The following is a 72,089-nucleotide window of genomic DNA, read 5'->3' as shown; positions in this document are numbered from 1 at the left end:
ATGTTAGATAAGGAATATACTACAACGCAAGAGTATGCAGAAAGTAAATCTTGTCATCGACTTTTAACATTGCCTTTCCACTTTATTATTTTTCTTTTACTCTACGAATAAAAGTCTACACACAGTCACCAAAATATGATGTAAGTGTTGTGGTAGTTAGGTTACATGTTTCAATATGTTACAAGTTTAAATGATTTGACTCAGTTTAAATACAAATTTACTTACTCTGCCATTTTCTCGTTGCCATAATAGTTGACCGATGTAGTCGTTTTCACTAACGCTCAACCAAACCCTTTGGAGTGGCATGCACCATAATAGAATTCTATGTTCTTCATATAGAAATGATGTTTCATGTTAAATTTACAGGCCTGTAAATCAGTTTGTTTTTGAGATATCATAAAGACAAACATATAGAAATTAAAGTTTTCTCGCCTCTGAACAGCAGAGAAAACATTAAAAATAAAATAACACTATCCTGCCTTATTCAAAGGCAAGTGCGGATGAGTGTTATAGAATTTATTACACTTTTTAGAAGTGATATTGTACTAATTTCTTTGTTGGAACGAAGTATAGACATACGGGTAATCAATCTGACCAAAGGATTCTCCACATTAAGATCTGTAAGTAATTAGAAATGTACACCTTTCCTAAACAATTTACTATATCCTAGTTGAGTCCCATATCACTCATTCACTTATCCTACGGAGATCAAATAGAGGCCATTTGAAAATATCTTTTGTGTAATACAAAGAAGTACTTAAAGCGACTACTGGCTATCCTCACATTGTAGCGAGGTGGAGATCTAGAACATTCTAATTTATTTTTATATAAGCTTCACATAGGTTTATAATTTTCAACATAGCTAAAGATAAACATCGCTTCCTTGGTTTGACATCGCAATCTCCCAGAAACCTATCTATGTCGTTACAAATAAACCGACTTTGGACAAAAGAGGAAGGTCAGAAAACAGCCGTAGGCTACCTAGAGGCGATCCTTCTTTAGTAAGGGATCATATTAAATCTTTCCACACAGTTGAGTCCCACTATTGCAGGGCTAAGACAAACAGGAAATACTTAGGAGCTCATCTCTCAATTACAAAAATGTACGATCTTTATGTACAAAAATGTGCATCAGAAATATTACTCCAGTCAGAAAATCGTTATATTACCAAATCTTTACCACAGAGTTCAATCTGGGATTTCACTGTCCAAAGAGTGACAGGTGCGATACATGCGAAAAGCTTATTGTGGCAAGAAAAACTTAAACTTTTACTGAAACGTTGCAGAAAGAATATGACTGGCATATAGTTTGCAAAAATTCAATGCGTGATGTGAGGAAGAAAGAAAAGGATAATGACACACCAGTTTTATTGTTTGATCTTGAGAACGTCAATACAGTCCGTTCGACGAAAATGATATCAGTGATTTAACAACTTGGTCTGACACTTGTGTGCCCCAAAATAGAAATAGCATTATGTCAAATGCAGTGTTGGACTTTTTAAGGGATAACCCGAGTGTTAGCTCAGTTACAATGCAGTATTCATTGCCTGGTCATTCATGTGTACAGGAAGTCGACAGTTCACACAGCTGCATAGAGGGAGAGATGAGAAAACACGAATTTTATTCTCCCATTGGACTTGTCAGAATATTAAAACAAGTAAATCGCCATCAACCGTACCGAATTATTCAAATGCAGCCTGCTGACTTCAAGAATTTTACAGAAACTTCAAAGCTTCTGAATTACAAAGAAGTTCCGTTTGCAAGTGTTTCAAGGTTGAGGTTTACAAGAACTCTCCATACTATTTTCATAAAGTCATCGCATGATCCACTTTAGCCTGAAAACTGCTAATACATCAAGTTTAGCGAACCACCCCAGAGAAAGTGTAAGAAACAGACTTTATCAGCCAGTAAGCAACCCTCAAGCTCTTCTAGTGAAGTTAATGTTCTCGCAGAAAACCGAAAATCCAAAAACAGTGTATAGATATTTCAAAAGCAAAGAAAAAAGACATAAAGGCTGCTTTTCAGTTTATGCCATTGCAAGACCGTGAGTACTACACTGCCGTTTTAAAAATCTAGATAAACGTGCATTGTTGTAGAATGCAAAAAGATGTTTAATCTAAGTGATACTAAACTTGATCTCAAAAATTAGTGTTATTAAGAGAAGAACATTTTGTGTAGAACAATAATATGGCTAAGTATGCCTAATTAATTACAATGTTTCTAATTTAACTTGTTTTATACACAATCATGAACCAAAACATTCAAGTTGTGATACCTCAACACTTTAAAAATACTACTGTTTATTGTTTTGTAAATATCTCATAGTTAAGTTACAACCTTGTTTGATGTTTGTAATTTTAGAAAAATAAACATGTTAGTTTGAAAAAGTTGTATCTGCACTTACACCCTTGTCACTTTAATTTTTGCTCATTTCGTCTATGACAAGGTTCTAACTGCATTTAGGCATATTTTATATAAAATCAACAGTAAAAAATTTTTCATAAAAACAAAATGAAATGTTGCACTATAACTATATTAGATAATTAGTAAAATTTTGTTAAATTATATTCATAATGAACAAAATTCTAGCATTTTGAATTTTCAAACTCGTTTCCTCTAAAATTTTGGTTGGCCCAGATAGAACCTTATCAAACCAAGGTGGCGACATGTGAATTTCTAATATTTAAAAATAAACTAATAAACTAAACTAAACCAGTTAAGAAATAGTTGCATATTTGCAAAGCTTAGTGAGCTTAGTCTAAAAATTCAATGATATGTACTCGCTAAAAGTGTAATTCATTTAAGTATTCATCAACTGAATAGTATGCCCGGTTAATGAGGTAGTATAGGGAAGTTTTAAATGCTATTATGGAATTAGATTTTGAAGCAATTTTTTATGGATTCTGAGAGCTCAATAATAACGACCCTGCTCGAATAGTTTTAATCAGCGTATGGGGTATCGTAAGGGTTGATTTCTGTTGTTATAATGGTGCAATACTTGATTTTTTTAAAGAGTTATTAGTTTTAAATAAAAATAGGGTTTCTAGAATACAAAGAGATGTTAAAGTGAGAATGTTATGGTTTTTAAAAAGTGGTTTGCAGGATTGTCTCTTTTTAAGTTTGAACATGAGAGAGTTCTCCATTCTAAACAGGCTGAATGTAACTTCTTTTCTATGAAAGCTGTGTGTTCTTTCCACGATATTGAATTATCAAAAACTAACCCAAAAATTTACGTGACGATACTTTAATATCTGTTAGGTTAAAATTAACATACTTGTTTGCCGATTAGTGTGTTGAGAATATTAATAATTGGCTTTTATTTTCATTGAGCAGTAGCCCATTTGCTGAAAACCATTGTCCTGCTTTGTCAGTTGCTTGATTAATTTATTAATTTTATTCTATAAATTTTTTGTAAGTTTCTTTTTTATACAGTAAGAGTCGTGTCAACAGCATACAGAACTACAGATGATGTGGTTAGGCTATGTGGAAAATCGTTCACGTAAATTAGAAATAGTAGTGGACCCAGCACTGAGCCCAGGGGAACACAACGATCATTGAGTTGTCAGTGAGAAGTAAACTTGACCGAAGGTCTATTTTAAATTTTAACCTTTTGTTTCCTATTTGATAAATATGCAGATAATAAACTGTGAACTGAGCTTCTTAAACCATAAAATTCTAATATCTGTAACAATATACGATTTAACGCAGTCAAAAGCTTTTGAAAGGTCACATAAAAGAGATGCAGTATGATTTTTGTTATCAATTGAACATGAAATTGGTCAATTAGTTAAAATACTGCGAAGACTGTTGATGAGTTTGGTTTAAAACCAAATTGATTTTTTAATACAAACTGTTATATGTAATAAAATGTTTAAGAATTCTGACTGTGATTACTTTTTCGAAAACTAATTGTGCTATCCTTATTTATTCTGGATGTCTAATATATATATATATATATATATATATATATATTATATATATATATATATATATATATATATATATATATATATATATATATATATATATATATATATATATATATATATATATATATATATATATATATATATATATATATGAGACCCATTAGGAACACAATTTTAACGCTGAAGAAATATCATTACAATATTAGGTAACAATAATTTTTCTGTTTTATGTAATATAACTATTTTTGAGAATTATAGAGATAACAATAAACCACGTATAAAGAGTAATTCAAAGCCATTGTAATAAACAACTTAGTATTATGTCAAAGGATATTTGAAATCCGTTGTAGGAATTCTAAGATCATTCCATTTCCTAATACGAAGCCCGACTAATCTACCCACCCCAAGAATGTTTAGTTTTGACTGGTTATACCTTACACAGTATAATGTCGGAGTAAGGTTTGATCGATGGGTCAGTTTACTGCGGGGGATGACTGTTTGAGTGAGTGGAGTTCTTTTAGCGTTAAAATCTTTTACTAAACTAAATATGAGAGAGCACCGTCCCCTACTCATCTTTATTGGGAGCGGCTGGTACAAGTCTCCTATTCGTCCAAAGTGCCATGACTGAGATATAGCGCGATATATCTCTTCTCGTGGGACAACGATAGAAGGCGGCTCCTACATCCGAGATGTACACATATGCCGTATCGCTCCACTATTCATAGTGTCTGTGATTCAGTACTAGTGCAACAGTGTATCTGCTAACCGTGATAGTTTAACTCTTTTATTCATTTAATAGTCAGTAACATAATTATATTGTTTAATAATAACACTTAATGTGTAAGTAGATCTTCAATTAGCTATTTGTTCTAGGCTTATTACTAAGTTTCAAGTCTGCAGTCGGCTGTACATTACAAGCCTATTACAACACCCTATTGTTCCTACCCATCCAGCCACACGGCCCACTTTAACCACTGCACCGTGGTTCCTTTCTTAAAATGTGTTTTCCTATGGTGTAGAAATGGAAATAGACTGTTTTCAAACGTTTCGGTGCATCAAGTGATCCAGTTCGTTGCTGTTTGAAGATGAATTCTCGAGTGATAGCTCAATGATGACTGATAGCACTGTACCGTCAAGTTCTATGCCATAGGAGGAACCTAAACCTGTGAGGGAGAAGGTTCCATCTCTAATAGTGCATAGTCTACGGGAATTCAGACAACTTCTACAAGAATTAAAATGCTGGGGGCTTATTTCTACAGGCCCAGACTGAGAAACAATAACATAGTTGTAGTCCAGCCCATCACATTGGTATCTGCCCACGCGATGCGTAACACGCAGGCCCATATACACTAGATTATGATATGGTCCTACTACACCGAGTACCACTTTTGATTCAATAGTGTTTGGTACTAAGCCGACGCAGCCAGGCCAACGTCGTCCAAATGGGCCTAATAAACCAAAAGATCGTTTCACAATCGATATAGTGGGACTAGTATCTAGCACCACAATCCCCTACTCTGTCCAAGCGCTGTCACCCGTCTTCGTCTCGAAGAATGCTATCTTGAAATGGATCTCTTCTATAATTCCTTTGATTTTAGACTCTAAAAGTCGCCATCTGACCTAGTAGTTGCAATTATTCAGAGAGATTACATAATTAAAAAAACCTCTTGTCTAATGGACAGACAGATTCAAGTAGTGGTTTGGAACGCAAACGGTGTGGCTACTTATACCAAGTAAGTGCTTCTATACGACGCAATAGACTCCACATGTTTGTCTCAGACTCTGATGCAGACGTAATTGCATTGTACGAGACATGACGCTAACCCTACATGAGTTTTACTTTTCCAGGATACTATACTAGTCGGACGGACGAACCTGCCGTCCAGGGAAGGCGAGGTAATACAGGAGGAGGAACTGTAGTGCTTTTTCACCACAGTGTCACGCATAGGCTTATTAATTATAACACATATTTTGAGTCCACATGAGTGTTTTGATTCAACCTCGGGAATTGATCTCTCTTGCTACTTGATTTCTATGTCTCACCGGCGTCTGGCTCAGTCCCTGCTGATTTGGACACACTTCTTGACATACAGAGCCCTGTTATTGTTTTATGTGACTTCCATGCGTACCATCTCTCTTGGAATAACAGACGGACAAATGCCAGGGGACGGAGCTTTAAACCGTAGAGCTGCAATAACGGGAGTTACATCAAAATTCATCGTGTTTTTTCTGCATATAGACATATAAAGCAAATAATTTACAAACTATAACGTCTAGTTTTTATGTCGATAACAACAAAAAAGGGTACCAGTTGTTGGTGCTTTCTCAAATTATTTATTGGTTGAAAATTCGTAATTATGAGACTTTCTTTCCGATTATAACAAAATGTGTATACAAAGATAGTTACAAGTGTATTGTGTACGAGTATGATATCTTAGATTTGTATAGAAAGGTTCTTATTAAATTTTCATGTCAACTTTTATTTTTATTGGGTGGTTAAAAAAATTGGCATTTGTCTCGCTATGGACACCAAAGCCATTATCTCGGGTTTGTAATTTTATAAAACCTTATTTAAAAAGTCAAATTACAGTTAAAACAGATTTAATTTAGCAATTTTGTTACTTAACAGTGACCGGCGCTTGCTCGTTTGAACACGCAAACCGCCGGATGACCGAGGCAACATCGCCCTTGCAAATGGCATTTTAAAAGGGGCTGTTTTGTTGCAAGGCACCAAACTATCATTGATTGGCGGAACAATAGTACATCCATTTTGACTGTCACTTTGTTTTATAATTCACTCATCACTAGCGAATTCTTTTGACCAGTCCTCCTATTTACTAAACAGTAAACTCAGAAGTCGTGCTTTGCATTTTTTTCATTCTGGAGTTTGGATTATTTGGAGGGATTTTGTTTGTCTGTGTTTGACGAAACTTATGAAAAGTTCGATTTAAACTTTTTAAACTGGGCTTACTGTGTAAGTACACCAATAAGAATGAATTGATGAAATTAGTTTGTGTCCAGAGTTGTTTGTTCTGTTCATTTGTGTGCTTTTCTAAGATTGAAGTAAGGACTCGGGTAATCAACAGGATAATTTCGTGTGTATTGAACAATAATTTGAATTCAGTCCAGTAACCTAGCACATAGTTTTTATGTCTATCAATCGTCCTGTTCAGGATTTACTAATATTATATTTAAAACAAGAAGTGATGTAATAGAGTAGTCCAGGATTATTCCTGTTTAAGAGTATATTTAGTCCTAGTAAGATCAAAGAGACTAGAATTTTCATTTTTACCCTGCAAAATATATTCTATCTACTGATATATTCTAATATATAAATATATTCTAATCTACTGAAGCCAGATTTCTATTGAATATTATTTCTTAATAGGTCTCACAAATTTATTCATCATATTTTTCAGGTAGCAAGTTCTTTTGCCATGTCTGTTATGAACAATTACCGGCTTACAGAAACGGAAAACGTTTCAAATAGGTTGCATGAGGTAAAAAAGTGTAAGTAAAATATAGACTGCGGTTAGCCTAGATGTTAACTTAAATTTAGTCAAATTACTATCTGATACATTATGACTTGCTTGAAATAAGGATAATAAAAATTGTCAAATGTTTAGAAGCCCCAATTTGCATGATATTTAGAATTTTAATTGATAGTATTTAAAGTGTTAATGATAGTAATATTAAGTAATAACAGGTCAAAAGTGCGGAGTGGCCCGTAGCCTACACTATTGATAGTCAGGGGCATTTCCGATCAGTACTTTCCCGACCTCAGATCACCTCCCAGATCATCCAACTTTTCTAATGTCACATCATGTTGGATACCCCGCACTTCTGGTGAAAAAAAGGAAAGCATCCCTTGAGATAGTAGCTACATTCAAGCCTAGATCATGTGAGCGCTTGTTATATTTTTATATTTATAATATGTACGTATGTATTCATCTACTTACATAACCTAATAACAAATAGTAGATAGGGACAGTGCGGCCTCCTTGCCAAAATCTCTTCCTATTGGAAGGCATAAAACAAGAACCGATCATCATAATGAAATTATAATTTTCACAGTAAGTAAAATAAAGTCTGTTCTTTCTAATAATATAGTTTTTTAGGTCTCCAGAAAGAAAAACTCTTCCAAAAATAGTGGCCTCCTGATAATACCAAAATATCGATTAAGGTAGGCCTATACATTGAAAAATAATGATCTGGACCAATAAAAAGAAATCTAAATAGAAATTTTTGTTACAGTTGGTGCCTCCAATAATCAGTCAGAGGTGAAAAAGAAGGCTCTGGCAGATGTTGGTAATGTGCTACATCAAAAGTCTGTTCAAAGAGTAAGCAAGCCCTCTGCAACCTTCTCTAAACAAAATGTTGTTGGGAAGAATTTATTTAATATTTTCAACAGTAAAGAGAACAAGAATCTTGAAGAAAATAAGCCTAAACAGGTAGAAAAAACACACAATCTTCTGTTAAGTGCCATGGAAGATATTAATGATGGGATTGTAGAGACAGTCTGTTCTTGCCAAGAGACTGATGAAGGTATAAATAATTACATAGTATATATTGCAGCTGTAATAAATGTATTATACTTATAAATACACTCTACCAGATTCAAGGTTAAATGATTGTATATTTATATAAAAAAGCATCTTATTTAAAATAATTTTACTTGCAATTATTCTAGGTGACTTTGCTGACTTCATGTTAAATGATATCAAACTTCCCAAAAATCAGATTGAAGATCTTGCTTTAGTGTGGCAAAATACTCCTACATTCACTGCTAGTGACAAGTATGAAATAGATGCCATGATCCCTTATATACCAGGTCAGTAAGTATATTCAAGTACCTGATTGAAGTTCTAGCTCTAGTATTGTAAATCTATCTTGCTTTTGGTGTTCGTGAAAAATATGAAAATTGATGCCGTGATTCCAAAAATACCAGGATAGTAACCATCAACATGTTGCTTGCTCAATTAAATTCTTGAAATATATCAGACTCGCTGTGGAGTCATTTTTGGTCAACAGATATCAAACTGAAAAAGCTAGTAATCCATAGGTCCAGGACCGCAGTAAGTTTTAATGTACCTCAGGAATTGATTTTGGAGCCAGTAATCTACAACTTTTATGTAAATAATTTGCTAAGTGGTATTCCCACACAACCATCTGGCTATGTATATTGACGATATTGCTGTAATCTTTTCCAGTGTCATTGATGAAGAATTGCAGATTAACAGTCATGTTTTAACGTAGATGTACCAGTTTTTAAATTGTCTAATTTTACATGTGACCAAAAAAAAACTGTTTATATGGAATTTTTTAGGTGTGTTAAATCAAATTCACGTAACATCCATATTAACGGTTGTATAACAGAATAAATATTTAGGAGTCCTTACAGATGATCTCAGTTGGTGTACTCATATAAACAACTGTGCCAGTCTGTATTCCTGATTTTCCAAATTACTAATATTGCAGCAAGTTTCTTAAACATGTTTACTGCTCTCAGATCATGCCTAAGATACAGTTTATTGGTCTGGGTTGCGGCTACTCTAACATAAATTAATAAAGTTTCTGAATTACCAAAAAAGATCCATTCGTGTTCTTGCAGGCCTAGGTAAACAAGACTTGTAAAGTTGCATTTAAAGGATTAAATTTATTAGTAGTTCTATCACTATACATTTTTGAAACTGTTATGTTTGCAAAATTTAATAGTGTATCAGTCATTAGTGGATCCGCAGTAAAAAGCACAGCACCTGATCACATCTGAACCTGTGGCTGCAGGTCTGCCTCTTAATGTCAGAGCCAGGTGTTTTTTGATTAAATGATTTCCTGCTCCTCTTTGAACATGGATGTGAATGCTCTTATCACATTAACTGTAATAATGAAAGTAATAGAGCAAACCATGTAAACCTTTTTTTATTTTGTTTGTCTTAGTGCCTACAAAAAAAGTTACTTACAGTTTATTGTTTTATGTAATTTATATCCAGACATACAAAGACATCTATAACTGAGAGAGTTTTAAAGCACACTTTTCCAGTCCATCAAAGGCTTGCATCCACAGAGATGTACAAGGTGTAAATGAGTAATTAGGAATAAGTGCCCCAAAACATATCAAAGAGAAATTGATTTGGAACAGATCGCTAACATAAAACTGGATCATGACTCTGTGCCTAGTCTACTGACATTGTAATAGATTACTTCCTGTAAAGTTATTTGTCATAAAACTAGAATATAATTTATGTATATCATTCTCAAGGTTAGATACAGTCTAAACATTTTATTTCAAACATATTTTCACATTTCTTATCTATTGATATTTACAGACAATTTTCTTAATAATATCAGTTGAATTGCATTTTTTTACTACAAAGTAAGATTACGCCACACCACGTGTCGCGTAACAGGCTTCGCTAAGGTTCAAATCAAATCAAATCAAATATCCTTTATTTCCATCAGACATATAACATGCATTGGATTGCGTCATAAATATTACAAAAATACATGTACAGTTTTTATATCTATACATACAGACTATTTATTTCTAATAAATTCACTGAGGGTGTAGAAACATTTTTCTATTACAAAAGCCTTCAGTGTTCTCTTAAAGACCATTACATCATTTACATTCTTTAGGTTCACAGGAAGAGAATTGTACAAAATTACGGCATTATAAAAAGTGATGTTTAAAAAAGAGGTTGCATGGGGGGGAATATTTAATTTGTTGCTATTCCTGAGATAGTGTCCGGACTACGGAATTAGTAACTCGAAAATGCCCTGGTTTTGCTTAAAAAAGACCAATGTGTGGTAAATATAGATACTTGGAAAAGTAAGCAGATTGAACTTCTTAAAGTGTGATTTGCAGGATTCTGATTGACGGATGCCAGCAATAGCTCTCACCGCTTTCTTCTGCAAAAGAAAGACATGGTTTGTTCTGCAATTTTCAAAACCCCAAATTTCAACAGCGTATGAAAGGTAGGGATAAACTAATGCAAAATATGAAGTCAGAAGCACATCGGTGCCCGTGAAAGATGAAAGTCTACGAAGAACAAAAATACCAGCACAGACTTTACGTGCGACATGATTTACATGAAAGGAGAAGCTAAGATTCCTATCGACAATTAGTCCTAAAAACTTGACCATTTTCTCAGAACAAACCTCTGTATCGCCAACCCAAACACTCAGAGTCATTGCGTCTTGATGAAATTGAAAAGTCTAGCAATGTAGTTTTATCAGTATTCACGGCCAAACCATTACTCTGAAACCTCTGGACTATTGAATTACACTGAACAAACGTATTTATCTCCAAATTGAAACAACAAGACTCATCAATTACAAGTGATGTGTCGTCAGCAAACAAACACAACAAGCCCCTCGAAACACAACTGCTGAGGTCATTCACATACAAAATAAAGAGGAAGGGTCCAAGTATAGAGCCTTGTGGCACACTCGTCTTGACTATCTTTTCCTAGTATTTACGTCAACGTATGGAATTTCCACAACTTGTCTACGCTGACTCAAGAAAGATGACAGCCATTGATTTGCCAAGCCACGCACACCCACTCTGTCAAGCTTTTGCAAAAGAAGTTCATGCGAAACCATGTCAAATGCTTTTCTCAAATCAAAAAAGATACCAGCAGAAAACTTTCCTTCCTCAAGAGCTTTAACAACTTTATCCAAGAGAGCACACATTGCCTTCACAGTTGAGCCTCCCTTGACAAAACCAAACTGTTTGTCAAAAAAGGTTGCATGCAAAAAAGCTCAGCCAAATCCTATGGAGTGACATGCACCATCATCAATTTCAGTGTTGCTCATATATAAGTGAAGCTTCATTAACATGTGCGGACGTATTTGTATATATATAAAAAAAAAAAACAATACCAATTATTCAGATTAAATGTTGTAACTTCATATCACATCCTTAGTACCTTTATAATATTCATCCAATTTATAAAATAGATTTCTAGATAGCCAGTCCTGTAACACTATTGTAAATTTGTTATCTGTTAGATTTTTCCATGAAGCGGGTTACATTATTATACATTTTTAAGCCTAGATAGTTGTGGTAATTCATGGTTCTTGTTAACCTATACCGTAGTAATTCAAACTTATTACTATTTCTGGTATCATGGTAATGTGTCATGTTTCTTAAAAGGTATTTGTTAAAATCTTTCTTAAGTATAAGGAAAATATCAAATATATACAAATGTACAACGGTAAAAATACTGATTTTAACAAAACAGGTCTACAATGAGTTAATGGCTTAAAGCCAGTTGATATTGCTACTGTTTTTTCTGCAGGATTAAAATCTTTTCTATACCTACCCCATTCCCCCATACTACAAAACCGTACCTTATAAAAAATGAATAAAAAAACATTTGTACATAACTAGTAGTTACCATAACTCCTTAAATTTGCTAGTAAAAATACTGCTCTAGTCAATTTTGTACAAACACTATCAATGGGACATTTACATGAAAGATTAGCTTTAGTATCATTCCTAACAAGGTAATTCAGAACTAAAATAATCCCTCTTCCATATGAATGATTTATACCATGTAATTAATACATGGTGAGGTAGAGAAGTATCCATAACTTTGAGGGTAAATTAAAAAATAACAAAATAAAATGTTTGAACAAACCTTTATTGTGGCATCAAAGGGGTACAGCTGGAAATTAATAATAATTTTACTTTTTTTTAAATAACACATCATTCAAATGATGTCTCTAATTATCAATGCACTGCTATAGTCTGGTTCTGCATAGATCTGTGAAGCATTTGTTGTGGAGTGCAGTGAACTTCAAGGCAAATTGCATGCTTCAAAGCTTCTAGGGTACTGAGTCAATATTTAAACACTTTACTCTTCATGTAGTCCCATAAAAATTAATCACATGGAGTTAAATCCAGTGTTGGCTGTGGCACCAACCTGCTAAAATCACACTAGTTCCAAATTATTTTGTTGCAATTTTGGTTTAAGAAATTGTTGTAGCATGTTTACATACCACTCAGAATTGTTACCTACACAACGATAGTCCTCCTCGAAGAAATAAGGGCCAATCATGCCTTCAGTGCTGATTGCATACCAAACTGTCACTTTGTCACTGTATAGAGGCCTCTCAGCAACTACCCTAGAGGTTTGCACCACTTCAGTAACACATATTTTGCTTATTTACTATTCCAGAAATGTGGAAGTGTACCTTGTCACTAAACAGAACACATGCATCATGAGGCAAGTTAGCAATGAAAGTTTCACATGCCTGTACTCGTTTTTGCCAGCCCCGTTGTGTGAGTTCTTGAGTGATGACCATCTTGTGTGGATGAAAGTGAAATTCCTCATGGAGAATACAGCACACAGTAAAATTAGGCAACGCCATGGCGGATGCATGCTTGTAGATAGAATGCTTAGGAGACTGCAAGATTGATTTTCTAACAAGGACAATGTTTTCCAAGTTTGATTTTTTGCAAGTTTCCTGAGCCTCAACTCTATTTCACAATATACTACCACATGTACGGAAGATCTCAACCAATAAAAATTTGATTTGTGGTCAGAAATAGCATTGCGGGGAGGGGGAATCCGATAAGGAGTTCGAAGCACCTGCTGCACTGCTAAGACTTATCTTGAGAAAAATATGTATCAACTGCAAAACCACGCTGTTCATTCAACCAAGCCATGTCTACAACTGATGAGATACTATGGAGTAAGTTCATTGTTTTTTGTTTCAGTGGCTAGTGTAAAGTGACGCTCTTTGCATCATTTTATTTGTTTGTGTGTTTTTAAAATGTTACAACCCTACGAGTTTACATCCTTTAGTTGTGGTGGAAGCATAATAAAAATATTGCTATAATAAGAACACTGCATACTAATCTGCATTGAAGAATTTAGTGGTAAATATCCAGGTGTCGCGATACCCACTCGACAGTATATGCGGAAGTTAAATAAGAAATTTGAAAACACAGGAAGTGTTTTAAATGCCCTGAAGTGTGGTCGTCCACGATCAATTTGCAACGAAGAAAACCTGCAGATAGTTGCTCAAGCTTTTGTAGCTCCCGATAAATCGACTCTTAAGACATCTGCTGAACTAGAAATATCAAGAAGAAGCATGCAAAGAATTTTAAAAGCAATTAACATTTCAGCCATACCGTCGTCCATCTTTACTCCAAGTAATTCACGTGGATGATTCTGATAGGGGATTGGAATTCTGTGAGACAATAATTATCCACTCAGAGGATGATCCAAATTTCTTGCGATCAATTTTGTGGTGTGATGAGGCATGTTTCAAACTAAATGGGCGCGTTAATTGGCATAACTGCGTGTATTGGTCAGATGCAAATCCTCATAACGTAATCCAAGCAGAACTCGTATGTCTGGTATTATGGTATGGGGAGGTATTTCGAGTACTGCACTGATAGGTCCTTATTTTCTTCAAGGAAATATTAACTCAGAAAATTACTTACGATTGCTGCAAGAAGTAGTAGTTGCCGAGCACAGAAACAATTCTGTTTTCAATATTCATTCGCTCATCTGGCAACAAGATGGTGCCCCAGCACATTTCGGTATCTAAGTTCAAGATTTTTTAAATAACACATTTAATGAATGGATTGGTCGCCGTGCTATAATCGATTGGTCTCTGCGCTCGCCAAATCATGTGATTTTTCACTGTGGGGTATTATAAATGAGACTGTGTATGCTTCAAAACTGCAAAATCTTGTTGAACTCCGAAGCCTAATTAAAAATCCATTAGAACTTGTTAATAACAATAAACCTTTATTGCTAAAAGTGTCAGATTCTGTTCTCAGTAGTTGTATGAAGTGTATACAAAATCAAGGTGGACATTTCGAACAACTGCTATAAAATTGTATGATAATATAAAAGTAATTTCATATAATGAATTTGTTTTCTTGCCTAAAAGTGGTTTATTCAATTAACCTATAACACCTTTAAATTTCTTCTGGGTAGACTGCCATATGCGCCACCCTGTATTATGGACATCTCTATCACTTTATTAAAGAAGACAGTTTTTGTTGAATGTTAATACAAGTATTTGGTTTATAACTTAGATATTATAACTCACAATAATTGAATTGCTTGTTGCAGAGATTGACTGTCTCAGTTTCACTTACCAAAAACATATGGAGGACATGGTGGAATTTGATTGGGATGTTAGCAAATTGCCAGAACCTGCCACCCCTTATGATCTTCCTTATGATGATGAAGAAGACCTTGCCAGCCTTTGTAATGGTCTTGGTTGCTATGAACTCTAAATCAAAAGCTGACAGCTTAATTGAATGTAGTTCTTTGACTTATAATCTATTATGCTTTTAATGTGTTATTAATGATAATTTATTTAAGATTTTGACAAAATAAAGTTAGCTTTGTTAATGTTTAAAACCACATAATTTTGTAATTTTTCATTCACAAGAAGAAATATGTTAAGAATTCTCCATATGAGTATTATTTTTCTCCCTGTATTACTGTCTTAATAAATATTGGTCGTTGTAAGTATAAGGCTTAGTTTTAAATTATGAATGATCACAACTTTGGGAATAGGTTCCCAAATCAGATTCCCATCAGGGAGTTCAAACATCAAGGAAATTGTAGTTCATTAATGAAGACATCTTAACGTTTATTGACACAGTTAAAACAGCTGCTGTTGCACAAAACTCAGATAAATAGTTTAAAAGTAAAACATAACTGAAGTGATAGAGGTTTATGCTACAAAGTAAATTATTTACAAGGTAGGTAATAAAAATCGAGCAATTATTATTTATAACAACAAAACATGTCTATTAGTAGATGATTATTTTAACAAAAGTCATCTGTCATTTGTGTACAAACATAAGAAAGCTCACAGACAAAAATTAAATTATAAACATCTTCAATATTTTAAAAATAAAAAAAGGAATTTAAATAGGAGATTTGCACATTTGATGTCAGTTTCAATAATGCTGTAAGAAGAAGCCCTAAGCTTTTCTACAAGAATATCTACTTTTCTTCTTGTTACTCCATAAACACCCATAAACATAGTTTTGCACACATTTTCTTTTTTACCATCAACGATTACATAGTATGTGACAGTAATAAGCCTGTTATGAGTAGCACAACTTTTACCTCTGCCTGGGTAACTTGTTTTTGTATCTAATATAGCCATTCTTTCACATAATGTTTGGTCACAAACGCTTACTGGCAATGAATAAAAATTATTAAATATTTCTTTTTGGATTTCAGACTTTACTACATTATAACATTTATTTTTCTTGCAACACACGCGTGAACAGTGTGAAATGTCAGTGGATGTTTTATTTTTCCTGTACGAGTTGTGTAGCTTAACCCTTGATCTTCTTTTGATTTTTCTACTTCTCGAACTCTAACACCTTTCTTTCTTTTTTTAGACGAGGCACAACTGCTGTTAACATTAGCTTCTTTATTACCTGGTTCAGGTGTCCCTGTAGTTTTGATTAAAAACTTCGACCGACTCACTATTATCTCACCACATTTACTACAAGTCCACGGCATTATAATAAAATGATAAAAACAGACATAGAAATATCCATAACATGATATGTTAACATAACAAGTTTTGACATCTGCCAACTTATAATACAACATATTTTTTCAAAGATGATGTCAAAAGTGGGTAGACCAATGTATCATGTTTTGCCATCTTATGAATTAGGAAGCCTGCAAAATAAATTACATAAGACAGAACTGGATATGTCAACTTATCCAGTTTTGCCAACATTGCAAATGTTCAAATAATTTGAATTTAGGTTAACATAATTTTGATATGCCGACAAATCAAGTTTTGACATCTGTTAGATTTCAGGCTAAAATTGTATTTTCAAAGATGTTAAAAGTGGGTAAACTAATATATCATGTTTTGGCATCTTATGAGTTAGTAAATTTAAAAAACAAACCAGGATTAAGAGTTGATATCACCTTCATATCAAGTTGTGGCAACATCAATAATGACAACATTTGACATATCAGGTTTGGGCACGGCCCATAACTCTCATATTTATGGGAATTTGACATATCGGGTTCTACCGTATTTTAGATCTCAATGAGCAGAATCTGGTGGTGCTCATAACTCTATTTCACAAGAAAGTCAACATATCAAGTTATGGCTTCTACCCACAGATTTTATTTACTCAAACATGTTTTTAAATGTATTAGATATTTTTAATCCTATAAAATAATAATAATTCTGTTAATAGTTAATATCTTATTTGATCCTATAAAATAATAATAATTCTGTTAATAGTTAATATCTTATTTGATCCATACTCCAATATTAACTTTTGAATGGTTTTTGATATTTTCAAAAATTAACTTCTCTCACAAAAAAAATGGGGTGGTTCATAGTAATATGTACCTCAAGTTATAAATCTTGATGAGACAAAATACTAATAATATACTTGCATAATAAAAAAATACAACTATTAAAAAAATAAAAAAAACTCACATATAATTGAACTATAAAATGTAATTACATAGTTACCAGCACAATTCCAATCATGATATTTTTTATTTTGATTTTTTTATAGTTTACCAATCACTTGAAAGGCATAAAGTAAATAATTATTAGTATAAATACAGCCAATACTTTTATATATAACTTATTTGATTTAAAACAGATAATTTTGTTAGATAAGGCCTGCTAGAAATGTTGCTTTGATAACTACACCATAACTGATAAAGTTTATCTAATTAGAGCCAGCTGTTCTGGTGATTATATCAACTTTAGCCACATAAGAGCAATTTAACTTCATACACTTTTATCACTGTATTTTTAGTCATAAAACTATGGAATATACACAATTTTAAAGATATGATTAATACGCTATTCACACATTTTTTCTAATATTTTAATAGTTATTCATAACATTGTTAAAACTTTTTATGCTTCATCATTTAAATATTAAAAAATTATATTTAGATGTGTATTAACCATATCTTTAAAATGAGACATCCTATAGCTATTCAATCTAAAATAATGGTATAAAAGTGTTAGGTAAGTGTGTGAGGTTTAACATTATTCTAATGGGGTCAAACTCAAGATGGTTCCACTACAGCTAGCTCTTAATATTCTGGTAGTAATGTTATTGTGGTATCTCAAAATTTACATCTAAATGGATGTCATCAGCAAGACTGATTATGGCAGAGAGTTTCACAGACAGACGAGCTGCTTCATCAAAGTCTTCAACAGATATTATCTTGAGCCCACTGTTGGCAATCAGAAGTGAGCCTTTATCCATATTGGTTCCCTGCAGCCTGCATACAATAGGCACTTTGAGTCTCAACTCCCGAGCTGCTTCGATGATCCCTTCTGCAATGATGTCGCACCGCATAATACCTCCAAATATGTTCACAAAGATGCTCCTCACCTGCCGGGATAAAAAAGTATTATAAACTGTGGAAATGTTTGACAGAAATTATCTTGAGCCCATTGTCAGCAACCAGGATTGAGGTTATATCAACATGGTTCCCTGCAGCATGTATACAATAGGCACCTGGAGTTTGAAACTCCCTAGCTCCTGCTATGATCCCTTCTGCAATGATATCGCATCACATAATACCTCCAAGTATGTTCACAAAGATGGTCCTCACCTGCCAGCAATACAAAGTATTATAAACCGTGGAAATTTTTGACAAATTGTCTTGAATCCAACAGTGATTTTAACAGAACAGCAGCTTCATTCATTTTGTTCTACATTCAGCTGAAATTGGCACATTGTTCACTTCATTCCAAGATGATCCCATCTGAAGCTCTGATGCCTACTCATTAATATGACTTGAATATGTTTAAAAAGATTATCTTTACCTGTTAAGAAAGTAAAGCTATTACAATCTGTGTTGAAGAAAACATTGGACGGTTTTATTAATTACTGGTGATGATTCCAGTAATCATTATTGGTTACATATAGCATTCAGATGATTGGCATTTTGCTTTCAACTTGCAGTGAAGATGATTCTATACACAATGGTAGCACATGCATTATGCCACATATTCTTTTTAAAAATGCTACTGAATTACTGTTCTGAAGGAATTATACGTAATTGACATGGGCTTTAAAACTTGGAATGTATACACTTATTTTTTTATTCATAACGCTTGGAGTAAATCTAAATTATTATTTATACTAAAGTGTTTTAATATTAAATTTATGTATTATCCTTGATTCGAAATTAATTTCATTATGCTAAGTTAGAAAAAGATTAAGCTTTTCCAAGTTAACAAATTTGAGTTACTCGAAGCATGAATTTGTTCTACAGCTTTGTGCATTCAATCATCAGTAAAAACAGTAATGTTTGCAGCAACATAATATAATTTTGTGTATTTTTTGTGTCTAAATCTTGTAATTCACTTAATTTCTATTCCATTTTTAGAAAATGAGCCACAATGGAAGTCATTGATAATTAATTAGATGTCACTCAACAGTTCACAAATAAATGTAAACATATTCTTGGATAGTAGGTTTTTTACATTTTTAAATTAACTTAGTAAAAAAAACTAAAGTGTTATATCTGCTCCATATTCCTCTCATTCCTTATGAACTCTACAAAACATTTCTTGGTAACTTTCTATTGTGATTTCCCTCCCTGTTACGAACAATTAAATTAAAATTTTTTCAGTAGCTCTCTCTGTTTCAAGTCTGAAAATATATTTTACAATGTACAAGATTACAAAAGGGGGGCAAACAAGGGGGGGGGAAATTATGTATGTTGATTGTAGGATTGATAAAAAACACAAGAAATATTTATAGGGAGAGGAAATGGGATGTTTGTAGTAGTTGTGTGTTACATTTTATTTTGAATTATTTGTTAAAATGTATTTACCCTTCTATCTCCAATAATTTTGTTTTCAGATTTCAATTAAAACATATAAATTTGTTATTTCAATATGGCTATTTTATTAAGTAATTAATGTAATATACAATCTTAATACCTTCACTGCTGGTGTATATTTGGCAATCTTAAATGTTAACTTAGGTATACTATTGGCTAATACAAAACTAACATTATTCTTATTGTATGAGACATCAACAATGAATAGAAATTAATTGTGTTTTATTGAAAGTTATAATTTACCTTAGGGTCAGAAACAAGGATTTCGAAAGCTTCCTTGACCTGCTGAGCTGATGACCCTCCACCTACGTCTAGAAAGTTTGCTGGATTACCTAGTGCAATTATTATTATTACAATCAGTAATCATATTGTAATAAAAATTAAAACTAATTAGTTAATTACCTACTTTTTCTGCTTAGATCAAGCTGGATTAACTGTGTTGTGTTCATAAGGTAAAATGTATACAATAGGTTTAGCAAGTGTGACAGCTTAACACACTCTTGCTTCTTCTCTCTTCAGGTTAGTTCTTGTGATAGAAAAATAAACTGCAGTGGAATACCACTAAGTACGAGAGTTAAAATATAAAGTGAAAATATAAATAGATGAAAAATATGAAAATGGCATTTCTTTAGATCAGCGCTTAAAGCATTGACTTGATATTGAACTTATCAGATACCATTGGTGGCTCATCCTGATTAAACACAGTTTGTTTTTATAATCTTTCAGAAGAATTTAACTGTATTTTTATCTATTGAAAATAATAATTCTGTTATTATATAAGTGGAACAGACTTGGTTTGAATAACATAATTTTGTGAAAATGTATAACTTCCACTGTGGCTTGATTTGGTTGTGTTGGGTATGTAGCTTTTTAAACATATTTCTTGCTTTTCAGATAGATTATATATATATATATGGTATACCTCAGGAATAGATGAATCTCTTTTTACAGTTTTTTTTAAGATGAAAACACAAACTAATAATGTCTTGTACTGTCAAATTCAGTAAAGAGTATGTGAATATATTATAATACATGAATACAACACTGTTTTAATACTATTAAAATAATATGAATCAAATTAAAAGCTTTGATTTTATTAGTTAAATAACATATAATCAAAGTTAAAAGACATGTGCGCTAATGTTTTACTCCAGCTATAAATAATAATTTAATAGTAATACAGTACTATTCTTTTTAACATGGTTATAACGGGAAATGTAAACAAACTAACCAGGGACTGTCATATGCAGACCACACTTCCACAAGGGTTTCAAGGGTTCTTTTTCTTTAAAACAAATTTCAGTCAGTGTACCTCTTTTTGTGTAAGAAATCTTTATTAAAAGTATGCTAGAGATTGATTAGAGTAGATTGTTTATGGAATATCAGATGCACAACCGCAAAATTTATACATGTATAACCTAGTCAACTTTATAAATACAAATAAAGCTATTGTGATTTTCAATGCACATTGATTATAATACTAGGGATCGTGGTATAAAAAATGCATCTAGAATGGTTTCTGTTGGTTGAACAAGGCAATAAATAGTCAGTTGTTTCAAGTAGTTTCACTTGTTAATAATAAATTGAAACCATTCATTAATTGAAAAGTAATAAAATAATTTATTTCAAATGAAATTTTGTCATTGGCTGTTTGGGAAAGGGCTTGGCTGAGGCCAATATGCCAAAGGGTACTCTTTCACTGTGTGCCTGACTCTCTGTCCATCTGCTTATCTGTGTAATAACTCTTGATAGAAAGATCCTAGAGACTTGAAACTGGGTACATAGGTTTCTCTTGATCCAAGGAAGAAATGTATTGAGTTTGGGGTCGAAAAGGGTGGTCTGTCTGTGTGTACAATAATTCTTGTGTTACGTTTTGTCTGTTCCTTTGATACTCTTATTTATTTGTATATTTTAACCTATTCAGTGTTATGTTTAACATCATAATATATGATATCTTGAAAGAAGTGTTTATTAGTGTCAATACTATTTTGGTGCTATTAAGAAAAATAAAGATATCATTTCATTCTTGGGTCAGTTATATACATGAAAACGTAACTTGAAAATGTTATATATCACATATTTTACCCAAGCCGAATAAGGCATTCTTAGTTTCTTTGAGTTTATGAGGACCTGAAAATATGTATTACTCTTCATACTTTATATTTACGTATATTTGACATACAATATGCGTCCAAAACAAAAGTTTCCCATCTTGCAAATATATTTGAGGGTTTCATCTATGAAACAAATATACTTGTTTATATAAAGGTTTCTTTAGCATCAAAGAAAAGTTACTTAAAATTAGTATAACTTACATTTTATAGTGTTGTATATTAAGCTATATGCTTACAAAGAGAAAATTTGAATTTTTTTCAATGGCCCCAGGTATTGACAAAAGTCAAAATTATATTGTTTATAATTTATATTTAATATTGTTTTGTGGAACAAACTCTGTAACAAACCAGGCTAAACAGACAAGTAAGATCAGATATCAATGTTCTGATAACCAAATATATTCCCTTAGATAGAAGACCAGATTAAGTTTTAAATTTACACCAGATTTCAATTCTAACACCCATCTACAAATCATTCTCAAAACTTATAGTACTAAAGGAATTTCTTTAAGCAAGTGTGACTAATCTTTAAATTAAATTAATATGAGTATATATGTTTTAATAAAGCTGAAAATCAACGTGTGGATGAAAAACAAATACAGTGATTTTTATAGACTCTGATAAAACTAATAAAGCGTTATTAACATAATTATTACCCCCATGGAATTTGATAATATCCATGGTAGCCATGGCAAGACCGGCTCCATTCACCATGCAAGCAATGTCTCCATCCAGAGCGATGTAGTTCAAGTTTGCTTTGGTCGCTCTCTCTTCCTTCTGGTCTTCCTGTGACCAGTCCCTGAAAACGAACAGCTCTTTTTGTCTATAGTCTGAACTGTCATCAAACTTTGTCTTGCAGTCTAGACAGTAGTAGTTGCCTGTGATGTCTTCAGCAAAAGGGTTAACCTCAATGAGCATTGCATCCTTCTTGATGAACAGAGCATACAATTTGAGCAACATGTCGGCTATTTGTTCTCTTTGCCCTTGGAGACCAACCTTGTCTACCACACTCAGCGCAGTCTCCTTGGAGAGGCCTGTAACAAAAAGTCTCAGTTGTGTTAGAAAATCTTAGTAAGCATGGCATTGGATAAGGTTTGAAATGATTCTTAAAACCTAAAAGCCTACAGGGGTATTTATATTGTCTGTTATATATAAACTAATGGTTTAATGTAAGAGATTATAGGAATAACAAAGAGACATGAATGTAAAATATAAAGAGGCTTGACAAAATTGAGCTATAGAAACTTTCTAGAAGCAAATAACTGGTTTAATGTAATAAATATACTGAAATACAAAACGTGTGTATAAAATAAGACTGTGAATGTATAAAAAGATAAATAAGCTGTTACAAAAATTATACTATGGATTTAATTTGGAAGAAACAGAACAAATACTGTACCTTAATAAAAAATAGAACTATCACTGAGTTATGTTGTCTCATAAAAGAACTACATTTGACTAATTGAAGTCTAGGAAAAAAGGTAATTACTCCAATTTGAAGTTGATACCTGTAACAAGTTCTTGACATACAAAGCATCATCAGTACATATAAATTTGTTCGATAACAACCTTGAATGATGTCTACAGGCTGGTATATAATGGCTGTTGGGTGATGGGCAGCTACCTCCTCTATCTCAACTCCTCCTTCTGATGATGCAATAACTACGGGACCGCCATATGTTCGTTCCATCATGATTGCGAAGTAAAACTCTCTCCGAGGGTATTTCCTCTCACACACCATCACAGCGTTGCAGATTCTCCCTGCCTCCCCAGTCTGTTTGGTGACGAGGAAATCTCCCAGCATTTGCCCTGCAAGATCTTCGGCTTCCTCAGGAGAGAAGCACATCTGGATTCCTCCTTTGTTGCTTTGTTTGAAGTGTCCTTTCCTCCTTCCACCAGCTAGCACCTTGAACCATTAAAACCCATTGACATAGGCACTGCACAAGATAGGACAGGAGCAAATAACAGATTTTTAATAACTGAAAAAATATATTTTTTTCTAATTTGTTTAATTTAAAGAAGCATTTGGTTGATGTAAATTGGTACTACAACTCATTCACTATCATATACAGTAATACATGTACATTACACACAATTTACTTTAAACACTATCCCACTCTATCGTAAAAAAGTTGAATTCAGTAAGACCAATAGAACAAAATAAGTGTAATAAGATTCTGCTTCTATCTCATGAATATACACATATAACTTTGTGACTTTCTATAAAAGTTTTTGTATTAAATTTTGTACCGGTATATAAGAATTATTCGTCATATATTTTTTGATTCAGATTGCAGATTTGCCTACATGGCTATCACTATTTATAAAATAAATATATAATAGTTATAATGAATTATATATTTAATTATTAATAAGAATGACCATTTATGTTAGTAAGAAAAGAGAATCTTAAACACACTTTTTAAGTATGAATATGATTGAGGTAGGTACATTAAAACATTATCATTATTATGTGCGAAGTACTGTGTATATAAGTAACTTGAAGTATATATTTCTTATAAATTATATTTAAAATGTTAACTACCACATTTGACAGAATTTCTGAGTAGGGTAGACCTTGTAGCTCATACCATTGTGACCTGGAGTTTTAGTGCTCTCCTAATCATAGGCGTAGCGTGACCTAATAATTTGGGGGGGCACGGGGTCTCCAGGGGGGGGGGGTGGTCCCGTGGAAACTTTTTTGAAAACTACCACTTAAGAACTAAAGTAAAGTATATGTGTATTTTTGTTAAACATTGGTTTTAATCAATTTTTACTATATTGATGGATTGTAAAAAGACTCAATTTCAAATTATACAAGTTTATTCTATTCTAGACATAACTGCAAGGACATTTATAACACAAAAACAAATTTGTGTACAAGACAAAGTTTTAAGGTGAACAGAACTACAGTAATGGTTTTCAACGAACCAATTTTCGTTACTTCTAATGAAGCATTAGCCTCCTATCGGCTAGATTTGAAAATCTGTCAACTAACAGATCTAGTTTTTTATCTTTCATGTATTCAGACGTCAATTCTTGCTCAATAGACATCAGGGCAAGCCCACTTAAGCGGTCTTCTATCATGGTGCTTCGAAGAAATGTCTTTAGCCTTCGTAGGGTAGAAAACGATCTTTCTGCGCTTGCTGTTGTGATAGGCCACGAAAGTGATATTTCTAGTAGCTGCCAAACATCTGGTGCACTGGCTTGAAGATCATTCTCAATAAAAAAATCAGCCAACTCTTGGAACGTTATTCTTGTGGTTGCTTTGTCTGTTTTGACAAAATTGTTCTTTGCATAACAGTGAAAAAAAACTTAAGATGTACAGAGAAACTTAAAGACAAGTTATAAAACTTTTGGATTGCCATAACAGCGTTGTTGTCAATTTCGGTCCAATTAAATAGTAACTGGGCAATGCAGTTGATTTTATCATAATCGTTCTTGGAAAAACGAGATTGCAGGTTTACAATTACTGTGTCTAAAGCAGCAAAGTAAATGCCAGTCTTGAACATCTGTTCAGGTTCAGGTTCAGGTGATTGATGAAATGCAGCATCTGAAGAGCTACTACTAGCTTCAAGTTTTTTCGGAATCTTCCGTTTGCGTGGTAGTGAAGGCCTTTCAACTGACAAACCTTTCATACCATATTTGTTACACTGTTCTTCTGACTCATTCCACATCTGAATAAAGCCATCATCATTTCTGTCCAGTTTTAAACAGTCAATGACTGATTCAACTTTTGCAAAAACCTTAGAAATGTCAAGAGATTCACTCTGCAGTTCTTTGGAGAGTATATCAGTCTGACTCAAAACGCTGTGCAATAGTTTTAAACTGAATACAAATTCAAATGTGCTGATTTGTTTGGCTAGACCATCAGCTTCGGCTGCAATTTTACGATTTGATACATCGTTTGCAATAACTTCCAAAGTTTCGTACACTTCAGGGAGCTGCTCTAGAATTACATGGATTGCTTTGTGTCGAACTGTCCATCTAGTTCGAGACAAGCTCACCAGTCTTTTCATTTTTGTTTCTACGCTTTGCTTACATATTGATTCAAATATTGAAAACCTGTTAGCTGATGCATTAATTAAGTTATACAGGTGATTTACTATGGATAAGCAATTCCGAAGCTGTCTTATTTCTTCACAAAATCTCTGAACAGCCAGATCAAGCAAGTGGGCATGGCAGTGTGTGTACAAAGCTTTAGGCTCTTCTTCTTGGAACCTTGAGGCAACACCTTTGAATTTGCCGCTCATGTTACTAGCTCCATCATATGCCTGGCCGTGCATTTTATTTAAGCTTATACCCAACTGCTGCAGATACTGTTTAATAGTGTGATGTAAATTTTCACCAGTAGTGTCTGACACATCAACGAAGCCCAAAAACCTTTCATTGATTTTAATGTGTCCATCTATTTTAGTAATGTATCGAATGCAAATGCTAAGCTGTTCACGGGTTGAAATATCCGTAGTTTCATCACAAATAATTGAGTAGGCCAAAGCCTCACTCACCTCTTGGACAATTTGTTGAAGCATTTCACTTTTTATGCAATCTATTATCTCATTTTGTACCTGGGCACTTTTGTATGAATGGACTGGGGATTTCATTAATGTTTGGATTCCTTCCTCCATTTGAGTAGATCTCAGTTGTAGCAGTTCTATAAAGTTCCCCCTGTTAAATGAAGCAGTACTCTCATCATGTCCTCTTAAGGCAAGATTCTGTTTTCCAAGGAATAGGATGTTTTCAATTATGAATTTTAAATACCTCCTATTCATCTCAACCATTTTAGTATGTGCCGAGGACAACGAATCTGCTACCGTGCTTCCTGCTTTTCTATACTCATTGAGAAACTGTTTAGATTTTTGATGCATTTCACTATTCTCATGTTTCCTGAATTTTTCCAAAGCTTTCTTCCAATTGTTCATGCCCAGTTTAGTGAATGACTCCTCCCCGCGACCAGACTTATGTTGACAAAATAGTCGGCATGGGTAACAAAATGCAGCGTCTTTAATGGGGCTATATTCGACCCAATTAAATTCACTGTACCAGGATTCTTTGAACTGCCTCGATTTGGATTGAATCTTGCTTACCTTAAAACAATCAACAGGCTGAAATGCTCCTTTTGCAATATCTGCACTTTGTACTCCCAATGAAGGATCTCTACTTTCGCCCTGGAATGTAGCATCACGATCTGGGCGTAAACAAGATGGCGATTCATCACCAACGCTACCTCCAGTGCTACTTCCCGCTAAATGTCTATCTTCATTTACACTTTCACTTGAATTTCCAAGTTTTTTAAAGAATGTTAGTACAGAGGACTGTTTCTTAGACATGATAACAAACGAACATCCGCAAAAATTACACAAACAATAGCAGCTCAGCTAGTAACAATAAGCTTATTGAACGAATAAAACGTGGCGACCACCTACACAACACAACACACGCGCACTGAGCTGGTATGATATCCCTCCGCCAGGCGTCGTCAATGCTCGGAGGCCCTCGGCCGGCGTCGGCTGGGCTCGGGTGCATTCGATCGGCTGCTCCAGCTCGGGCGCAACCGGCCAGAGTCGGCTCACCGGCACTTGTAAATTTAGTTGTAACACGCGCATACTTTACACACACAGAATCAAATTAGATGCATACAGAAAAATAGACTAACGGGGGATCTATATTAGTTATTCATTCGTAACTTTTAGTGTATACATATACGTAATTTAAAGATAATTTATATTATTTTTTTTCTTTTTTTGCATAATGTTGGGGGGGCACGTGCCCCCCGTGCCCCCCCGGCCCGACGCCACTGCTCCTAATTAAAAGTCCCCAATATGTTGCAGACTATGCAAATATGCCCATTTCCTGTGGTTTGCGCTTCTCAAGTTTGTAGTTTCAGGAAAATATTCAGTCTTACTCATAGTAACTATCATAATATTTTCTGAACTTTCCAGTCATCTCATACTGATTAGAGTCTCAAAGTCAAGAAAATAGTATTTTACAGTATTCCTCTTCACTGCATCTGCAAAATCTAAAGACTTCTGATCCACCCAGCACTAGCCTCCTCAGGTTTTAGGAAAGACCTTTTTTCTATAAAAATGTACATAAGGCGTAAGGCTCAAAACCTTTTTCACTCAAAGAGTAGGCCTATATGAGCACAAACTGTTTTTGGCAAAGCCTAAGTCTACCTTTACAAATACATTTTTGTTTGTATGGTGCTCAAAAAGTTTATTTTGCCTATTTTTGTCTTACAAATATGTAACTGCCCCATTACTACATTCATTAGAATCTCTTTTTAAAACATGTCATTAATCAAGAAAAGAGTTCAATATTATATATTTTTCAATTAGATGGTGCTCAAAAAAGTTTATTTAGACTAGTTTTTCTCTTAAAAGTATATAATTGCCCAATTATTATATATTTTTAGGGTCTCTTTTCAAAACATGTGGATAATAAAGAAAAGAGATCATATTTTTCATTTGGGAAAGTAATATCTTGAAATAAATAAATTTAAAATAGAAATAATTAACGAACTATTTTAATTACTTGAGACTTCAGCACGATATCCTTCAGGTTCAACTGACGGACGATATTCCCGGCTTCTTGTTTCGTTTTGGCCACGCCGAACTGGGGCACCGGGATACCTGCGTCCTTCAACAGGATGAAACTGACGTGTTCGTGGACATTCAGGTTACGTTCTATTGGATGAAAACGCGGAAGAAGGGGAACTCTGGCACTCGGTCGGTCGGGGATAGCGATAAATGCCCTCAACCGACAAATGCTCGACAACCGATGAACTTGTAGACACATAAACATCGCACTTAACCACGTGAATGTCTAGGTTACGCTATCAATACTGATATATTATTTTGTCCTGTAATTAAATTTCAATAACACCGACCAAGGAAAATGTTATTATTGATTATAGATTGTTGAATTAAGCAATCAGCTGTTTAATATAATATTGCAGTGATAATTTCGAGGAGACTTTAATAAGCGGCCTACGTCGTTGTTCGATTGTTATTATCGAACTCTTCGATATATTATCAGAATTAGATATTATATTAATCGTAAGAAACAAGAATTATAATATATTAACAATTTTTGTAAAGGCGGTAGCCAAACCCTATCATATAATTTCCTCATATTCATCGTCATTTTCAAATTCTCAAAAAAATAGTTACCGTACTTCTTGCTGTTTATTGTTTATATGACAAATGGCTGTAACTAATAAGTAGGAATCATATATGTTTTGTTAAATAAATTGTAATGTCAAATTATTCATTCGGATAAAAACAATCAAACATTTCGATAAAAACAACCGAATAAAGAGTTGTTCGCTTATTAAAGTCTCTACCCATAATTTCTATAATCAGAAACGTATTATAGTTTGGAAAAATAACTTTTGTAGTAACTTACGTTTGTCGTAATATAATCAGTGATAATATTGGTTTCTAGGGTTAGAAAAATGTATAAAAAGCGAGTAACAAAGATTCTTGAACTCATCTAATTGAGTTAATCCAAAAGTATATGTTCTTTGAATTTGTATCAAATAAAAATTATATTATATCTCATGTAAAGAAATATTGGTCTAGAGCCATTGTAATAGTTACTAGCCTTGAGGAAATAATCTCCTATACTATTGTATCGATTCAACTAAAGTATTTACCATTAGTAATTTCTCTTTAGCTCGAAGTTTAGCGTGGAATTTAGTAAAACCTTTATCGTTATAGTCTAGATTTGACACTAACAATCATAAATTTATTTCAATAATCACAGGCACTGATTGTTCTGTATTATAATAAAATTAATAATGAGATACAAACTAACTAATAAATAGGAGTAGTGCATAGTTCTCTTAATACAGGGACTTATTAGTCTATGAATACCATGTGTATAATATATCAAACTCCTCTTTATAAAATATGTATAGCAAATATTAAAATTCTTTCCGCTCTGGCATATAATAGGGTCTGATACCGGTAATCAAGTCAGATCTTAAGAGATTTAGAATCGTAGAGCTCAAACGTTCTTCTAAAAAGTATCAATGTTCTATTATACTAAAAGCTACTATTTTCACAACATTTTTCACTTTTGGTTCTATATTAATGTATGGATTCTCCGTATAAATATTTATAATTATAGAATACGTTATTTGAAATACGTTTATTTGTTTGATTGACGGAAAACCAATGCGATGGTGTTCTGGGAGGAGTGTTAATTTCAAGGTTACTAGTAAATTTGTTAATTGGGATGGGGGGGGGAGTTAGTGATTCTAAATATGAGTATAATATGACTTTCTCTCTTAAAAAGCTTAAAACATTAAAATTGTTGTTTATTTATCGACTGAAAAATTAAGAAAGTAAAATTTTAACTGTCGTAGAAAGGTGAATTATGTATACCAATACATTTCTTGGCTGCTGCCCAACTTGTGGTTACGGGTTGTCGATTGTTTGGAATGGAATCGAGTATGCAGTTGAGACAATAGAACCCACCGTCCTCTCTCATGTCGTCTTGGGTCGTGCAATCTACATAATCCCGGCGTAACTAAGTTAGCGACGTACTCCGATCTAAATAACTACTAATGGCAATAAAAGTTTCTTTGTTAATCAATATCTATTACGATGGTGATAACATTGACTTAAACAACTACTAATGGCAATAAAAGTTTTTTTGTTAATCAATATCTATTACGATGGTGATAACATCAACCTAAACAACTACTAATGGGTATAAAACATTTTTTATTAATAAAAAAAACCAAAAAATAATTGATTGATTGATTTTTTGTTTTTTGTTCAGATCTTTTGCTATGGTGAAAACATTGATTAAAATGTTCTTATTTGTGCTATTTATTCGTCATTTAGTACATGAAAATAAATACATCCCTTGTGTTAAAAGGTGATATCAGATAAAATAGTTGTCTAATAATAAATCATCGCCTTGATTAAACCAAATAATGGTAAACAACAAACTGATTTTTCACAAAAACGCTTTTTGTCAGAAATATTAAGTTACTGAACATTAATAAACCATAGGTAGGCATATCAAATAAATAACTGTACTCAAGGATTAAACTAATCTATTATTTGTAATTTAATCTAGAAATCAGAATCCGGTTACAACATCGTTTGTTTTAAATTATTTCATAATCCTCTCCAATTCTGACCACTCATAAAATAAATAAACTAGTTTATATATTTTTTTAAAATTGTGTCGATCTTGTGTTCCTTTGTTGGTGAAATAGAGAAACAAATAAAATAGATTATAATTTTTATTTTCCTTTATATCCTTGTTTTTGGGAAATTATTTTACATTAAAATTTGGGGAATATTCTCTTTAAGAACTTAATAAAATTTGCTAGAGGAAAAGTAATATCTTCTTTGAACTGTTTAAATATTTTTTAGCTCTGAAGCTTTATTGGTCAGTCTTGTAATTTAATACCTTACTAATAGGTACTATCTTGAGGGGTATTTTTTGTTTGTCGCCATGAGCGTGAGGAAATAAGCGCATAGATTTGTGAACTTTCATTAGAATTCATTAAGGTATGGTTTATTAAACATCTTTATTACTGGTTACTGCTTTCATATTTATTAAAAAAGCTATATATATATATATATATATATATATATATATATATATATATATACTTTTGTTTATGTTTGCTCAAAAATTCAAGTACACAGAAGTTTGAGTTCTTGTATTGTTTTTATTTTGAGTTTGGAACATGATAACTTATTAAGTTTTTAAACACTAGCAGTCGACCTCGTAATTACTTATGCCGAATTAAATTAAAAATACACAGCTATATTTAGAATATTTCTTATGGTATATATCCTTAAAAACAAGCAGATTAAAAAGTAGACCTAGATAAAAAATAAAAAACTCCTCCATTTAAAAAAATAAAGGTAGATTTTTATAAAACAATAATTTAGAATGAGATTGAAGGAGTGTAATAGGGAATGGATAGAATAATGGCGTAACTAAACTATAATGACGAAAACAGCTACGTTTCTCAACTGTGTTGTCAAGAGGAAACAACTGTTTGCCCAGAAAAGCGTCACCAAGAGTCACGTGTTATGCAGAACTTCAAGGATGGATTGCCTTATTATGGAACAGCTGACAATCGATATACATCACTGGGTAACAAGACAACTCGGTCCTGGTGTTGAATAGGTTATAAGATTAATCACGTGACTGGTTTCCTATACATAGCCTTACTGGTAGGCTACTATGTTAGGATTCAACAAAAGAGATATTTTAAGAATTTTATTTCAACCGCTAGGATTTTGTAGTATTGTATGCGAGTTCAAAGTTATTGTAAGGATTTAGAGTTATAGACAGCTACAAGGGAACGCATATAATAAGGTATAAAAACGGTCTAGAGGTTTACCCGTGTGAAGGTATATTCTAAAATACATTACTGACATTTATAAACCGATGCGACGGAGTATCGAAGGAACGGACAAAATGTAACAAAAGAGGAAGCGCACAGACCGGACCTGAGAATCTAAAGGTTTTTTCCCTGGACAAAGAGGAACCTATTTACCAAGTTTCAAGTCTCAAGGATCTTTCTATCAAGAGTTATCGCACAGACTGCCCTTTGACATTTTGACCAGAAGATCAGTAGGTTTCTTCCTTGAACCAAGAGGAAACTATGTACCAAGTTTCAAGTCTCAAGGATCTTTCTATCAAGAGTTATCGCACAGACTGCCCTTTGACATTTTGACCAGAAGACCAGTAGGTTTCTTCCTTGAACCAAGAGGAAACTATGTACCAAGTTTCAAGTCTCGTGGATCTTTCTATTAAGTTATCGCACAGACTGCTCTTTGACATTTTGACCAGAAGATCAGTAGGTTTCTTCTAATGGAAATAAAAAATCTAATTGGATTTGTTTTGATATATAAATAGAAAGATATAAGGAATTCGCATTACTAAAGTTTATATTGACGATTAAAAGTATTGTTTGAAGCTATAATTTTGTATGCGGCGTAAGATTGAATTAATTATTATTAGATTTTTTCCCTTAAAAATTATAACTGATTTGAACCAAACTGTTTAAAATGAAATTAAAAATAACATTTGTGAAATAATTAACATTAATTAATTGCATTGATTCATTACATTATTAGTAAGCTGTACTAACAGGCATATATCAGAAATTATGACTATAACAGGAAAACATATAAGGTATTACAAAAAAATTAACCTATAATTTGTAATACATAAATAGAAAACCAAGGGGTAGTAGCGCCGGTGCTGCTGAGCGGATAGAAACAACATTGAGTGATTGACACTATAATAGACAACACTCAACATACTCGTACAACTGAATCTGACAGTAGTTCATATGCCACCGCATTACGTATGCGCTACTATAATTTTCAATGGCCTATCTTCGGGACTTCAGAATAATTTTGAACGTAATGCTACTAGTTTTGAACATTTAAACGTTCGCTAAAAAGCTGGACATTTAACATAATATTGAAAAGCCGAGCGGACAGGAAGACATGTGCTACTAAAGCCGGACGTCTGGTCACCCTGACGCGTCGCTCTAGCCGTACAGCTAGCACGGGGCCTAAGGCTGCAGTAAGGCTGTGACTTTGAACGGTGAATAGTTTAGTTTCGACCATACATATATTGACACCTCTAACTAGCAATAATAAATAAGATTTTTTGTGATTCCAGTAAATTAAATAACTAAATCACGTAGATTCGCCCTTTCTCTTTACACAGTGAAAATTGGATGAATTCAGAATTTTATTTCGCCAATTCAGCTGTTTTGAGAGAACGTATGATTAAGTCAAGCTGAAATTACTATGATCCATCACAAAAACGTGAAACGCAATCTTATTCTGACACGGCGCATTAAGCGGTATAAATTAGCGGTAGAGGGGCGCGGGTTAACTGGGTTCATCCATAATACTCTCGGCTCTGCGTGAATATTGGACGTCTTATCGCTGGATTCATTATCCGTTACAATATCACTGTTCAATTACAGCACTGCATCAGATATTAAACTATGCAAGTCGCGGAGACTTCCGTTTTCTGTTGCATATCTGAAGAAAGTGCATTCGATTTTAAAATGTCACCAAACACGAATATAATATCATAATTAAGAAGAGTTTGGTATCATTTTTGCTACAGATGACAAAGAAGTGGAAAATATAATGAACATTGTTTAGTAGCCACATTAAGGACGTAACCAGCGAGGGGTCAAGTGGTCTGGACCCTCCCAAATTTCCCCCAAACCATCCTTATTATTGAAATAATTCAGTATTACTGACATGTACTGCTGAAAGATCGTTCTCAACAAAGAAACGGGTCAAGAACTTTTTCAGAAACAAAATGAGGTCTTACTCTCTTGTCAACTACGGGAACTATCCGCTATCAGTTGTCTAGACCCCTACCAAATCTTTTTCCTGGCTACATTCTTGAGCCACATGAAGGTTTTCTGAACTTTACCGCCACGAAAACATAACATTCACTTTTTAGATTTATACAGAATCTAATAAACTATAATATGCAATGTGCGGCACAGCAATTATCATGAACGTTTCTTATATTTTTTCCGTGGCTGAGTTAGACATTCACTTCCGGTATTAGTATGATGAAGTCTAATAGACAAATTGGACTGATCCTGCCACGAAGACAATTCCCGCGGCCTCTGACAGTAATTATTAAATGTTGCGTATTCAAATAGTTACTACGCCGAGAGTTCTATGTAATTTAAATCTAACAGATGGTTAAATAAATAAATACGTACATTATTTCTCAACCTTTCTTTTAATTTGTTGTTACAAAGATTTATATGTGCACGTACTTCTTGTTTCTTTAATTTGATATGAATTAATGAATGTCCTTAAAGATAATTAGTTTGAGGATGTTATTGGTGGGTTCGTTTTGGATGGCGAGCCACGCCATAGGGCGCCCAGTGATCCAGAGGAAGAGTTGAAATAATAAAAAAGGAAGTGTTTTTTTTCTTTAAATAATTGGAAAACTTTGCGACATCAGAGAGGGAGTGTTTATGGTTATTAATGATATAAGGGTTAGGAGTATGCTGAAAAATGAAATTAGAACTTTTAATTAGTTTAGAAGTCAGTCAGCAATTTAGGTCTAAGGCAAAGTATAGTCTGTATAATCAGTGCGGTATATTACTAGAAGTTTTGAAAGGTTGCAATTTACGTTTATCAGTGTACACCCCGTTCCTGTACTTTATTATAGCTTTTTGTTTGTCACTTATTAAATTAGGTACTTACATTAGGATAAAAATAGTGTTTCTATATTAAGACAGTATCTTCCCAGATAGTTATTTATGTAGTATCTGAAAATAAAATAAAGGACCTACGACACAGATGTCGGTCTTCAAGAGGATATTAAATTCACAATTACAGATCATAACTCCCATGTACGACTACGTCTGAAGCTGTTACACCAGATCCTTGATGCAAAAAGAATTTGTAACTCAGATGAAATCTACAGTTTATCCAGATCGATAATAATTGAGTAATATAATAATAATAATAACAGTAATTTGAATGTGATCCGCAGCATAACCTGAGTCTTTCACAACAGATGAATAATTACAACTACTAAACAAACTATATAACAATAATGTAACTTATATATTAATTTAATCACTATCATTATTCTCAGACAGTTAGCACTGGTGTATAAGAGAGTTACACTACAGGCTTTGTTGGACCCCTTTCAGACTATACTTGTTCAGATTGAAATTGTGTAGAAATAAAATGTTAACAAAAGCAAGTGGAGGGTGACATTTCCTCATATATGAATAATGCAAATATGAATCTTTTCTTCCGTTCCATCGACCAAGTATTGTTGTACCGTTCGAATTATGAAATGATGCGTACAAATGTTCCTTTATTTGTATTTAACAGTCTGTTACCCTTCAGTAGAATATGAAGAACGAGCAGAACCTTTGTTTTGGATAGTGCTTGTTAAATTTTATCTCACGTTTCGTATCAAAGCAAAGGGGAGTTGGATATGTAACTGCCATTCAGTTGCAAAAAACTAACCAATATATTATTTATTATTTACTTATTTTGAATAAATAATATTTTAAGATGACAAAGAATGAATTCGTGAACTTAATAAACACAAAATCAACAAAAAGCAGTTTTCATCTACCGCATGTATTTACGCAATAATGGTTCTCCATAGTACTGTTGGATTTTGTCCTGCTATTCTACGCCTACTGTGATTACCTCAGATGTAGTGAGTGACCTTTGGAAGTTATCTTTAACCTTCTGCTAGTTGGATGCTACGTAAAAAGGAGCAATAAACAAGATAATACAATGAACAGGTTCAACTAAATATATTTAAACAGACTATAGTATGTTTTATTTCCCAATTGAAACGAAATTGCATATTTTTGCACAACAGCTATTAATAAAATATATAATCGAGTAAACAAGACAATATTATGATATACACAAACCACATTAAAGCTGCTCACGAAACAATAAGTTTTTGTATCATGAAACAGATGAGTAAATAAGATTGCAGCTAATTAAATAAGTCGTTTATTTTATGTACTAACATAACAGTAAGAGAATACACTAAAACTAATATAAATTTATGCGGTTTGACTGTTAATTTGAAGACATGATTTTCAGAACAGAATACTTAAAACAATATTCCTCGAGAAGGAAAGATAGTGGCGTTGTGGGAAAAGAAACTATTTATATCTATACCAAATATAATGTAAATATTTAATAAAAGAATAAATACAGTTAGAAAAATGTATATTTTAGCCGCTAGCCGCCATTTACTATTTTTTATAAAACAAATTAATATGTCTGGAAATAATAAAGCTATATATATACCTGATTTTGCAAACAGGAACTAATAAATAAATAAACTAAAAATGGTGCGATTTGCTTTAATATTAACAAAAAGATGAAACTTACGAAACTTATTAAAACTGTTTAAAGTCAAATAAAAAACCAGTATTGTCATAAAAAATCACTAGATACCAACTACTTTTTATTACAATTCCAACGGTACGTTTTTTTAACGAAATATGTCAATGCATAAGCGAGCACGGCCACTTTAAAGGTACGCTTGCACAAGCCGGGAGCATCAAACATTTTGTTTTTTGATAGGCATCAGGTGTTTTAAATGGGTTATAGGTCTAACTACGTATACTGTTTTTTTTACTTTAACAATATTCAAAATGCACCATTTTGTTAATATTAACGCCAATATCACCAATATTTTGTTCAAGTTTCTTATTATTTATTTATAGTTATGTGCAAAATTTGGTATATTTTTATATATACCAAATTTAAATATCTTTACTATTTCTAGATATTATTTTTTTATGGAAAATACAAAATGGCGGCTAGCGGCTAAAATAAACATTTCTCAAACTATATTCATAGAATACTTTTTGTTTAAAATGATGCATACTGTCAGCCACAGAAGTTTGTGGCACACATTTGTAAATTCCCTGTATACTGTATATATATAACATTTTATAAAATGGCATATAGTTCAGGCGCATGACTGTTATCATCCACTTTGAAGCAAAAGACAATTTCTAATGTTATACAATAATAATAATAATAATAATAATAATAATAATAATAATAATAATAAAGTTACTCGGTAACATTGTAAAGTATTTTTTTAATTAGATGTATATTTGAATAATTTATACAATTTAACCGGGCTCTACCATCTTAAAACAATGGTGCATTAATACTTGTAGACAAATTAAAAATATCAACAAATGCTCAATATGAGTTATAAAAATAAAATTTATGATTATGGGCAACTTTCCTGTTTCGAACATTGCGTTTAAATTATTATTGTCTCCTTATCGTCAGGAAGTAAAACTGTGCCAGTATGGTGTGTTATATTTAAATTATATAAAACAATGCAAGTTAAAATTGCTGAAAATATCTACGCACTTTGGGTTCTTTGATCAACAAATCTGAACCGGCAATCGACATGATACGACGTCAAATAAGAACATTACTCTGGTCAACAGCTCTGTGTTTGCCGAGTGAGCAGCACGTCCATGATCAAAGTGCAGGATAACGAGGCCTATGCACAGAGCACACGAAAGGCTATTGATCTGCGAAGCACATCTGCGAGTCGCATTGAGTCATGAAGGGTCTCGTGGTGTTCATTGTGATTCTGAAGTGGGCTACAGGTACTCCGAAATGGGCTATAGGGCCCCAGCTGAACCAGTCTCATTGGATCTCTGACACTATCGTGGAAGTCTGTAAACGGCACAACACCATGAGAGTCTCTCTTCAAACTTGTTGGACCCAAGGTACTATAGACGTACCACAGAGAAACATACCTAATACTTATATGTGATCTGAACTCTAGTATAGGGTCCCTGAAATAGGCTCTAAGACTTCAACGTTGAATTTAAATCCTAATTTTATTTCACTCCAGCGGGAAAAATTTCAAACAATTCAAAAAAAGATAACATAAATGATAATAATACTGCATTTAAATTAGTAAGACTTTTGATGAGTAGAAACATTTTAGGAAATTCTTCACTGGCTATGTTAAAACCATCTAGATCTTTCTGGGACACTGGCCAAGGCCATTCTATTTTTAATGCCGATTGAACCTTACTTAGGGAGTGCTCTAGTCAAAGTTGATGTTGTGGTGAATTAAGCATTCTTGAGAAGCATTACACTCATGTAATTCTTAATAAATGTAAAGACATATAGATTATAGAGTGAAAGTAAATTAAGAGGAATACTTGTAAAGACTGTCGAGCATATTTGGCACGAATATGATTCAATTGAAATGTAACTGCAGACCTCTAGCTTTAATGATATAAAATTTTTTAAATAACTCCAGATCATCCAGAAAAATCAAAGCTGTTGTTCACATTTTTCGGAGAAGCAGGAATTTAGTTGTGGACGAACAGATGAAAGCATTATTTTGAGTACAATTGGTTCCAAAACATCCATTTTTAATCTTCCACCATTAAACATGTTAAATCGTTGTACCTAACATGCAACTGTGTGGACTGCAGAGGATTATGTAAAATAGTGAAAAAGATCTCACAGATGTGAAATTCCACAAGTAATTGGTAATCTAAGAAATCACAGGATTCAGAATATCTGTAGTGGGTATGATAATGAAACTTGTTAATACATTTAACATGTATACATGTAAAATGTATTAACTAGTTAATATTAACAGTTTCATAACATATTTTAAATTATTAATTTAAATACAAGTTACAGGCAATCAGACTACTTTTAAAAGTATTTTACCATTAAATTACTAGTGTTATTTTATGATAACGTAACTATAATTTAATTTTGATTATATTTTTGTTTCAACACAGTAATATTTGTTAGGCAAAATGTTTTGGTTATTTTTTTCAAGAGTTGGCTGTATACATAAATTCTACTTATTTATGGTTTGCATACAACACCGATTTTTTATAATTTTAAATGCTTTTCCATCATTCAAGCACACTTTGATAACTAAAAATCACAGAGAGTGACTAAGGAACACGAAGAATGTTTAAAGTCCAGTCTAGCGTATAATTCAATAAAGCAAGTAAGTCTACATAATTGTCATCATGACTGTCTTTACTGCGATCAAGTCACGGTTAATAGTTCAGTGTTAATACAACTGAAAACAATCGTAATAATAATAAATATTCAATATTTCATAAGAAAAAGTTAGGAATGAAATCACAATCATCCTCCAGACGGATTCGACATTGGCTCTAACATTAGATATATTTATTGTACTCAGCTATGACTATGTCAACACTATGAAAAATAATATAAAACAACATTAACATTATATAAGTAAGTGTAGAGTCTCAAACAGTGTTGATTTTTTCAGGTGTTACAATGCGGGTTGCACATACTTTGCAGCAGAACGTTCTCATGCAATGCTGAGTGATTGATGTGCCGCGCCTACTAGAAACCGCCAATCACTCTAAGTGGAGAGTGTCATACATTGTTGTTGTTTTCAGGTGTTACAATGCGGGTTGCATATACGTACTTTGCAGCAGAACGTACCCATGCAATGCTGAGTGATTGATGTGCCGCGCCTACTAGAAACCGCCAATCACTCAAAGTGGAGAGTGTCATACATTGTTGATGTTTTCAGGTGTTACAATGCGGGTTGCACATACTTTGCAGCAGAACGTGCTCATGCAATGCTGAGTGATTGATGTGCCGCGCCTACTAGAAACCGCCAATCACTCAAAGTGGAGAGTGTCATACATTGTTGATGTTTTCAGGTGTTACAATGCGGGTTGCACATACTTTGCAGCAGAACGTGCTCATGCAATGTTGGGAGATTGATGTGCCGCGCCTACTAGAAACCGCCAATCACTCTAAGTGGAGAGTGTCATACATTGTTGATGTTTTCAGGTGTTACAATGCGGGTTGCACATACTTTGCAGCAGAACGTATTCATGCAGTGCTGGGAGATTGATGTGCCGCGCCTACTAGAAACCGCCAATCACTCTAAGTGGAGAGTGTCATACATTGTTGATGTTTTCAGGTGTTACAATGCGGGTTGCACATACTTTGCAGCAGAACGTATTCATGCAGTGCTGGGAGAAGGATGTGCCGCGCCTACCAGAAACCACCATTCATTCTAAGTGGAGAGTGTCTCACATTGTTGATCTTTCAAGGTGTTACAATGCGGGTTGCCAAAGCTCTGTAGCAGAACGTGCTCATGCTATGCTGCGAGATTGATATGCCGCTCCTACCAGAAACCACCAATCGTTCTAAGTGGAGAGTGTCACACATTGTTGATTTTTCAAGGTGTTACAATGTGGGTTGCACATACTTCTGTAGCAGAACGTGCTCATGCTATGCTGCGAGATTGATATGCCGCTCCTACTAGAAACCACCAATCGTTCTAAGTGGAGAGTCTCACACATTGTTGATCTTTTCAGGTGTTACAATGCGGGTTGCCCAAACTTTGCAGAAGAACGTTCTCATGCAGTGCTGGGAGATCGATGTGCCGCGCCTACCAGAAACCGCCAATGAGGTGCTCGTAGTCGATCTGGACTGTGCTGATTCTGCAAGCTTATTAACTCAAGTACCAGTATATGGACATTTTTGTAGCCTATAGACCGGTCTGCTTATAGTGTAACACTAAACTACTTATACTTCTTTAACCGCAGGATTTTGAATCAAAGTAAACAAACAGTAACTAAATATTGTCAGAACCGAGAGTTACTTTGAACTTTATAAGAAAACAGCCTGGTTTTCTTTCAATCGTTGGAAAAATTTACCCTAGGAAAGAAATCATTAATCACGTTTTATATGGACGAGGTCGAAATGGGAAGGTATTAAAAGGGTAAAAAATATGTAATTACGATTTTTCTCTCAGACACCAACTCCCAGACACGTAAATAAAATGTTGAACTAGCGCTAGCTAACCTTACACAGATCGTTAAAAGTAGCAAAGTAGCGAATTTCAGCCTCTTTGTCTAGTTGTATGACGGTGATATACTTATTATTTGTGAGTCTAACTGCTGGTTTTAAACGTATAAAAGTATTTTGTTTGAGACAAAAATTATATCAGATATTTTTTAACTCTTTTGAACTTTTTTTAACTCAAACTCCATCAAAACTATCTTGGCTGGCGATTCTTAGGAAAGTTCTTTAAGTTCTTAGTTAGGAATAATCCACAAGGTTATGGGTTTAGTGCAAATTGGCTTTCAGATACTAAATTTATACGGCTCCAAAACTTGATGAATATAATAGTTTTAGTATTGAGTGTGGTTAAAAATGTCCTTAATTATATTCCTTAAGTTGCTATCTTTAATAATACTCTAAATCGATATTCAAAATAGTTAATAGGATTCAATAGCCACAGGATTTAATAGCACTAGGATTTAATAGCATTAGGATTTAATAATCCAAGAGTAAAATTAAACAGGTTTTATTCATGAGGCCTTTCAGTTTTGATGAAAACATCTTCAGGCCAACATAACTGAACAAAATGTCTGAAGGTCTTTACTTCGACAACAAAAGGCCTCATAAATGACAACTAAAAAAAGTATTTGGTTTCTAACTTAAAATAAGAAGTATATGCAATAACAAAAGAGCTTTTACAGTATATTATTATGGCATGAAACTAGTTACGCAAAGTCTAACGAGGATAGAGATTGGACACGACTATGTTACAAATACTGTATCATTTGCATTTGGGTGAAATCCTTGAAGTTTAGTATATATTGCGTATACGCGTATTAAACGGCATAAAAACTAGCAGATTGGTGATTGAAACGGTATAAAATAACTATTACACAGGTTCAGTAAAATTTTAAAGGTGGTCATAAAAAAATCTTTAAAATGGGGGTATTTCTAGCGCGCGCTCCAAATTTAAAATTTATTTAATCTGATAATCAGTTTTATTGGAACGTCCAATCGTAACTAAAACTATTATACAGTTTCCACTGTTAAAAATGTTATGAAATTTAAAAATTTCAACGCATGTAAGGTTTTAAGGTAAAAAACACTAGAACACTTCAGAATTCAAATATTTTAATGTTACGCTGCCATGTGTTTTAGTTTATAAGAGGCGGAATTTGCTTGAATAGTGAAGTTGTTTGTATACCATAGAACATGATTTTAATATTCAAACAGCTTTCTCAGTGAGTTTATTCAAGTGCATTGTATGTTTAAGCAGCATTTCGTAAAGAATATATATTAAGGCATACTGTTTAATTAAGCGTATGGTGTATGTTTATGGTAATCAGTTTGTACAAAGTTGCAATTAACTGTTTGGGGTTTTAGGACGATTACTAGTTCCTAAACCCTTAACGTATTATTTTGAAGAAAGTGAAGGATAAGCTATTTTTGGCACATTATTTATTCACAAATTGGAAAAGATAGTACGAGGGCTATCCAGAAAGTAGATTACTTTTCGCTCTTTAGCCGCTAGGAGCGGGAATATCGAGGCCATTTTGATGTTAGGGCGTTTCTCCGTTTAGTGGCTACCCAGCCGCGCTATTGAGATACGAGCCGTCGCTTCTTGTTTTACAATAGGAATTTTAATAGTTGGACGCCATTGAAAATCATGCAAGTTGTGAAGTGCGGTCGGTAATACGGTTTTTGTTGGCTAAGCACAGTAAACTAATTGAGATTTATCGCCAACTCTGTGAAGTTTATGGGAACGATATAATTACTGAAGGTGAAGTGTTTCAGTGGTACTTTAAGTTTTAAAATGGCCGAACTAAGTGCATGAGACGGCCAAGCATTGTAACCGATGAAATTGTTTCTAAAGTCGATGAGAAGAACAAAGAAGTTAGGTTACCATAAATAAAGATGGGTACCGAAAATCTGAATAGAAATCCATAAAAACCATCGTATGGCTGCTTTATTGACATTTTTGGACACTTACGAAAAAGATGGTGAGTCGGTGCTCGATAGAATCATTAGAGGAGACGTGACTTGGGTAAAACACGTGAATTGCGACGCAGCACATTGATGACGACGTGGAACTTCGGGAGAGAGTGACTATCTGGTTGGAGTCTTAGGCAGCAGAATTTTATGACGCTAGAATTTCAAAACTAGTTCATCGCTATAATAAGTACTTAAATTTGTATGGTGACTATGTTGAAAACGGCTCTATGGCAAACAATTTATTTTTGAATCTGCCACTTTAGCTCTTATGAGAAATCGTCATATACTGTATATCAAAACAACAGTTATTGCAAATCCAACACGCTAGCCCGCTCCCGATAGTCTGGAGTTTGCGCGTTTTAACGAGCAGGCGCCTATCGCGGTAAATTAACAAAATCTGTTTAATGAAGCCGGAGTTTAAATTAACGTTTTGAATAGTGCTTTTCAAAACTACACGTCGAAGGCAATAATTTAAAAGCATACAGTCACAAATTCTGGTGTTTTAACCGCTCAGTTAAGAAAGGTGATTTGATAAATTTTACTCGTATAATTTAAAAATCTACAATTACATACTATTTAGATCGTAGTTATGTTCAAACTCTGGTATCTACACTTTTAGAAACGAAAGTAGTATAGCGGCAGGCGACGTTACGGTACTCCGCACTCATTCAGACCACGTTACATTGACATGACAGTACAGTAATGACGTATTATAATTATTTTTATGATTTGTAAATATTTTATTATGAAACATAATTTTTTCGTCCCCCAAAACTTGGTACGTGGGCAGAGAATAGCACGTGCCTAATACGGGCCTGGGTACTCTAGAATATATGTACTATAAATGATTTTAATTATGTAGTTACAATTGTAACCTTGGTATTGGCAATGACGTTACGTTATAATGTACACAACTAAATGTTCTAAAGTGATAATTTTAATAATTATCCTTTAATATGTGTGACAAAGTATGAAGTTATCAGCTTGAAAAGTGCCAAGTGTATAACTTCTAAGTTTGTCAAACGATCGTCTGGTTACAGGCTTCCCACTCGAGAAAGTTCACGTTGCGAAACCAATGGCTTCTCTTCAGTTTCGCTTTGAGCAATGTGAGCAATGAAACTTCGACAGATTCTAATTTATTAGATGCCTATCCGTGGCTCAATAATCTCAACATCTTCCCAGACAGTCAGGTAACAATATTCAAGTGAATAGAACTAAAACGTCTGTTCTCACAGCTTTGGTTGTCAATGATTTGAACTTAGCCGAGTGCAAAATCATAGAGACCTTGATTTGAAAATCATATAACATCTCTGGTTAACAGTATTAAGGCATCTAAAACTAGTATATATCTGCAACTATTAGTCTTTTTTGCGGTACTTTTCTGTCACTAAAATGAAATGTATAATTTACATCTTACAGTGTAATCTTAATTCAGTAAATAATAAAAAAAGGATTTCGTGATGTCCCTTTCAAAGCGCTATCAGAGTACTGATTGACACTGATGATTGATTTAAGGTATTTCTGGCAACCGAGACGAATTCAGAACTAGTGTCCCTTTACCGAGTGGGAAGAGACAATCCAATTATACTTGTTCCAAAGGACGAAGACAGAAGCGATCTTCAGCGCACGAAGCTCATTGCATCTACTGTCGTAAGTAACCTGTTTAGTAGACGAGCACAAGTAAATAGTACCCAAAGAGAAAGATATGAGTGATTGATACGTAACTGCAACGTACTGTTGTAAGTAACCGGTTTAATAGACGAGTACAAGTAAATAGTTCCAAAGAGAAAGATATGAATGATTGATACGGAACTGCAACGTACTGTTGTACGTAATAGGTTTATTAGAAAAGTAAATGTAAATAGAAAAATATGAATGATCAATACGTAAATGCAACATACTGTTGTAAGTAACCGGTTTAATAGACGAGTACAATTATTAATAGTTCCCAAAGAGAAACATATGAATGATTATTACGTAACTGCAACATACTGTTGTAAGTAACCGGTTTAATAGACGAGTACAAGTAAATAGTTCCCAAAGGGAAAGATAAGAGTGAATAATGCGTATCTGCAACAACTGTTATAATAACAACCATCGTAGATAAAATAATGAAGAACTTTACGCTTCAAGTTTTAGACGAAATTCTGCCTAAAATTTCATAATCATTGTTGATTTGAGAATCATGTATTTGGTACCACACGGTGGGGAGCACCAGTTTAGGTTAGTTAGGGAACTCCCAATGAAGTTCAGACACACTTTAATTTGAGCCACAGTCTTTCACCAACCTTATTTCAAAGTTACATCGAGTAGCTAAATCACTTATTGATTAAACAAATTCATTGAAGAAAAGAAAATTAACTTTACTTTTTTCATAGCTTTGGTCCATCCAGACTTTACACAACCTCACAATATGTACTATCGGGTACTTCATAATTTTAATTTGGAATGCAAAAAGCTTTTTCAAAGTTTAGGTGAACTAGAGTATACAATTCTCTCAAGAGATTTGACATCGCAATAATGACAGCAGCTAAAATGTTTATGTATGGGAATAAGGTTTATACGGCCTTTTAATAGAAGCCATGGAATATCTGCATCAACGTAAATATTCACTAAATTGCAAGCACAAATTGTCCACCTTACAAACCTACTTATACAGGAATCAAGGAGCAGGAGATACAGTTTACTTACAAAAGGTTAGTCTAACGGTAACTGCAATGAACTCCAAGATTCAACCGTACTCAACACAAATTTGACACAGATTGGTCGTTTTTGGTTTCCATGTAGCTGGAGGAGATTATTATTCGAAACATATTGAGTTTGGACTTAGTAAACTAAACAATGGTAGCAGGGCGGTACTATCGTGCATTCCAGATAATAATTATGAACCTAATGATGAAACTTCAATGTACTGGAGTTCATCAACCTTTAAGCTACGGGATTTAATTATTTCGTTGTGTACAAAGTTATCTCATTAGCGAGATTCTCAGATCACTCCGCTGTTCTCCTTACCCTAGATTCCTAACCATCTCTTTAGACACTTCAACCATCTCTGGTTGTAATAATTTGGATTTATGGTACAATATTAGTAACAACATAAAGTTGGAGTTAACACTAAACGAGCCTTCAGTTGTAGGAGATGATGTCGATAACTCTACAACAGCCACTCAATAAGGAGTTTGATAATGTGCAGAATCTTCAAAATGATTTTAATAGAATTGGTTATTTATTATCCTCTGTAAAATCAGGCAACTTATTCCTGAGAAATTTAGAATAAGAAAAAGGAGGCAGATTCGATGGCAATCTCTCAATCTACTAATGGTATACTAAATAAAGAAATAAGGCAGTTTAAAAAATAAAAATATCAGAGATACTTACAAAGCTCAAAAGTAAAAAAAGATAACTTATAATGGATATTGAAGCACTTTCCGCAATGACCTCCATTACGGCGACACGACCAAATATGGAAAAACGAATTTTGAAAATATTACTTTACGTGTTTGGAAAAGTATTTTCATAAGTAATATTTTTATAAACCTAATGAATGTATCCAACCCCAGGATTTTGTAGAGTCTGTGAGCAATGCATTGCATCCGAACTCAAAATTGCCCGTTTCGCTGCCTCTATAACGACAGTGTAATAAACTATTGTTTAGCAGTAAAAGAAGTGCAAGGCACAATAAAATGAATTATACTTGAACAACTCCCTGATACAATGTATCCAATTTGAACTTTTACAATAACTGACTTACCAAGAACCTTTATTTATACATATATTTTCAATTCGGCATTAAACCACACACGTTTCTCTACAATAGAAATTATCTGATATTTTTCAAAAACTAAAAACACATCATAATAATAATCGGATCTAATATTATCCTATTGTCCATCGGTTTAATCTGTGTCCCATCAATATTATAGAAAGTAGTATGCTTGTACTTACCAATGTTTGATTCTCATAACGTTATACTGAACAATCGTATAACATTATGCAGTTGATCGATGATCAACTCCATCGATTATTCATTTTTGATTTTTGGACTTGAGGCAAAAGACGTACAATAATCAATAAGCACTTGAGCATATAGGAGACAATATACATGCTATTGTGAATATATTTAGTGTACTGGTACTTATCTAAAATGTTGTTTGTTTGTCCTTGAATGCTAGCAGCCTAAAACTTAAATCGTTAACTATGCTAGTTATAACTAAGCCAAGTTATAAAAGTTCATTTGCTCCTAAGAACTAGGACGTCTACAACATTATAAAGTACATCAGAAGTCACACCATTCAAAATACTTTGGTTTATAAGTTCTATTTTGCCTAGTCGAATAAAGATTACAATTCGAACCATTGTGACTATTATTTATTAGAAATTGCCAACTGTTGTTGATCTAGCTCTTCCATCCGGAGCTGTTCAGAGGTTTCCACAGTGACTTCATGCCAGATGTTGATACTTGGCCTAAACTGCACTATCCTGTCGTGTTGTGCCTGGCAGAACAACTAAATTTCAGGTTAGTGTTGTTACAGATGTTTAAACTAACCAGGGTTAAATTCGAAATCTAGGTATTAAATGTTATTTTCTCTTAATCGTACAGCCTGGAGCTTTGGATTGTCAATAATAAGTGAACGGTTCATATACTGGACTCATGGGCCAGTTACAGAGGAAGGAGATTTATTGTTAAATGTTAGTTTCTCTTACTCTTACAGCTTGGAGCTTTAGGTTGTCAATAATAAGTGAACGGTTCATTTACTGGACTCATGGGCCAGTTACAGAGGAAGGAGATTTAGTGTTAAATGTTAGTTTCTCTTACTCTTACAGCTTGAAGCTTTGGGTTGTCGATGAGCAGTGAACGGTTCATTTACTGGACTCATGGGCCAGTTACAGAGGAAGGAGATTTATAGTGTTAAATGTTAGTTTCTCTTACTCTGACAGCTTGGAGCTTTGGGTTGTCAATGAGAAGTGAACCGTTCATTTACTGGACTCATGGGCTAGATACAGAGGGTAGATCTAGCTGTTAAATGTCATTTTCTCTTACTCGTACAGCCAGGAGCTTTGGATTGTCAATAATAAGTGAACGGTTCAATTACTGAACTCATGGGCCAGTTAGAGAAAGGAGATCTAACTGTTAAATGTTATTTTCACTTACTCGTACAGCTTGGAGCTATGGATTGTCATTAATAAGTGAACGGTTCATCTACTGGACTCATATGCCAGTTACAGAGTGGAGATCTAGCTGTTAAATGTCATTTTCTCTTACTCGTACAGCCTGGAGCTTTGGATTGTCAATAATAACTGAACGGTTCATTTACTGAACTCATGGGCCAGTTAGAGAAAGGAGATCTAGCTGTTAAATGTCATTTTCTCTTACTCGTACAGCCTGGAGCTTTGGATTGTCAATAATAAGTGAACGGTTCATTTACTGGACTCATGGGCCAGTTGCAGAGGAAGGTGGTCTAGTTGTTAAATGTTATTTTCTCTTACTCTTACAGCTTGGAGCTTTGGGTTGTCGATGACTACGGATGGGAAGTGAACGGTTCATTTACTGGACTCATGGGCCAGTTGCAGAGGAGGGAGATAGATTTTGCGGCCACCGGCTTCTTCATGCGCTCTGACAGAACTCGCGTAGTCGAATTCACCGCAGAGACGTACCATATTAGGTGAATTAATATACATTGAATTGATGAAATCAAATAGCATTGTTATATAAATTAATTAATTAAATTATAGCCTCTCTAAATTAAGTTGAAAATTTCATTATTAACAGTGAAAAATCTGGGTCTTGTGTTTAAATACTTAAAAAACCTAGACACATCGGTCACAAAACCTGCCAAAACTAGTTATCTGAAAATACTATCTGATAAGACTCCAACTTTATTGTTGTGAATCCAGGACTACGCTGTTGTTTCGACAACCGTCGCTTTCCAGTGTGAGCAACATCTTCATCCTTCCATTCGGAACAGATGTTTGGATCTGTTGTCTGGCATATTGTATCATTGTCATTATTATCTTCTCCTGTGAGGTAAGTGTATCGTTATGACTATATAATATCTGGTATATTATTTATTGAACTATATTAGCAGTCGATGTAAATGAAATGTTAACAATAATAATATCAACTATTTGTGCTCTAATTAAAAATAACTTTCTTTAATAACGATGTTATTACCAACCTAGATAGTATATTTACTGAAAGAAGTCATATGTTTATTTTTCTTCAGTTGGTAATAGCGAGATGCTTTGGAATATCCTGCGTAGTTCTACAAAATACCACCTACATGGATGTAGTATCTCTCGTTCTGGGAACTGTATGTCAACAAGGTAGGTTTACCATACATTTTTTAAAAGCGTAAACTATGTTTAAAATACTAGTTTGATAATTTTTTGAGTATACTACTTTGCAGAAGTTTTAGACCGTCAATAAGGCCAACAAGTAGACTGTATCTAAAATCCAAATCGTAAACTGCAATCGTACGTAGAATACTCACAGATTCCTTACTTTAATTTTACATGCTGAAGCCCTCAGCATCACTAGAATAAACCCTACAGTTCGTATTGGTTGTTTCTTCCTACAATTGGATCAATGGTATCGAAGCGAGTAATTTGACTAACATTGATGGCACAAGTTCGGTATCACCAAGTCAGTACCATTTGGAAAGCCGGTGGCCGCGCGGTCTAAGACGGGGACTTTGAGCCTGAGTACTATCGGTCTTGTAATGTATAGACTCTTCCCCTTATTCTCTGTGATAAGATTCTCGCAAAGGGCAGTGACTCATATTGAGGGGCCTTCAGGATCTCTGAAATCATTAGTGGATATTGAGAGAAAATTCCTTCCTGGAATCCATAAACTTTGTCTCACTACTGAAGTTCCAGGAACTGGTCGCCGAGAATCCTTAGGTATTAGTGAAAAACTTCTCTTGTCGTGATGACGGATTGGCTCAACGGCTCGGCAACATACGTGAAAGTTGATAAAGGATAGCTGATGTGAGTGTGAAAGAGGCCGAATACTTTTGACCTACTGTTTAGTCTCTTTTACTAGCTTCCAGTATCATCGTCCATGTACGAACTTTATAGGATAGGGATCTTTGTTATAATTTCGTTTCTAAGGCAAATATTATTTATTATAAGAGATAGTCATAGACCCAAGTTCAGCAGAAGTCTGGCCTTCTAATTTTGAATGTTATATAATGACTTAATAAAATAAGTGTTATGTATGTACTAAACAGAGTAAGTGTTTGTAAATGACGAAACAGTAATAATATTGTCCACAGCAAAATTATTCTAAGATAATTTAAGGAATAAGTTATATAAGTAGTTGGCGGTTTGTACTATGTAAAAAGTTGAACACAACAATAGGTTACACACTGCTCTCGCTACCCGAGCGTTAGGTATGCATTTGGTTTTAGACAATGTTGGGCGACTCTCACCAATGTGTACCTCATTGGTGCCTAAGAAAAGCCTTAAATGTCAAGGCATCTCCAATCATACTTGAGATTAGTGATGGATGTTTCCGGATGTTCAATAACCTCGTTATACTGGACCCTCTGACCACGTACTCTTTAATAATATTATCAAGCTGAATACTTTATTGACTTTGCTGAAAAATATTTATTATCTCGTAATATGGTAACCATTAAAGTTCATGGTCTCCAACAGAGATGTTACTGACATTTTGTGAGAATGGCGAGCGTCTTTTACACAATGTTTAGAAGGTAAAATTAGTGTTAATGATGGATATAATTTTCTGGGCGTTTAATTATCTCTCATTATACCTATAACAGTGGTCAGTAGGTTCCAATTTTGATAGGTCTTTTAATCTTGCACCAGGCTTCATGAATAATGGTTTTTTAGGAATATTATTAGAAGCCTTTATCTGGATGACAAGATGTTTGTAAACTGACCTGAACTCAGTGATGGACCATTGAGAGAAATTTCCATTTGTAATCCCGTCCCGTCTTACTGCATTAGGCGGGAAACTATCTTGTTAGAGGTGCTACTGCAAGAGGCTTATATTATACCATTCATAAATTATATTATATCCTTACTGAGCAAATTAAAATCTATTGAAATCAACTAAAATACTTTGCGAAAAATGAAATGTGTAAAGTTATGGTTAATTATTGTTGTCCATAAGTATTGTGTTCACAATAAATATTCAATTATAAATATTTTGACAATCATACATGAGAAGTGAATATGGGTTCCAGCAAAGCGCATGAAAATTATGAAAATTGCCTTTCTTTTAATAAGTAATTAATCATTAATTGACAGTTTAGAAAGGTACTAAACAACGCACTGTGACTAATTTTGATTTCCCATTACAATTAAAGTACCACAGAATAAATTGTATCCCAGATCTGTGTAGCTGTCAATGTGTAGAGAAAGTAAACATGTTTAAATATCTCGGCGTTACCATGGATAATAAATTAACTTGGGAGAATCATATCACGGATTTGCATAGCAAATTAAGATCTACGATTAGAAATTTTTATTTTCTCAGAAAATTTTGTGGTACGAACTTGATGTGAACATTGTACTTTGCCCTAATACAATCAAGATTGGAGTAGGTATGCTGTACATTGCTGGGGAGGTACATACAAGTATTTAATCAATAAATTAAAAACAACACAAAACTACTTGATTCGTATAATATTGAACAAAAATAGAAGAGAAAGTGCTTTCCCACTGTATGTTTAGTTAAAAATCTTGCCGGTAGAACATTTGTATGTATATAAAGTATTACGAATTTTTTATTTGCGCAGTGGAAATGTTGGAACAAATGATTTGTTGCACAGAACTAGAAGTATAGATAACCGAAATTTCAGAATACCGAAAGTAAACAAAGAATCTTTTAGGAAATCCATTCAGTATATAGGTCCGAAGCTTTTTAATCAGATTCCAAGCGAAATAAAATCATGTAATATCTTGAACTGTTTTTCTAAAATGCTGAAAGCTTGGCTTTTGACACATCTTAATATTGGTGATTTAACAAATATGTTTTGAGCTGAGTATTCAATTTTTAATTTTTTCAAATAGTACACTAAATTCTGAATTTATTTTATTTTACCATTATTACAACTTTTTGTTATTTTTCCTTGTAATTAGTATTAGCCAAACTTTTAATTAATATATCAGATTTATTGTGAATATAGGTTAGTGAATGGCAACTTTGTCTATTGTATTGTATATTTATGTATACTATATGTATGTGTGTATAAATGTGTACTGTTTCTCATTATATGCCTCTGGACGTTTTAATCAGATGCAGACGTCATGGAGAGCAGCTTGTTGGTTGTAATATTGTTTTTATTAGGAAAGGACTCTTTTATTTTATTTTTGTAAATTGTTTTGTTTTTTTTACGCTGACCAGCTACTGGTTTTTGGTCAGTGTATTTCCAAAGAATGTATATTGTTTTGTATTTGTTTGTAAATGGTGGAAAATAAATAATAATAATTATTATTATATAATTAATTAATAATGAGTATCTTTTACCGTCATCATGACGGTGATAGATAATCTTTACTCGTTCATTAAAAGCCGAGGGCTTCATATGGAAATTTAACCTATTTATATTATTTTGCATATTGCTTTACGTTTTTGGGTGGTTATTTTCATAAACATGACGAAATTGACTCAAGGAAGGAATTCCTGGAATTTATAACTCGCACTCCCTTATATAAACTGTTTTCTTGACATTAAATTTCTAAAATTCGACATGTGAAATGTATTATAATATATGGATCCAAAAGGTAATAAACCAGTGTACATATTTATAATCATTATGACATATTCAGTTTTATACATTTGACTAATTCATTATTCAGATAATTATAAAAATATGCACATAGTGAGGAATAATCACTATCGTGTACTAATCACTGGCTCTCTGTGAACAATAATTTTCAGTCATTAATATATTTTTTTACTTTATTATAAAATATACATTTTATATATTAAAGTGGTGCAATCGGTTACGGGTTGAAAACAAATGAAAACAAATTTGTCACAGCTCTTTATGAAAACAGAGAAAAACATGTTATTCCACGATTAGCACAGAACTTAGAAACACCTTATCCAGGTAATTATGCTAAAAATGTTGATGATAATGAATTAAATTATGTATATATGAAAGATAATTAGAGGGAGTTGGCGTATGTTTTCCTTTAAACGTGAAATTTTAAGTAAGGACAGTTTTATTACATTATTTTTAATGTATTTTTACGAAATATTCTAATATAACAGGTTTGAATTCTTAAATATTTAAAACTAAAAATGTAATTTTCCTTAGTCATTAAATTTTGGGAACATGTTATTCCCGAAAACTTCAACTCGTGTAAGCATTTCAAATTTTTATGTGCAGCTGTTTTAATTTGAGTTAGAAAATGTCCAAATGTAAATGCCTGTAATTAATAAAACACATTTTTTTCTTTAACCTACACAAAAATCTTAATTGCTTAAAACTTTCAAAAAATTCCAACCAAACAAACTGATTCCTCGACTTTAACTACTTTCAAACGTCTCTTAAAATAAAGATAAGATATTTTAATGTGACAGCTTCTTTACTAATAACGTAAATTGTATGCGAGTCAAATAGAAGAAGTAAGAGAATTAGGAGTAAGTGAGTTACGGAATCAGCAAGAACTCTCAATCTTACTCATTAGCTTACACGAGCGTACGTCAGAGAGATATGTATATTAGAATTTATGAGAAGTCAACACAAATCAAATAATGCCTCAATCGAGGTTAAAGTACGGTGTAAGAGGTAATACAAGTATGTATTTTTAATGTTTAATCATCTCTTACTTAACACCTTTACACTTAATGTTTCATATAACATCATTTAACATTACTTTTAGATTGTTGATGTAAAGAATTAAGTTTTCTAGGTTGTAAGTGATTATTAATAATAATTGCTATTTCATGTGGCAGGATCACATATAGTCCCAGAGAAGTTATCTGGCCGGATCAGCCTATTCTGCATGTCACTCACGGCTCTGTTCTTCTACACTTCCTACTCAGCCAACATCGTGGCTCTGCTACAGTCTCCGAGTTCCGCCATCGTCACTATCTTCGATGTGTTGAAGAGTCCACTTTCCGTCGGCATCCAGGACCTGCAGTACAACAGGATCTACTTCAAGGTCCTTCCTGAGCATTCATTAATCGTGCTTCACTTTGATGTGGTGGAAAGTCAACATGTTTGATAACATTGTGGTCTGTGATTGCAGGAAAGTATTGACGAAGCGACGAGGTTGCTGTATGAGAAGAAAGTCCGGCCATATGGACAACAGGCTTACTATAAACCTGAAGAAGGGATCCAGAAAGTCAGAAATTCCTTGTTTGCCTTTAATGTAAGCATTAATTAGTTTAAGTGCAGAAAACATTCATCAATCTTTATATGTTTTGCAAAAGTGACGAGTTACATTGAAACTATGGATTTGAACGGCTTACAATGATTCAATAGCTTTCCAGCAGACGTGTCACACTGATGGTGTTGCAAATCTTAGATGTAAGACAAATTAAATTCAGTTGAAATTTATTGATGTGAAAAATGAATACTGCACGATTAACCTTCGAACAAACCTATGAGAAATGACCGAATTTTAAGATTTTAAGTTTTGATATTGAAAAGAAATAACAGTTAAAAAAAGCCTGATTTTGGAATAACTTGTAGTTAGAACTAAGCAAGTGTTACCTTACATTATGTACGAAAATATTGTTATTATATTATACTATTGTTACATTTTTCTCCGGAAGTATTAAAACAGTTTCTTATGAAATATTCACTTAAGTTGAATTTTTTAGTTTTGGTGAATGGAAGTTTTTGGCTGTTATAAATAAAACAAATAGAGTTAAAAATGAAACTTTTGTGTTGGATTGGACCAAATGTTGTGACTATGTTCTTGTTATTTGTATTTGAAGATTTAAACATATCATACCACACTAGTTGTTACCTGAATCCAACTTCAATCCACACTCCCTTTGCATTTTGTTGGATTCACTTGATTGCTCAAGAGATTGATTGTTAATTAGTCGTACTCGATTAAACATAGGGTCTGCAAATGTTCTTAAGTACCCCTATATGAAGGACGTATTGTCTACGCAAACCAGATTTCGATTACCAGTGATAGGAAATATTTCTAACTTCACAATCTGAATAGTCCCAATAGATTATAGTTGTTGAGCGTCAACCGATCTATATTGCGTAAAATATTCCTCTCCACAATTTAGGTTTAGAATCAAACTTTTAAAAACGAGCAATGCATGTTAACGATTATCGATGTTGAGATGTTCCAGTGGGCAACTTAAATTACAAAAATATCCGTTAATATTGGAATCAATAATAGTAATTTTTAGGACACTAAACTCTATCACTCCTTTATATCTTGCTTCCAAATATGCTTCCTTATGCTGCTTCCAAATATATTTTATACGTCACGCCACAAGGATATCACGCACAAGCCTAACATAAACAGTAAATTATCCTAGCGCTGTTCTCCATGCCTACGTTATCTTATAAATAATTATGTTCTTGGCAGGTCGAGACAAACCTGGGATACAAGATGATCAGTGAGATGTTTCTGGAGACGGGGAAATGTGCTCTCAGCGAAATCCAGCTGTTCCCCATGCCTACGTTATCTTATAAATAATTATGTTCTTGGCAGGTCGAGACAAATCTGGGATACAAGATGATCAGTGAGACGTTTCTGGAGACGGAGAAATGTGCTCTCAGCGAAATCCAGCTGTTCCCCATGCCTACGTTATCTTATAAATAATTATGTTCTTGGCAGGTCGAGACAAACCTGGGATACAAGATGATCAGTGAGACGTTTCTGGAGACGGAGAAATGTGCTCTCAGAGAAATCCAGCTGTTCCCCATGCCTACGTTATCTTATAAATAATTATGTTCTTGGCAGGTCGAGACAAACCTGGGATACAAGATGATCAGTGAGACGTTTCTGGAGACGGAGAAATGTGCTCTCAGCGAAATCCAGCTGTTCCCCATGCCTACGTTATCTTATAAATAATTATGTTCTTGGCAGGTCGAGACAAACCTGGGATACAAGATGATCAGTGAGACGTTTCTGGAGACGGAGAAATGTGCTCTCAGTGAAATCCAGCTGTTCCCCATGCCTACGTTATCTTATAAATAATTATGTTCTTGGCAGGTCGAGACAAACCTGGGATACAAGATGAACAGTGAGACGTTTCTGGAGACGGAGAAATGTGCTCTCAGCGAAATCCAGCTGTTCCCCATGCCTATGTTATCTTATAAATATAATTATGTTCTTGGCAGGTCGAGACAAACCTGGGATACAAGATGATCAGTGAGACGTTTCTGGAGACGGAGAAATGTGCTCTCAGCGAAATCCAGCTGTTCCCCATGCCTACGTTATCTTATAAATAATTATGTTCTTGGCAGGTCGAGACAAACCTGGGATACAAGATGATCAGTGAGACGTTTCTGGAGACGGAGAAATGTGCTCTCAGTGAAATCCAGCTGTTCCCCATGCCTACGTTATCTTATAAATAATTATGTTCTTGGCAGGTCGAGACAAACCTGGGATACAAGATGAACAGTGAGACGTTTCTGGAGACGGAGAAATGTGCTCTCAGCGAAATCCAGCTGTTCCCCATGCCTATGTTATCTTATAAATAATTATGTTCTTGGCAGGTCGAGACAAACCTGGGATACAAGATGATCAGTGAGACGTTTCTGGAGACGGAGAAATGTGCTCTCAGCGAAATCCAGCTGTTCCCCATGCCTATGTTATCTTTGCCTTTAATCAAGAGATCTGGTTACCGCGACCTCTTCACTAAGAAGTAAGTTTTGGCATGTTAGAGTTCGAACAGCAGTGATTGAAAAAAATCCTCTCCGTAAGAGTAGAGCCAAGAAAGAAATATACAGTAAATTATTCTATGAACATCATATCAGTAAGAAATATTATCAATTATTCTATGAACATCATATCAGTATCATTTCAGTCAAAGTGAACTAGAAAAAGAGTGTACAAAACAGTATATTAAGACTCCGATTCTAACTCAATCAATCAATCAATCAATCAAATATCTTTATTTCATAAAAATGTACATATCGTACAAGAAATAGTGTCAACAAAGTAATTGGTTTTAATTTAAACAAACTCTCACTGTGTCATACCTGTTTTTATTCACCTGCAGTGTAGCCATATACTCTTCTATGACCATATATATATATATATATATATATATATATATATATATATATATATTTGCTCTCAAAGGCTAATGAGTAAAATAAATGTTGGAGATCGTAATTACTTTGCTTGGAGTATTATTTACGAACAATACCAGGTTTTTCTTTCTCTTCAATAAAAATTAAGGAATGAAATGCAGTATTTTATTCATAGTTATGTTATGGATGTTTTATGTGCAATATATTGCATTTAGTACCTATAATGTAGTATAGCAAAGAAATAAAGACTACGTAATAGATGAAAAGGCTTTTTTCATAAATGTATGTTTACATAGTATATAGTCCTAAAATATATTTTGTATACAAATTTAAATATGAAACGTTAGAATTACTATGTCATATATTGTTTTTGTACTTATGAATTACACTTTTATGTTTTTAATAAAGTGTTGTAAGCAAATCATATATGACTTCAAAAGCACTATTATAAAAAAATATATTAAATTGGTGACTGATAATTTCAATTAATGAGTTACAATAAGGATTGTCAAGGGTTTATTTGCCTACAATCACTGTAATTTGGATTTTCCCCAAAATTTCATAAAAGTAAAGTATATGCTACATCGGAAAACCTTGTATTGGAAGAAGATATCGTAATAGGACAGAAAACTGAACAAAAGCACGATGGCTGTCACAAAATTGTTTTACAGAAGCTTGGTAATAACGAAGTTACTGCTAGGGACAATTGTTGTATTCTATTTCCTCAGCTTTGTAAGTTAAAGAGACTATGTGTATATAATATGTATCGACCAAGGAAAAAGAAGAAGGAACCGTTATGATCGAAGTGTAAATATGAATTAAATATAAATATAAAAAATAAATATGAACAAAACAATTCCATTCATAAGTATATTTCACATGTAAATAAAGTACAGTAAATATGTGCAATATAGTATCATAAATATAAATAACAGAGGCTACGATAAAATAAGTGAAACAAAACAACAGCAAGAAAAAAACACAATAATAAAAGTAATATAAGAACTTATTAAAGAAGTAAAAGATAAAGGAAAGTATGAGGAAAGTATATAAATTAAAAATATGAAATAAGGAAAACATGCCAATGCTATGTATTGTCCCATAAACCAACATGCCTTGGAGGGAGGCTAGAGGTCTTCTTCCAATAGTGTGGACTGTGTCATAGAGCAGAGGGTCCCAATCTTTTTTGGTGACGTACCCCTTAGTTTGTACTATGAATTATGGCGTACCCCTTGGTCCATAACACATATATTTTAAATTGTACATGCATCATTCGTATGCCTTTTTTTATTTTCGTTTTATATGCAATTATAATCACTCGTATGTTATAAAATCTGAATTTCAAAGATAAAATGAAAATAAGAATAACAGATCCGTAATGTATTAAAATACAAATTTTATATATTTAGTGATCTGTGTTAAAACTTGTTAGGTTGGAATAATAAAATGCAAGAAACTGTATTAATACATATATTTAATTATAATCAAAATTACAAACTGCAAGATTCAGAATTGTGGATGAAGGACAATGATAATGTTCGTATAGTTATCATCAGTTATTCAATGTGAGGGATGAGCTTGAATGGAACGGCTTAAACTGCTGATTTCTGGCATAATTGGCTTAACTTGAGTCTGAGATCACATTCCACTGTTTGCATTCGGTTCCTGTATTTATTTTTGATGTACAGCAGATGTGAGAATCCCCGCCTCACATAGATAGGAAGTTCGGAATGGTAGTAGAAACTCAACTACTTTGTCAGCAATTTCACCTTACTCTGAACGTCGTTTGATCCAAAAATCAATAAGAGTGGTCTTGTTTAAATACTTCTTTCAGATCCGAATCGCAGTTTTAAGTCAAAAAGTTCCTCTTTGAGTTTCAGAGAAAAGGTGTTTGGAACAATTTTCTAAATTTTCAGCAAAGGGGTTTTTTAATCCACAAGTATGAACTCAGATCTTCTTGAAAGTATTTTGTGAAGGGAGGGAGCTACAATGATCTGATATGTCATTCAAAATTGTTTGACTCAGGAGAAGTTCATTCTCTTTAATAAAAGATTCAAGAGATGGGAAACAATGACACTTGGTTTTTATTTGCTTCCGCTTCTGCAAATCTTAGTTTTAGTTACACACTATTGATTTTGTCCATAACTTGGCATGGGGTGTTATAGCTTCCTTGTAGTTTCCTGTTAACATCATTTTAACATACTGAATATGTCTGCCAAATAAGCCAATCAGCTCAACCATAATTATTCATCTGAAAAAAAACGGTCACGATACTGAAAGACTGTGTCGGATAGAAAAATCAATATTTCATGTCGAAGTTCAAAAAACTCTAGATATCACTCTTCCTCTCGACAACCACCTTACTTCCGTGTGCAGAAGTAATTGTTTGAGAATACTATCCATTTCATCACATAAATTATGGAAAAGGCTTGAGTTCGGTGCTCTGGCTTTAATGAAATTTACTGTCTTTACTGCTTCATTCAGTACATTGTTCAGCTCTGCTTCATTGTAACCAAGGCTTCACGGTGAAGACTACAATGAATAAACTTAGCCGTTGGGCTTACTTCCTGCACTTGAGTAACAACTCCCTTATAAACTCCAGCCAACTGTGCAAAATTCCTACAAAATTGTTCAAGTTCAACTCGTTTTTCCTCGAATAAATGTGTCTAATTTTCCAAATATTCCATCTGCATTTGTGTGTGAAGGCAAGTTTTGGCAAAATAACATGCCTTCTCCGACAGTATTTCCATCTTCGTACCTAACATACTATTAACATATTATTATTAAATTCCTGTAATTTATTTTTGATGTACAGCAGATGTAAGAATCCCGCCTTAACATAGATAGGAATTCGGAATGGTATTAGAAACTCAACTACTTTTTCAGCAATTTCAACATTCTCTGAAGCTGAGCCATGTTAGTTACGTCAGTTTGTTTCATCAATTTGAATAGCAAAAATATTTGATTTTTTTATTTTCATGAGTAATGTTTCCTTTACATTAGCAGGCCATGTCACTTATTCTTCTTGAAACTCTATTGTTAGAAAGCGAAAGTGAATTTAAGTTTAAGCCTCATTTTGTCCCAACATAGTTGACACATTGTCTTTAGTTGCTGGCAGTATTAATGTTTCCCCAATGGTATGTGGTTTGCCCTCTTGAGCAATTCTAAGACTAACTTTATAGGAAGCCTCAACCGCTTTTAAATTCAAAGTGGTAAAAAGAATTAATAGTTGTCTTGCTGCCTTTTAATGAAGCTTCCTTATTTTTGAAAAAAAAATACAAATGGTTTATCTTTGTAATTTTCATGCTTTGTTAGGAAATGACGCTTTAAAAGAGATGGTTTCATTGCATGGTGAGAAGGTGTTTCTAAACAAATTACACATTGTGGCCTAACTTCATTGTCATGGACCTCATTATACGTAAATCCATAAGATAAGTAACTGGTATCATATTTACGGCCTTTTTTGTACGCACGTTTGTTTACCTAATAGCTTCGCAGAAACACACAGAAGAACTTTGATCTTTTGATGAAGACGTACTAGATACAGGAGTAAAATTAGCTTCTTCAAGTGATGATAAAACTCTTTGCTTTTTCTTAACGTTTGAAGACTTGCTTAACCACTTATCCATATCGCTATAACAAACACTGTCTATGAAATAATGAATAAAATAACACGAATAATAATGTGGCAATATGACACACGCTTAAAAACCACACACTTTGCAGACTGGCAGACGATAGACATGGCGTGGTCCTGCTCACGTAACTCCCCTGGCAACGTCTCGCGTACCACCAGGGGAACCCCTGTCATAGAGTACCAAACTCCCCGCAGATAGACTTTCCAAAGCCTTGGATTCTTGCCATTGGATCATACTAAATGTAGTTACGGTCATAGTGTCATCTACAGAAGAGACCAGGGGACGAGTCCCGTTGGGGAGGCTTGAAATAAAAAAAACACTCAATGGCGCAGGACATTCTATAGCACGTCACCAATCAGATCAACAACACTCAATGGCTCAGGATAGTCTGTAGTAACAGTCACCAATCAAATAAACCACCACATTCATGGCTCAGGACATTCTATTGCACCATTCACCATTCAGATAAATCACACTTATGGCTCAGGACATTCTATAGCACCAGTCACCTATCAAATAAACAACACTCATGGCCCAGGACATTCTATAGAACCAATCACCAACCAAATCAACCACACTAATGACTCAGGACATTCTATAGTCCTGACAGTCACCTGTCAAATAAACCACACTCATGGCCCAGGACATTATATAGCACCAATCATCAATCAAATCAACCACACTAATGGCTCAGGACATTCTATAGTAGCAGTCACTAATCAAATCAAATTATCTTTGTTCTATTATATTATGCATAAGTACAAGAATAACTATACAAAAGAAAAACTATAGTTGTAATTATTAACTAGCTAGCTTAAGGTACTAAAGTTTTTTGGCAACCTGTTCCATAATTAATATATTGAAGAGTAAAGTAAATGCCTCAGTACTATAAAAAGGGTGACTTGTAAAATAATCTTGCGTAGAAACATTATATAAATCACATTGCGCCTAATATAATGGCCTAACATATTTAATTAAAATCCCTCCATGAGAGAACATTTATGAAAGTATGGAGTTTTTAATGTGCTCAAGCATTTGACATACTACTACTTAAAAGGTCGAATGCTCAATTTATATACCGCTTTATAAGCAAGAAAAGTTGAATTAATTTTTTGCGCTCTTTTTCTCATTAGAACAATGTTGAAAAGAAGAAATCCATAAGTTGGACTGTACCAACCCACATTGGCAGTTCCTGTACCACTTGACCATCCTTGATCGGGAAAGTAAATTACTAAAGATACTTTGTAGGTTTACTAAAATAGCTTTACCTCTTTATTTGAAGGTTATTTTTGACGATGGAAGGATTGTGAAGGAAACAGGATTTTTCCGCATTGGTTTATTGCAAATATCTGATCCGTTTGATACTTTTTGTTTTCTCTTTAGTTCATTTTTTAGAATTGGCAACCAAAGCGGCCTAATCTTGACTGATGGTTGACTGATTGGTTGGTCTGCCAATTTAATGTATGTTGCCTCAATTAATTTCCTTTTGAAGAAATGTGGTTCCCGATGTATTATGTTGACTTCATCCCAATTCATATGATGGTCTCGGACCAACAATGGTGTGCAATTTTTGACTTTTCTGTGAGACCCTTTCTCGTGTTTTCTTTGTGCTCTTTTATCCTTACGTTTAGTGGTCTTTTTGTCTCGCCTATGTATTCCCTATTGCAACTACATTTTATACTGTAAACACAGTTTTTGGAATCCTTCCAAAAGGATAAATGCGGAGTCACAATATGGTTTTAAGAAGTTCATCTCGCATGAACCAATAATAACGAAAGGGCCCATTCCTGTCCACCTTCCCTTTTATTTCCGCCATCTTGTTTTAGCCAGCCGTGACGATCACCATTGGCTAGACCCTCTGGTCAGTCGTAGGTGGTTAGTACACGAGTGAAGACGAATTGAGACCTGTATTTCGTAGTTCAGCTTTAATGATTAGTGTTTTGTATAGTTTTTTATTAAGTGCATGTTTATAGAGTTAGTGAATATGACAAACAACATGTAGGTTGTGATTCCTGACTAAGGCGTGCCACAACGCTTTGGTAAGATTTGTTTATTTTAACCTAGTTTGTAAGTATGTATTAGGTTAGTTCTTTACCTGAAGAAGAGATCAGATTGCAGATCTCGAAACGTAGTGTTACTGATTTCTTGTTTCATTGAACGATGGCAAATGTCCGGAAAAATCCAGCTTTATCTCGTTTTTATATATTAACGTATATTTTGTTAATGATGGGTTTTTAGTAAGCAACTGTTCTCAATCAATCTATGCCATAATTAATTATGAAACGTAATTAATTTGAAGTTCCATCGTTTTTATCCTTAATTGAACGTTCTTAACAAAGTACCGCCAAGGTTTACCTGATCAATGTATCAATACGATACTTGGCGCTAAACGTTATTAGACTGTTATTGATTGTAAGGAAATTATTGGAATTATTCTGTAATAAACATAATCAATGTGCTACTTCTGGTAAATAGGGTAAGGTGGCAACGAGAGACCGGCATTCTGAACCGAAACGGGAACTTGTGGCTGCCCCAAAAGCCCCGGTGTGAGGACGTGAGGGGAGGCACTGGCTTCGTCAGTGTGGGTCTTAAGGAGTTCCTGCCTGCCCTTAAGATCCTCTTTTACGGCATGTCCTTGTCAGTCGCTCTCTTTTTGTTGGAAATTCTGTTTTATCACAGGTACAGAGTTTCGGCACAGGTTTAATACTAGATTTCTTTACCTTCCTACTCATTGTTTTACATTTTAAATTAATAGTACATTTGAAAACTGTTATTTTTATATGTATTAATATTTATATTATTTTTATATGAGTTCATAATAAGTTTTTGCATGATTAAACATTAATTTTATATCTAGTTTTAAAATGCTATTACTTGATTGTTTTTTTTTTTTTTTTAGGAAGAAGCTATGTTCAGAGAGACTGATAAAACAATTTCGCCTCTGTGATCATAAGCTCTCGAGTAACATTGGGCCTACTCCCAAAATAGAAAAGGATAAAGACATCTGGAGTTAGTAAAGAATCCTGCACCGTCATGTATAGCTGTTAAGATGGGCAGTTATTGGTTTTATCAGTGCTCGTAGCGTTCCAAAGTAGAAGTACTGTAATAGCTGTAATAATAATAATTAATGCTTTGTAAAATAAATAAGGGATTAGAATACGTTTAAAAATTCACGATGGTTAGAGAAATAGTGAATAAAACTTAGTAGTGTATATATTGTTTTACTCATTTTACTGGTGTTACTCTCATAACGTTTACCTGTAATGCGTGGATTAGTAACCCATTTAGTTAAAAAAAATAATAACAAATACTTAGAAATGATTAGAAATTTATAACAAAATACTTTGTAGTTGTGTTAATTGTAGTATAAAATATAGTTATACTAAAATAGCTGTAGTAAATTTGTATAACTATAATTTTTCTAATTGATACCATATGGTGTTTTCATAGGCCATAACTTGATACCTAAAAATGTAATAATTAGTGCAAGGGTTTAACATTAGTTTTTGTTTCTTTAAAGTTTTTAAATGAACCGTAATGGCCATCATGTTTATATACTTTTACAAAACGAGAGTGACAGTTGTCGAATGTTTTATCTAGTAAAAGTGAAAAGACCCTTAGCGTCTCACAGGGATCAAGGCTTGCAGCAATGTTTTTCTTAGAATACGAATAATTTATGTCTTATGGAGCATTAATTTACAAAACCTCAATACCTGTTTTTATGGATGATGCCCTTATTGAAGATTTCTAGCACTCTTGGACAAAAGTCTGACACGGAAAAATGATGTCGACAGATTCTACTCTGGAGTTGCCTCTGGAATACATGGCTTACGTATCCTAACGAAGTTTTGTATCCTTAAAATCTTAAGGATGCCCTGCTATAGCCTCGTATACCCTCATTTGACCTTATTTATAAGATTATGAGTATGATATGCAAAAATTACAAAGGAATGAGTATTGAAACTAGTAAAGTGTAGTCACAATTATTGGTAAATTGTTGGATAGTCATGTAAGAAAGATTCTTTCAGGGGAGCTTAAATTTCTGACTTTACCTTGCCTCTACGTTTCGGAACTGATACAAGAACGTAGCCAGTGAGTGGGTCTAAGGGGTCTGAACCCCCCCAAATTTTCAATTTTTGTCAATTAATTTTTTTATTAAACGAATATTATTATTTAAATAATTCAGTATTACTGACATGTAATGCTGAAAGATCGTTTTTAACAAAGAAACGGGGCAAGAACTTTATAAGGAAAAAATGGGGCCTTACACTCTGTCCACTACGGGAAAATATCAGTTGTCTGAACCCCCCAAAATGTTTTCCTGCTACGTTCTTGAACTGATCATTAACAAAAATTTAAACAGTAAACAAGTCTATTCTTGTCCATAGACAAGACAGACATGATATCCACTATGAAACAAGACGTATGCAACAGTTAGAGACCAGAACAGATAGAGTCAGACTTGTCAATAGATCTTAGGCAATTAAAAAACACACCTCTTGCTAAATTATTTCTTTTATTTTGATAAATGAGATGAGAAATTGAAAAATTTGACAATGAAAACGAAGAAAATCGTCTGCATTTGTTGTAACGAGCTGTCTGGTTTAAATAATATGTTTAAATTGTTCTCACGGAATGAAGAGACTATTACGTTATCGTATTATACTCACTAACTTACTTATAGAACACGGGCATTTTATAATATGTATTATATGTTTACTAAACTACGCATTGTAACCGTGTTTAATTATGTTGATGCTATGTTAATACGTATCATCATTTTGTTGATGCAATCTTGAAAACTTATGAGATATCGAAAGGTTTATAACGACAAACGTTGACATGAATAACCTGTAAATTAAAGACAACATTAGTTTTGTTGTAATAAATATGTAGGTCACATGTAGTATCCGAGAAATAATTTTAGGTAGGTGTGAGCAATTACCAATAACCAACTGTTATTGAATGCGGCTGGCTAACGTATCCAAGTCATGTGTATGTGTTATATCCATCCAAACTGGAAACGAATCAGACATTTCGGAAGTTAGGACATCTTCACAAAATTATTGCAGACTCAAAGGAAGCAAATATTTCATATAAAATCCTATCTAGCTTCATTTAGTGAGTGTCTATATGGGTTTATTATTAAAAAATCAATCTCAAAAACGGTAAATATGCATGATTGCTTCTTTGTACAGAAACTTTTAGATTGAATGTTTTACTATGAACTGATAACATTTCAATCAATCAATCAATCAATCAATCAGTCAATCATTTTTTATTGCAATAGACATGTATAACATGTATATCAAACGTCACTATAATAACTAAAATTTTGTCCACTCTCCCCACATCAAGATCACACTCATACATACAAATCCGCATTCACTCATCGCACATCCATTCGCCAATTTCCCCACCTCCTCAGCCAAAGTCAATCTCCCTGTTGGGTGGTCTCCCAGTTAAATGCCAAAAACTCGGCCACATTGTAAAATGCTTGTGACACTAAAAAGCTTTTCAACTGAGTTTTGACCGCCTGGGGCGATGGTGCATTTTTGATCCCATTGGGCAGCTTGTTGATGAAATGCACACCTGCTTGTGAGGGCAGGTGTTCATAAACCCCCGTTCTGTGTTGTCCAGTTCGGTAGGCTTCCCTGCCTCTGGTCTCATACGAATGAATGTCTCGGCCAGTTGTCAAGGCACACTTAAACATACAAAACAGCGTCGTTTCGCAAATGTAGAGACTATGCAGAGTCAATAGCTGCAAATGTTTGAAGGTTTCTCGGCAGGACTCTCGAAAATTCAAATGAGCGATTATCCGAACCGCTTGTTTTTGCAGTTTGAACACTCTCATCAACTGGTTGTTTGCACTGGCACCCCACAATACCACTCCGTAGGTAAGGTGGGGGTAGATCAAACCATAATATGCCGTCATTAGGACCTGAGTAGGGCAATATTTGGCTAAAGACCTCAAGACATAAATGCCTGAGGACAATTTTTTGCAAACATGGTCGATGTGAACATTCCAAGTCAACCCCCGATCGAGGTGTATTCCAAGGAATTTGATACTGTAAACTTCTTCCAGAGTGGAATCTGCCAACATGATGTCACACTCTGAGTCTACAGATCGAAGAGAAAAGTTCATGGCGTTGGATTTTTGTATGTTTGTTATGAGATTCATTATGTTTTTTATTGTCAATATCATTTCATAAATGAATAATTTAATTCATTACAAAACAGATATTGTCTTTATAAATTTAATCAATCAATTTGATTAATAATTGAATTAACTCAATAAGATTATAAAACGCAATAAATTCTCAAAATAAAAATATATAGTTTTCACATCGTACACATAATTAAACACCGAGCTTGTGTGGTGTAAAACTGTTAACTATTAGTACCTGTACATATACATTATTAAAACCATACATCAAAAGTTTGCATTACATTATGGCAGCAGCGTTACAGTAAGGGGTTACAACAATCCCCGACCGAATAAGGAAGTGTTCTTTGACATGGTTGAATATTGTCTTTATAATAAAACACAAAACATCACAGATTTTACAGATTTGTCTATATTAATGTAAAGCTTGGTATATACCACAAAAGGACTACCACCTCAAAGAATTCATACTTGAGAAATAGAAGTTTTAAAGGAAAGGACTTGGAAAATACGCTTACTTATTCAAGGCGCCTCTTCTTTCTTGTGTGATCAAGGTAGACGATATTGTATAAAGTGAATGGAATATAAGGCAATATCAGCCTGTGGGTTGAGACAGCGACGATAGCGCTACTGGCGGTTACTGTCGTCACCATTCCAACATCTTACAGGCAACTGACATATTAGGGGTTTATTTATATGGTCGCAGCTCTTCTTTATTGTAGAACTGTTTTGTTTACTTCTTTTGTGCAGTAGCTACGAAACATTTCTTTGTCTGTGTTATCATTGGTAGAATATTTTTATTCTATTTTTGTTTGACGTGCTAGATCCCAAGGACCAACATTTTGAAACAATGATTAACAATATTATAATTTTATATGTTGTGTTATAAATTTAACGAAAAATATGTAATTTAAGCTAAAAGTATGAAAATGTCCTCGTATTAATTCATATTAGAAAATAGGTAGTAAACGTGAAATTAAAATGACCAGAATAGACGAATCCTTCATAATTTTAAAGATAGGTATGCACATATTAATCCTGAGTTTAGTTTTAGAAAGTAACTTAGGAAAATGGCTTGTAAAAATGAAAACCTTCATTTAATAAAACTGAGAATATGTGACACACCGGGAAGTCAAACACGAGAATGTTCAAGTATCGCTTATGGTGTTATCCTCTCTAGCCCTCTGTAGCTGAACTAAACTGACTTTGATTTCCGATTATTCGAGGCTCACTTATTTTTTAGATATAATTTGTCATCAGCAAATGAAAATGATTGAAAAATTGTATAAAGACACTAGCTCACATACTCGGCTTCGCCCGCAATTCCTATGAATAGCTCCCACGATTTTAGTATAACTTGAACTATTTTAGACCAATGTAGATGAACTCCAATGTCAAAGTTCATAGCTTTCATAAAAAAAACATTTACCTTTTAATCCGATAGGGCCTTATGATTTTATAACGTTGAATTAGTCATATATCATGCAACAGGTACCCATTTGTCAGTGTTCATGATTAAGAGGACCGGAGGGTAAGAGATTATTATTTTAGGTTTTGCACTTCAAATTCAAATTTATTAAATTTCCTTTCTCGTTTGTTTCTTCAAATTGTGTAGTCACGGAGCGAATTGTTTGTTAAATAATGGTAATGTCCAGTCCCTCCGTTTTTTGTTCATTCAACTACTATAAATATACCGTTCCACAATGTCTAAGGAAACCAAATTCAATATCTGACATGTACATATTCACAATTTAGTTCATAAAATAAAATCCAGAATTAATTGATTTATTTGCCTTTTTGCCACAATGTAGAAAGAAGTGTTGTTACTTTTTATGTTTTGATTCTATAAATGTAAACAAATTGAAAATACTGGTTACACAGAGCAGTGGATTACATTTAACATCCACTATCAGTTAATATTTCGCAACTTTTGAGACTAAAATAGGATTTGTAACTGCTTTAGAGACCAGTGGGGCGAAGAATAGGCCTATATTCGTACCAGAGACCCTGAAATGTCCATGTGAAATGTCAGTACAATTCCATGAATAGTTTATGTGTAAAAGCAAAACAAGCAATCAAATGTAATTTCGCATTATAATATTATTAGGATTGCCGCAGGAACAATTTAATTTTACTTTTTGGAAGTACACACATGAAAAAAAAAATACTTACAATTAACTACTGTGATGTTATATTTCTGCAATAACGTAATGTGCAAGTATTGCAGAAGTAGTGTTTGGCCCTTTACACTAATTATGGATGGACATACACAAAAAACTGCCAAATTAGGGATCCTGATAAAGACATGGTCTTCTATGACAGCTAGTATTAAAAACTAAAGCTTTGTTTGCGTAGGTAATAATATAAACTGATAAAATATGGTTCTTTTTTATTCTGCTTGGTTATCGAAACAACGGTTTATAACCACACTCAGTGCTTGAGATCTAACCATTATGTTCATTTTGATTATAAAAATCTATTGCTATATTTTATAATAACTTTTTAAATAGTGAAATTTTCTAGGTAATATGTTATTTCACGCCTACTTTGCGTAACGAATTTGGGGTTGATCAACGGATTCCATTAACTGTATTAACCGATCATTCAGATATACACGCGAGTTGTTATTGAGAGTGTTGCCAACACAGACGTAGCTGTTGAAAGAGGTTATTTATTCTTTCTATAATATGCTTTGTATAAATAAACGTGATACAAACATTCCGAAGAACTTGTGGTAGTCAAATCAATAAGTTTGCAGTAGAGCGCGTTATCTGGCGGTGTTTGTTGTTGATGTGAGAAATAACAAATTGCGAATTATTGTACTTCTGTATTATTTGTAAAGGAAAAGTCAAAATGTGTCTCAGCGCATTCAGGTGGGAAGTGGGACCTTTGTGGCCACTTTGGAAGGTAGCCAAGTACTCAGATTGAGTTTGGCTTTATCTCAAAGTAGTGGTACAGTGTTGATACAAGTTATATTCATAAATGTTAATTATACGAAAAGTTGTTTTGGCAGACTGCAGACTTTGGGTCATAACATTTCACTAATAAGACAATTGCAACTAGGTTGTTAAAATCTGCAAAAGTAATGTTGGAAGGTGAACAAAGTAATCATGAGTACTACAGGAATCGTTATGAGATTTGGCAACCCTTTTGGATACCGTAATCTACTGGATGGTGGAATCAGAACGATAAATTTAGCATCAGTTAACAGTGTCCATAAAAATATCACAATAAATCTGGTTTCTTGTACGTTTCAACGCTGAGGTTTTGTGCTTTGTTACTGTATTAAAAATACTTTGCACTGATTAAAATTTGAACTGTATTGTTACAAAAATAATTGATTATAACCTAATAAATAAAATAAAAAAAAAATTAAATACTAATAATATACTTGTGCCAGATGTGGTGCTGTAGAACTCCAGGTTTATATTATTTATTATTGGCATAAATCAGGGTATAATGGAGTTCAAAATTCATATTTTGAGAAATATCCAACAAACTGTCAATTACAGTGACAGTATAGTATATCAACTGTTATAAACCGAACTTCAATAGTAAAAGAAAGAGATAATTATTAGAATGAGTAGAGAAATTTATGCAAATTGGCTCGTTTTAAGGTTATTGTAATTATATATTACAGTTATCGCAGAACGGAAGATGCTAAATTTAAAAAATTGTTACACTGTTCTCATGTATATGCGTGAGTAATAATTTTTATGATTTTCTAGTTGCTTTCTATTACCTTAGATTAATAACATCGTTTCTAACTTATAAATTTACCTATATTTATACAATGACCCATTTTTAATAGGCTTTTCCAGTAAAAACAATTTTAGTTTAGCGAAGCTTATCACTTGTGGGGCTGGAAAACTTCCGTTTTGTCTACCTAAAATATGAAGTGGTCTGTAGACTTGAAATTTCACATGAAGATTCATTTATACATTTAGAAATAAATTTATAATTTATATAGATATAGAAAATTAAATACTGTCTTTTTATATTTATTTACAAATATAGTTCAATTTACACAATACATTATAGTAAATATAAATGTCCTATAAACATAAATAGTACATAAATGTAGTCCTTTGTAGTAAATCAATCACTTACTTGTTTTATTTAAATATTAAATTTCTTACATATTTCAGGATAGAAACACTAAAAACTAATTTTTATGAAACGTAGATCCTATCTGAAACACCCTTCCATTTTACTTAACGTTTTATTTCCTTATTATTTCGGGGTTTTAGCTTTTTAAAAAATGTGCGCGATAATACTCTAAACAGCAGAGTTAATAATGCTTATTAACAAAGCTTGATAGAGTGGTGTCCGAAAATCACAACTAGGTAGGAAGTTTCGACCAAATATGATGCTTTATTATTCTTAATATTGAGTTCTTAATGAGTCCAAACATTCATTTGAGTACAGATATTGTAGTTGCATAGAGGATTGTGCTTGTGCTTATGGATTAGAACGAGTGACAGATCTCGGAATCAAAGCATAACTGAGTCGATAATGGCACATGTCACTACATGGATGGGATTAGGCTAAGTGTTAGCAAATATTTTTACATTGATCTTATGGGTAGTCGTGATGACAACAATAAAATAGCAAAATGTTAAGAAAAGTGAGTAGAACTATATGATATTTTAACAAGTAATATATTATTAACACATGTAGATTATTTGCAGTGAAACGAAAGATCAATATTCATTGTTAAAATTCGGTGACAAGATCTGATTTAGCGCACTTCTGCGTTGTTGTACCCTCCCTACCTCACCGGAACTTTTCTTATTAAACAC

At 33.6% G+C, this 72,089-nt stretch overlaps 3 protein-coding genes across 8 annotated transcripts; 2 read left to right on the top strand and 1 right to left on the bottom strand.

The window, feature by feature from the left end:
- The first annotated feature begins 6,758 nt into the window (after positions 1 to 6,758).
- LOC124352778 lies at positions 6,759 to 15,371 on the top strand. Of its 6 annotated transcripts, none has more exons than XM_046802447.1 (5): positions 6,759 to 6,902; positions 7,348 to 7,438; positions 8,183 to 8,473; positions 8,619 to 8,759; positions 15,025 to 15,371. In XM_046802447.1, the coding sequence occupies exons 2-5, from the start codon at positions 7,366 to 7,368 to the stop codon at positions 15,189 to 15,191; spliced, it is 672 nt and encodes a 223-aa protein (XP_046658403.1). In that variant the 5' UTR covers positions 6,759 to 6,902; positions 7,348 to 7,365; the 3' UTR covers positions 15,192 to 15,371. The 6 variants fall into 6 exon arrangements, with proteins under 6 accessions (XP_046658403.1, XP_046658400.1, XP_046658399.1 ...); XM_046802444.1 differs by having other exon boundaries at positions 6,842 to 6,991; XM_046802443.1 differs by having other exon boundaries at positions 6,868 to 7,003.
- Positions 15,372 to 17,385: 2,014 nt separating this feature from the next.
- Positions 17,386 to 28,769, bottom strand: LOC124355785 (succinate--CoA ligase [ADP-forming] subunit beta, mitochondrial-like). The gene is made up of 5 exons (XM_046806941.1): positions 28,425 to 28,769; positions 23,460 to 23,796; positions 22,547 to 22,924; positions 20,020 to 20,108; positions 17,386 to 18,314 (listed from the first exon to the last, which is right to left on the bottom strand). The coding sequence occupies exons 1-5, from the start codon at positions 28,692 to 28,694 to the stop codon at positions 18,030 to 18,032; spliced, it is 1,359 nt and encodes a 452-aa protein (XP_046662897.1). The 5' UTR covers positions 28,695 to 28,769; the 3' UTR covers positions 17,386 to 18,029.
- A 9,246-nt stretch (positions 28,770 to 38,015) lies between these two features.
- LOC124354124 (glutamate receptor ionotropic, kainate 4-like) lies at positions 38,016 to 68,619 on the top strand. Its single transcript, XM_046804356.1, is given in 13 exon segments — positions 38,016 to 38,184; positions 40,807 to 40,952; positions 44,308 to 44,457; positions 44,783 to 44,917; positions 47,668 to 47,783; positions 48,763 to 48,930; positions 49,163 to 49,292; positions 49,492 to 49,591; positions 54,201 to 54,409; positions 54,497 to 54,619; positions 56,944 to 57,092; positions 63,597 to 63,819; positions 68,431 to 68,619. Coding segments are annotated over 13 exon segments (2,007 nt in total).
- Positions 68,620 to 72,089: the final 3,470 nt, after the last annotated feature.

This window comes from Homalodisca vitripennis, chromosome 1 (assembly GCF_021130785.1).
Source record: "Homalodisca vitripennis isolate AUS2020 chromosome 1, UT_GWSS_2.1, whole genome shotgun sequence".
Classification (NCBI taxonomy): Eukaryota; Metazoa; Arthropoda; class Insecta; order Hemiptera; family Cicadellidae; genus Homalodisca; species Homalodisca vitripennis.
The sequence above is the reverse complement of the archived record's forward strand: the minus strand, read 5'-3'. Positions and strand labels throughout refer to the sequence as shown.

Excerpts from the sequence above, each read along its gene's own strand:
- LOC124352778 (XM_046802443.1), top strand. The coding sequence starts at position 6,929 with ATGAAATTAGTTTGTGTCCAGAGTTGTTTGTTCTGTTCATTTGTGTGC. Across the intron at positions 8,474-8,618 it reads TTGCCAAGAGACTGATGAAG|GTGACTTTGCTGACTTCATG; the intron begins GTATAAATAATT and ends CAATTATTCTAG. Across the intron at positions 8,760-15,024 it reads CATGATCCCTTATATACCAG|AGATTGACTGTCTCAGTTTC; the intron begins GTCAGTAAGTAT and ends TGCTTGTTGCAG.
- LOC124355785 (XM_046806941.1), bottom strand. The coding sequence starts at position 28,694 with ATGTTTATGTGTCTACAAGTTCATCGGTTGTCGAGCATTTGTCGGTTG. Across the intron at positions 23,797-28,424 it reads ATATCGTGCTGAAGTCTCAA|GTGCTAGCTGGTGGAAGGAG; the intron begins GTAATTAAAATA and ends TAATGGTTCAAG. Across the intron at positions 18,315-20,019 it reads TCCTTGTTTCTGACCCTAAG|GTGAGGAGCATCTTTGTGAA; the intron begins GTAAATTATAAC and ends TTATCCCGGCAG.